The sequence below is a fragment of the Marmota monax genome, unplaced genomic scaffold (genome assembly GCF_021218885.2).
Source record: "Marmota monax isolate L192 unplaced genomic scaffold, Marmota_monax_Labrador192_F-V1.1 WCK01_AAM20220418_F8-fsc00014, whole genome shotgun sequence".
Taxonomy (NCBI): Eukaryota; Metazoa; Chordata; class Mammalia; order Rodentia; family Sciuridae; genus Marmota; species Marmota monax.
The window spans coordinates 32465301-32518179 of NW_026695222.1; the positions used below are offsets into that span (position 1 = coordinate 32465301).

At 40.5% G+C, this 52879-nt stretch overlaps 1 protein-coding gene across 1 annotated transcript; it reads right to left on the bottom strand.

Annotated features, from left to right (window-relative positions):
* Positions 1 to 9038: 9038 nt before the first annotated feature.
* On the bottom strand, positions 9039 to 52675 carry Cse1l (chromosome segregation 1 like). The gene is made up of 25 exons (XM_046433888.2): positions 52523 to 52675; positions 41652 to 41747; positions 37356 to 37498; positions 34745 to 34846; positions 34528 to 34673; positions 34073 to 34163; positions 30617 to 30724; positions 27879 to 27971; positions 25307 to 25474; positions 25063 to 25192; positions 23879 to 23944; positions 23298 to 23500; positions 22650 to 22734; positions 20049 to 20110; positions 18190 to 18326; positions 16614 to 16717; positions 15038 to 15135; positions 13693 to 13843; positions 13357 to 13565; positions 12875 to 12972; positions 12693 to 12778; positions 12219 to 12300; positions 10706 to 10852; positions 9848 to 10079; positions 9039 to 9282 (listed from the first exon to the last, which is right to left on the bottom strand). Exons 1-25 carry the CDS (start codon positions 52656 to 52658, stop codon positions 9193 to 9195), a joined length of 3063 nt encoding a protein of 1020 aa, XP_046289844.2. The 5' UTR covers positions 52659 to 52675; the 3' UTR covers positions 9039 to 9192.
* Between the last annotated feature and the right edge of the window lie 204 nt (positions 52676 to 52879).

The following is a 52879-nucleotide window of genomic DNA, read 5'->3' on the forward strand; positions in this document are numbered from 1 at the left end:
TATAAGGTTATAATGGCGGTTGTCTATGAAGTGACCATCTGACTTAACCAAAAGTGATCTGAAGGCATTTTATGTCTTCAAAATAACTAGACATGGGCTGGGGCTGGGGCTCAGTGGCAGAGTGCTTGCCTAGCAATGTGTGAGGCACTGGGTTCGATTCTCAGCACTGCATATAAATAAATGAATAAAATAAAGGTTTATCAACATCTAAAAAAAATACATTTAAAAAAAAAAAAAAAACTAGACTAGTGGGACAGTGACTCCCATTGAGGCAGGTGCCCCTGTAGGTTCAGAAGCCCTTAGGAGAGCCGGGTGTGGTCTGCAGCAACCGGTGTTCCTCATGTAGCTGGATGCTGAGTGGACAGTGGCACTTGGAAGGTGTCGATCTTGGGGTCTGCGTTTCTGGCCTGTTCCAGGCACTCCACAGAAGCAGCAGTGGCCTGGGCGAACTTGGGTCCACTCAGACCTGTTGACGTGAGCGTTAAGTGCTAAAAGCATCACAGTGAAAACCAGGATAGTTCAAGAAGAGCACATTGGCAAGCTTTCCGCCCCCTCCTCTCTGTACATTAAAACATAACCATCTTTTTTTTTTTAACCTTTAGAAAGTGAACTTGTTTTGAAGTTACTTCAAACAGAAAAGTTGAATTTTACCGAAATTGCATCTGTACTCTCCCTGTCCCCCCAATTCAGATATTCCACCAAGTCAGGAAGTCAGCACCACCACCCCGTCCCGGGACCTCAGTTGTGGGCTTGTCGAGCAACACACGTTGCTTTGACCTTCCGGGCCGTCTGGTTGCTCGGCCGCCTGGCTGTCCTTGGGACTTCTCTGCAGTTGACCCTCAGCCTGCGTCTGGCTGATGATGACCAGGCTCGGCAGTACTTCTGAAGGGAAAGCCACAGAAATGACTCTCTGCCGTGTGTCACACCAGGGTTGAGGCGTAGGTGTCCATCAGCGTTGGTCACCCACTTGTGTCAGGTTGCTCCACTGTGGGTCACGCTTCCCTTGGTAACCTCGGGGTGTTGTGGGAGGCTAGTTCCTGCCGCGCTTCCTCCTTCCTTGCCCTCCACTGGCAACTCCCACTGAGCCCATGCTGCACTCCCGAGGGCTCTTATTTCCCATTGATTCCGAGTATCCGCAGCTGATGCAGTCCTAGGTCACCATGGTAAGAACCCATTACCACCACCTGTGTTGATGCCTTCATCTTTCCCAAAAGAGGCCACCAGATGTCTGTTCAAGGTGTCCTTTTAGCTGTGGGAAAGCATGCATACTTTATCACCTTCACCATGTTTTTTAAGTGTACGGCTTGGTGTATTATTTCCATAACATTCTGCCGTCCGTGCCTCCATGTCGGGGCTGTAAAACTGAGGCTGTCCCCGTTGGCCCGTGACGCCCCATGCCTCCTTCCCCCAGCCCCTGGCAGGCACCTGTGGTCGTGGTCATCTAAGTGTGAGTGGACTCCTGTGGCCTTCTTTGAGACTGGCTTGTGTTACTTTCATTTCGTGGTTTGCGCCGTCCCTGGGCGCCTCCACGCTTGGCTATTTGAAGTAATGCTGCTGGGGACATGGGCTTAGGTACCCCTCTGAGGCCTGGCTCTCAGTTCTTTGGAACATGGACTACAGGGGGCGCCGCCGCACGCTGCGGCAAGGCTGTTCTCTAGGAACCTTTCCCACAGTGCTCTGTGGTGTTGAGGGGGCCCTCCTTGGCGCAGGTGATTCCGCCATAGTTTTGACTGGCCTTCTCTGTGAGCGCGCTGCTTGAAGCCTATTTGTGGATCCTCTCTGGAGAACAGTGTTCAGACCATCTGTCCATTTTTAAATTGGGTTGGTTGTTGAGATCCGGAATTGGCTGGATATTCTAGGAGTCGGTCCTTTATCAGATACACGATTTGTGAATTTTTTCCTCCCATTCCATGAGTTGCCTTTTTACTGTTTACATATATATTTACACACACACATTTTTTTCAGCACTGGGGATGGAACCCAGAGCCTTGTGCCTGCTAGGCAAGCTCTTCAACACTGAGCTGCCTCACCTGGAGCCTGTAGGTGTGTTTTTTTGGTAGTGGGAATTTAAACCAGGGTGCTCTACCACTGAGCCACATCCCTAAGCCCTTTTTATTTTGTAAGTTGCTCAGGGCCTTGCTGAGGCTGACCTCAGAACCATATTCCTCCTACCTCAGCCTCCCGAGCCCTTGGGTGTGTGCCACTGTCCGGTTCGTGTGCCCCTTTGATGGACAAATTTCATGAAGTTGCCTGTGCCTTTAGTATCACATCCAAGAAATGGCTGCCAAATCCAGTGCTGTGAAAGAAGCATTTGCTGTGTTTTCCTCTAAGAGTTTTATAGTTTTAAGCCTTACATTAAGGCTCCTAATCCAACGTGTTTTACCTTCCTGGTGGGCATTTTCTCAGCAACCTCTGTTCTTTCCCTGTTGAATGGTCTTGTGCCTTTGTTAAACACCTATAATCCCTGTTACTTGGGAGGCAAAGGCAGACTATAATCCCCTGTTACTTGGGAGGCAAAGGCAGAAGGATTACAAGTTCTTGGGCAGTGTCTCAAAATAAAAATTTGCTTGTGTAATGTACACACAGGCTGGGTTCAGGCCTCCGCACTGTAAAGGAAAGTCACTTGACCATATTTGTGAGGGACTGTTTATAGGTTCTTTGAGTCTATTCCCTGATCTGTTTTGTCTTTTTAGCAAGATTTGAAATCAGGAAATGTGAGCCCTCCCTCCAGTTTTATATTTTAGGTTGTCTTTTGTTAATCAGGGTGCCTTGACATTTCTATTTGAATTTTTGGATGGGCTTTTCTGTTCCTGCACAGCTGCAATTTGCCACGCTGTGAGTGGACTTACTGAATTTCAACTTGTTAGGATGCCTGGGATTCATCTTGTCCTTTTCCGGTCTAAAAAAATAAATATTAAAAAAAGAGCAACCAGTGCTACTGAGGTGTTAGAGGGCCTGGGCCCAGCGGTCTGTGTGGGTGTCACACGCATTTGTGTTCACCTGTGGCGCTGAGGATCAAACCCAGGGCCTCACACGTGCAAGGTGGGTGCTCCACTACTGAGCTACAGCCCCAGCCCAGCCCAGCCCAGCCCCGTCCTCTTCTCCTGCCCTTCTGTTCCTGGAATATTCTTATGCCAAGCTCAGACATTCACTGGGTGCTTTATCTTAAACCCCCACAAAGGCATGTGAGCTATAGCACTTGGAAAGAAACCTGAGGCTGTGGATGTGGTGCTGGAGCTCACCTGTTCCATACAGTTAGAAGCCTAATGATTAATGAAGCAGCACAATTTTTTTCTTGGGAGTTCTTTGCTACTGTGTATTTGTACTGTTTGTTTTAATGCATGTATACAAAATATACAAATATAGAATGTATGTGTGAAACTATTCTAATTCATCATCGTTTAATTGGCATCCCACTGTTAGAAATGTGTACTTTATTATGTGCTTATTAACCCCATTTCAAATTTTTAAAGTCCTTTGTATATTCTTTCATAAACACTTAAAACCACGCTGGGGCTGGGTGGTAGATTGCCTGTCCAGCATTTGTGAGACCGTGGGTCCAGTCCCAGGCACTGCAGACCAAACCAGAACCAAAAAACCCCACAAACTGCTTCGACCATGCGCCCAGGAAGACTGCAACGGCAGCAGCGGGGCAGTCTGTGCAGCCACAGCAATTGTTTAAATGGAAGGCAGCACCTGCGCGGCCATAGGGCGTCAGCCCCAGTGCGTGGGTCCCTGTTCCTTAGGCAGGGCTAGCAGCCTACCCACCCCCACCCTAGGTCATCACTGTGTTCTGACGGATTGGTAGGCAGGGCGCCCTAAGGACTCTGCTTCTTTCTGGCTGCTAAGGGACCCAGGTTGGCTTGAGATGCTCTGGTTTGCAAATCCCTTGGGCCTTTGTTTCTGTGCAGATATTCCCTTGGGGTCTGGCTCCCTGGTGTCCACACCTTATCCTGTGTGGGGGCTTGCCCAGCAGATCCTGTTGGCAATATGAGGGCCAGTTTGAAATGCATGCCCCCAAATTCTCTGGGTTCTAATAAGTTGTTTCCCTGGTTCCTTGAATTTATGGACAACAAAGGCTGCAGCAGATGACAGACAAGAACACAGGCAGTCCTCAGACCTTTGCCAGCCTGGCTGGACAGGGAGTACAGGTGAGTAGCAATGCAGTTTTGTCTCCAGGACTGACCCCTCAGGCAAAACTGAAACTGCTAACTTCACCTTTAAAATATGAGCCCCTTCCGTTTTGTGACCACAAATTCTACTTTCAAAATTCTGGCCACTTTATCTTTCAAAAGTGAACTCGTTTTGTTATGTCATAATTTGCCCACATTGAGCGTGCACTTTGTCAGCTGGAAGGCAGCTCAAAAGATCTCTGGGTCATGTTCCCATTGGCTTCGATTTCTTAGCCAATCCCAGAGCTTTTGGCGCAGCAGGTCTGGAGAGGGACAGGAACGTGCGTTTAGCCCCGAGTTCCCACTACTATTCTAGTATGACCAGTGCTCCTTTGGGTGGCACCTGCCCTGTAAATCCTCTTGCTCTGGCAAAATGGAGGGTGACCTGGGCATCTGGATTCCAGAAGCACTACACCTGATTCTGAACACAGGTACTTGGGCTTCCCTCAACATCATTAGGGGAGGGCTGGGGTGGGGGGGCACCCCAACTCACAGCAGGAGGGCAAGATGCCTGGGGGTTGGGGGCTCTGCCTGGCCTCCCTACAACACTTCTGCTTCATCTCCGGCCTGCCACATCCCTCCCCCTGCCCTGCTGGACCCACCTGGAGAGACTTTGGATATTTTCTCAGCTGCTATTTGCTGCAGAAACCCAGGTACATCACTCCCCCTCCAGACCCAAAAAGAGTGGCTCTGTCTGCATGATAAACCCCCTCCCATTTTGTCTGTCTCCTTTACCATCATGTCTGAGATGCTCCCCTCCTTCCATGGAAAGTGCCTTTACGTTGCCCATTTAGACTTCAGACACTCAAGTCTTTCCCTCTTAGAAAGCACAAGAGGTAAATGGCTTCATACAAAAAACAGCTCCCAAGCTGGGTGCACTCCTGTGATCCCAGTGACATCTTGGAGACTGCGGATATACCTCAGTGGTAAAGTGCCCTTGGATTCAGTCCCCAGCACCAAACAATAATCCCAAACGGTGAACGGTGGTGGCACCCTGGGTGGGGGTGTCCATTAGCCTATGGCCAGTGTTGCTCAAGCCACAAGTTATTTTCAAAGGGTTCATGAAGAACAAGTCTTGCCTTAGAGTCACATACCTGAGCCACTGTATTTGTATAAAGAAACAAGCAAGGATTTGGGTTTCAGAACAAATATTCAACTTTTTGGACTGCTGCTGGGGATGTGGGCGGGGCTCCCAGTCAACAGGGCAGCTGATAGTACACTAAGGAGCATCCAGGGTTCTTACATGCCCTCATCAAGGGATTGTCCCCGACTTCTGCCAAACCAATGGCGGCTAAGGTGGGTTTTAATCCCAGCTCACTCTGGGGAGACCAGGCAAGTTCTTGTACCTCAGGACTAAGGTTGACCTATGAAGACTGTCAAACCAAAACACACCTTAAAACCAAACAACAGCCAGGCATGGTGGTGTGTGCCAACCCAGTGGCTAGGGAGGCTGAAGCCAGAGGATCACAAGTTTAAAGTCAACCTCAGCAATTAAGGGACACCCTTTCTCTCAAACATTTAAAAAGGGCTGGGGCGTGGGCGTGCCTCCATGGTAGGTGATAGAGCACTGGGTTCCATTCTCAGCACTGTATACAAACAGTCCACTGACAACTTCGGGGGCTGGGGTGGAGGGGCTCAGTGGTTAATCACCCCTGGGTTCAATTCAGGGACGAAAAAAAAAAGTAAAACCAAAGGATAAGGGTTGGGGGACACATGGGGTTCCAGCTTTAGGCTGAGCACAGACATGAACAGCCAGGGGCATGGGAAAGGCGGCCATCAGCAAACAACAAAGTGGAGGGTGTATCCTGTTGACCCCCCAGGAAGCCAGGGCCCAGGAATTGGCTGTCACAGGTCAGTGGGGCTTGGCACCCATCTGCCCACAGAGCACGGGCAGCAGCCCCAAGTGCCACACACTCAGATCTGAGAGGACGCTGGTGCTTTCCAGGAAGACTACAAACAATCTGAAGGTGACAAGGTGAAATGGAGATGGCCTCTGAGCACTGGACGCAGGCACATGAGGGGAGGCCTATGGTCCACGTGGCCTGTCACGCTCTCTTGATGGTGCAGGGAGGAAGATGTGACCTTGGCACACACACAGTGCCATCACACCAACTCAGGCACTGTGCTTGCTCTCAGCTTTTCAAAGGGAAGTGCAGGCAAAGCACAGGAAATAGCTCTAACAGAGTGAAATGCCACTGATGTCAACATGGGAAAGTGAAGGCAGGACGTACAAACTGGAAAGGTGGCCAGGGCTGAGGATGTGGCCTTAGGAAGCAGCCTTGGCTCAGCTCCAAGGCTCTTTACTGGTCTGGTGCATGCCACAGGTTTAAATGCCAGGGTGGTTAACCCCGTGGTAAAGAAATGCTATTTTCACTCCTCAAAATGGCAGCAAAAGAAAGGCCCACGTGAATAGGGGTGCGCTGTGCAGTCCCCCATGATGCACATGGTGCTGGCCCAACAGCTGGCAGGGGGTGGGACACAGACACGGAGCAAACAGGATGCTCACCTCCAAAGCTGGTCCTCAAGTACCCCTCCAAAGTGCCCAATGAGGGCTGTTGCTGTAGACGGATCAAACGACAGAGCACACCCAGTGATGGCTGTATCTACCAATGAACATTAAATGTTTAAGAAAGTTAACAACTGTTTAGGGGAAAAAACAAAAAGAATCAGGGTTTCAAACAGGAATTTGAATGATCTTTAATTTTTAAATATTTTTCTGTATCATCCAAATTTTCAAAGACAAATACATTTAAAATAAGTTTTGTCTAGAAGGAAAAAAAAAGTTTGTAAAAAGATGATCAGATAGCAGAGAGAACCAGTGGACCCAACAGCAGCTTGAAAATTGACAGTGGCCCCCTTCAGTGTACAAAGGCCCTGTGTGGGGTTCGTCCAGGCCCAGATGTGTTCCGCAGTTTCTCACCTGCCAGGGCTGTGGCATCATCAGCAGGATGAGGCGGTGTCAGCGCTGCTCAGGAGAAAACCCCCTCCCAGCCTGGTCCCGGCCTCAGCCCCAGCTTTTATGTCCGTCCAGTGCTTATCCTGAGAAGGTTAAATTTCTTTTTTTTTTCCCCTCCTGTTAATGGTACCAGGGTTTGATTAATGGTACCAGGGTTTGAACTCAGGGGCACTTAACCATTGAGCCACTGCCCAGGCCTTTTTATATTTAAAGACAGTCTCGCTAAGATGCTGGGGCTGGCTTTGAATTCACGAGCCTCCTGCCTCAGTTTACCAAGCCACTGGGATTACAGGTGTGTGCCACCGAGCCAGGCAACCACTCTAAAGGTGGACAGTATCCGCTCACCTTTCAGAAGAGGGTCCAGTCATCTGCTCCAGGTCACAGTAACAGACCTGCTGTTGGAGCCTCATGGCTAGAGCTTGAGCATCACCACTGAACTAGAATCACTGCGTAAAATGCCCCTCCAACACCGCAGTCTGCCGTGTGTCAACATGACCTTTAAAAGCCAACTGGGAAAGCTGCCTCAGATGATGGGATGAGAAGCCTCAACAGAAAGCATTTTAAACCGTGTACTCAATCTTTCAACCCGAGGAAGGAAAATGCGGAGAAACTGATCCATCCCGAGTTCAGATGCTGAGCCCGCGCCCTCCATAACAGTCCCCACTGCGCACTTTAACTGTCCCACAGCATCAGCAAGAGCCAGGCCGAGAAAATCGGAGCAAACGAGCTATCACCGTCGATTTTCTTTTCCAGCTTTTTAAAGGCTTTCTTTAAAAATTCTTTGTATTTAAAAAATAGACTCCAATAACACCTCAATATCCTTCCAATGAGCACATAAGCCCAAACAGGACTATATCCACTGCTGTGTGAAAACCATCAGAACGATCTGATGGTGGAAATACACTTTGATTACTAGAAATTTCTACAGCAGCACTACAAAAACAATACATAAAAACATTCAAGCCAGGTGCATGAGATTGAAAAGAAAAAAGGAATCAATACCTTCTCTGATAAATCCACTACAATGAATGGAGAAGTGACCAATCCAGCCCAAGTAAACTGCCTCACCAAATTTAGATATTCTGACTCTCCACTCCCTAAAAACAGACACTACAGAACTCTGCAGGCCAGGCCACCAGAGAGCCAGTGCAGCCTGGCTGCCCTAGACCTCAGATTCCATGAAGCGGAAGTCAAGACACCTTTGACCTTCAGAAGGAAGGGGACTGGAAAAGATCTCACCATCCCACTGTCTCAGGCACCCTCCGGTGCCCACCTGTGGAGCCAGCAGAGGACGTCCCCCATAGCAGGAAGTGCCTGTCCCAAACTCATGCTGTTGCCCTGGGTTCAGTCCTAAATTTACATGCCTCCGTTCCCTCTGTGTGTGTTTGTGTGTATACAGACATTAAAAAAAGGAAAAAAAAGATTAATTGGGATTGAACTGGTTTAGAAATCAGGATTTTATGGAGTCTAGAGGGGAGGGGGGAGAATCTGAAGAAGTTCTTCATTATAAAAGTATCAGACAGCACCAAGAACCTACCCTTGTGATGTTCTTAGATGCACGTCTTAGGGTTTACTTTATTGCTGATTACAGACTTGTAACTATTAAATGTGTGCTGCCTGGCAAGTTACACAAGTGATTCTTACATTTCCAATAAAAGCTTAAAGAAAAACAGACAAAAAATTACAAAGGGTGAGAGAAACACGAATGGCAACAGCTTCAAAATAAAGGATTTAGTAACAGAAGAAGCCTCCACAGGTGGTGTCTGCAAAAACTTAAAATTATCCAACTCATGCAGACGTTCAAATCAATGTCAGACGCTGAACTATTAATACTTATCCCTTGAAGCTGAAAACTAGAAAAGCCACCCACTTATATTTAGGATCACACAAACCACCTAATTTGCTCAAGGTTCAGCTTAAAGCAACATTTAATATCCTTTACAAGATGGAATCTATGACACATTCAAAAGGAAAACTTGCATTTTTGTTTAAATGCAACCGTGCTCAGAAGTCTGTGATTTCCTAAGAAACCGTGCTGGGTTTAGCCAGTTAGGAAAACGCAGCTCACATCAGTGTCACACTGGCTGCCTGGAGGTAGCCTTGGAGGTACTGGAGCGCTTCCGCATTGAGGCTGGTGCTCACCATGGATGGAACCTGCAAGAGAGGGAAACCACATGCTGGAAAAGTCCTTATTGGTTCATGAGGCACAATGAAGTACTCAGGGTGAAATGACATGATGTCTAATACTTGCTCTAAAATTCTCTACAAAGAAAAAAAAAAAAATGAGAGGAGAAGGCCAAGTCCTGGTGACCATCACAGCCGAGTCTGTGACAGGTTATTGAGCTGTTTCTGTGTCTGAAGACCTCCCTAACAAAACAAAATCAGGTCACACATAGTACAGCTACACAGCTGCATGAGATTTACACCACGATCCACCATTTAATGTAAAAATACAAGTGCCAGGATTATTTTATACTGAGAAACACATTTCCATTCAAGGATTTTTCTCCTTTTATTTTCACTCCTAAAACCTTCATTTAGAATATACTTGCTGTATATAATACGGAAAAAGGACTCATCATTTAAATTAAAAAATATACTTCAGATCTAAACTCGGTGGGCTGCAGTATGATCACCTGCCCAGTGGAAACACACACCCAACCACTCTACTATCCTCTCGCTTCCACCAGCCAAAGCTCTGTGACACAGAGACACCTACCCTTCCCGGACAGGCGGTAGACAGCTTGTGAAGTGACTGTGCCAGGTGAATTTTGGGGTTGTTCACCATCTGACCTACAGGGTCATGCTCTTTTTTCCCAGCAAATGCCAACTGTGAGAAGGCAGTCTGGTAACCTGGGGTGTCTTCGATGTCAATGAAATGCTCCTCATCTGGAATGGTGTCATCCTCGGGTAACTCAAAAAGGCCAATCAGAGACTGTAATAAAGGAGTCCTAGTGTGGAAGAAAACGAGACAAAAGCTCGAGAAAACACTTCAAAGACTTAAAAGCAACAACTCCTCCAAGAAATAAAACTAGACTCCCCAGTCTGAGGAGCAGGAAGGGAATTTTGGAAGTAAGATGGCCACAGTGCTAACTCCTATCCAGAAACCTTCAACTCCTTTGGCAAGAGCACCTCAATTTATTTTTAAGAAACAATTCAATGTTAAACCAAACCAAGGAGCTTGAATGAATGATAGGAGGTTAGTTAGAAAAGCGAGCACTCAGCTGCCAGATCACTCTGGGGAAGAGCTGCCTGCGTAGATCCAAAAGGAAGAAGCAGAGGTGAGAGGTCAAGAAGAGGAAAGCCACCGAGACACCTGTGCTGACAGGCAGGCGCCTCTCCTGCCCCCAAAGTTCCTATTTCTAAATTCAAAAGCCGGCTTGGCGGGGCTTTCTTGGTTAAGGCTGTCACAAAACAGTCTTGGAAATCATCTAGAACAGCCCTTGAAGAAGGCCCGTGAACCACCACCATAAAACATAATAACCATAAAACAGGACCCTTCTAGGCTCAGAGGGATGCACAACCCATGGCTTAGACCTGACAGTACCAGGGGAGAAGCTCGGCATGGAGCACTTACCACAGCTTGGTATATTCGGTATCCATCATTGGGGGACATTCTGTTAGTAATTTGGTTATGCCAACAGCACAGATCTTTTTCTCTACATTTCCAGATACTTTCTGAATTTCAGGAATTATGATTTTTTCCAAAACCATTCCAAACATTCTGTTAACCAATAGCAAAATAAACACTCAATGTTAATAATATTACCACTATAAATAGGGTTGAATATTTTTATTTGTACTCAGTGACTCTTTATGAAGTGAGTAAACTGCTAAATAAAAAGACTCCTACTATTGGTTAGCTGAACTAAAAACCTCCCTATCAACCTCTACCCTATGGTCAACTGCCACCATCTTTTGTGAATAAACCTCACCCACATGATTATGAAGGAGAAGCTTTGCAGCTTTGTTTGGTTCTGGTCTTTTATGCTTTTAAACTACAGCATCAGAGCCTGGCACAGTGGTGCAAGCCTACAATCCCAGTGGCTTGGGCGGCTGAGGCAGGAGGTTCAGGAGGTTCACAAGTTCAAAGCCAGCCTCAGCAACGTAGCAAGATATCAAATTAAAAAAAAAAAAAAAGAAGAAGAAGGAAAAAAAGGGGGGGTGGGGTGGGGAGGTGGTTCAGTGGTCAAGTGCCTTGGGTTCAATGCCTGGTACCAAAAACAAACACCCACCCAATCAGTCAAGCACAGTGACGCCTGGAATCCCAGTGACTCTGGAGGCTAAGGTAGGAAGACGGCAAGTTCAAGGCCTGCCCAGGCAAGTCAGCTGTGTCTCAAAATAAAGAATTATAAGAGCTGGGGATACCTGGTTTTAAAACATTTCTGGATCATAAACTTCACAAATTTGTTTGCTTATATAACTTTAAGTGTCCATGTTAATGACTTTTTTTTTTTTTTTAAAGAGAATTTTTTAATATTTATTTTTTAGTTTTCAGCGGACACAACATCTTTGTTTGTATGTGGTGCTGAGGATCGAACCCGGGCCGCACGCATGCCAGGCGAGCGCATTACCGCTTGAGCCACATCCCCAGCCCCATTATTTTTTAAAAAATGATTTGGCCAATCATTATATATTATTGAAAAGACACTGGAAGTAATTGTTTTCAACAATTCTAAATGATGCAAAATCTTTCACACTTATGCTTTAATAAATTCTATGAGGGGCTGGGGCTCAGCGGTACACCATTAGCCTAGCCCATGAGAGGCCCTGGGTTCAATCCTCAGCACCACATATAAATAAATAAAATTAAGGTATTGTGTCCAACTACAACTAAAAAAATAAGATAAAGATAACAGTACTTTGTGTTATCTGACATAGCAGAGAGAATGCCAGAGGTTAGGGAACTTTTTGAGAATTAGGAAAATGATCACAGGGTTCTTTCTTTACAATTCCACACCTAAGAATATTTTAGAAACAACAAAGATACTAACTACCCCCCAAACCAAGAACCGTGAAATCACCCCTTAAATAGATACTGGTCAAACCATACTCTTTTAAAAACAAAATTTAATAAAAACCCAACTTACTTTGGTTGTATACCATCAAATATTTCTTGTAATGCTAGCGCCCCATATTTTATGCAATACAAATTAATAAAAACTAAGAAACCTGTTAAGAGAAAATGCAGAATGTCAGGAGAAGGACTCACCACCCATGCAAAATCATTAAACCAGCAACTACCCTTGGCATTGCATTTATCTTCTGAGGCAATTTAACCTAGAGATTTCTGTCTTTATGTTATAAACCTTTATGTGCAATCTCTGATTTGTATTTCTTTACACTATTTCTACTGGAAAAGGGTTTTAATACCTAAACTTAATATAAAGCAAACTATGGAGCATAATAACCCGTTTGAAACTACAGTTAGCAAAACACATTTTCAAGGTATTTTCTATGCAAAGTTTACAAAGGATAAAAAGTACATTATCTAATCACAAAGTTTAAGGGTTTTAGGCTAATTTCCATCTGCTGCTGTAAATCACCCAAAATAATTTACTTACTCTTGATAAACTTTGTTGTTTTGGAATTCTGAAGTCTTTGGAACAGTAGAAGGAAAATTTGTTTCCAGTACTGGTCAACGGATTCACTAAAGAATTGAATAAACAACAATGAAAATCCAGCATTTTTCTGAGCACCTAACAAAAACCTGATTAAATGCACAAGGTCATGTAGTCATACTCACGGAGGCATGTGTTCTATTATACTATTTAGAAGATAGAAACCTTGGTGGTCATTTGCTTTTGATGCAATCAACTTCTGGAAGACACCCAGTAACCCGGGCTACAACAGATCAAATGATAAACAATTTAAGAGGTAAAGATTAATTATTCCCAAACAGGCGATACATACTTTGAAAAGGGTTCACGCTGAATATTCTACTTTTCCTTTTCTCTTTAGTTCTTACTTCTGAAGGGTAGGGGGGAAATCCCACTGTAAAAAGCCCCTAAGTTAAGTTCTTGAAATTAACCTTTCTGCGTTTTTTCTCCCGCCATGAATACACGTAAGTAATAACTCAAGGATTAAACCATACATTAACATTTCCTACTTATTACTTTTCATTTTATAACATTTAATTATTTTAAACAAAGAAAAACTAAAATCCTACCATTCCTAGTTTCTTCAAGCTACCTTAGAAAATTGGAATTCTAAACACGCCCCACTCACAATCCTGTCAGCTGCGGCGCTGGCTATGGTGTTGGAGCCACGCTCTAGGAACGCCTGGAGCAGCCGCACCAGGGCAGGGATGTTCCCTGTTCTTTCCCAAAGCACTGGCTGTAGTAGGTGAGGAAATAAGGCCATGTAGGAAGACGGGATGTCATTTTTGTGCGTTTCCAGAAGCAAAGACATCACTTGAAAGACGTACGGAATAAACTCTGTCAAACAAAGTAGAAGCAGCCATTGGCCCCAGAGGCAGTGGCTCCAGGGCGCAGGCGCACCTCGCAGAGCCGCAAAGTGCCACCATCTGGCTTCCGCCCATCACCAAAAACGCAGGTTCCCTACCTTGTACATCATTTTGTAAAATTTCGGTAAACACCAGAAATAAAGCCTCCTCAAAGTTCACCACTGCAGCAGGGTTGGCTTTGCAGGTTATCCTTATGGCCAAGCAGATGGCCTCGAACATGTAGTGATTGAAGTGAGGCTTGCTCGGGTTCTGAAATCAGAAAAACCCAAGAGAATCCCCCAAACCTAATTATTCCTCTCATAATCCAAGTGACTATAATAAATATCATTAAACATAAAACACACCTAACCTTTCTAAAACATATCTTAAAAAATGAGTATTAAGGGAAAAAAATCCACTAAATTAATACTTATTTGTTTGGATTACTTTCTTTCTTCCTGTTAGCACCGGGGATGGAAGCCAGGACCTCAAGCATGTTAGACAAACATGCTCCCACTAAGCTACACCCCAGCCCTGTCTGGATTTTTTTTTTAATGGTCAAAAGTCCACCGTAAGAGAAGTGATTACAGAAGCCTCAGTCCCTACCTTGGAGACATGTCTTACGCCTGTGTGCTCTTGGAGACAGTGGTGCATGCGGGACCTGAGCAGAGCCGGGACACCAAATCCTGCTCCGCACGGATCTTACAACCAGTGGGTCTCATGCCGTGTCACAGAGGGATGACCCTCCACACCCAACAGTTTTCAGTTTTCTTTTTAAGCAAGGAAATTATTTTCCTCCAATGAAAATTCACCTTGCAAGGAACGCATACCAAGCACATTAAGCCAAACGACGAGAGTGTACTCGGGCAGCGACAGGGAATCTATTCTCTTCTCCCTCCATCCCCAAGTAGATTCTTTACCTAAAACTCAGTTGAAAAATAACTACTCGTTTCTCAAGTCCCTCTCACACTTCATTCGAATTTATCTTGTCATAGCGTAGCTAGAAATTAGCATCTGTAAAAATCGTCCACCTCAAAATTATTTTTTATTTTTAAAATTTAGTATTAATATTTACACATGAATCAAAATATGTAAAATTTTGGCCAAAAGAGTAAACTTCATTTTGGGGACGTAAGAGCAAGGAACAAGAGACACAAGAACTATGGTTTGTCATTTTGTAGATAAATACTCTCTTTTATGCCCATACAAAGCTTATCTTCTCCCATCTAAATTTTAGTTCATTTGTACTTTCTTGATTTTTTACACAAAGGTGTTACAATGAGAACAAAATCTGAGTCTATACTTAAAAGAGGACCTGTTCTATCCTCGGCTTTCAGAAAAGCACATCAGCTGCTGGTCAGTAGAAGGCACAGACCTTCCCCGACACTTCACCTAGGCCTGAGTTCAAGGGCCAACAGTTTGGAGCAAGGGAAAAACCACCTCACTTTCAAAATCAGCCGTTACCTTACTAACAGCTAACAGCTTCTGGGTAAGCTGAGTGATGAGAGTAGGCATATAGGGGATTATGGCTTCTTGCAGGAGGGAGAAACTTCTCATGATAGCTGTAAAATACAAAAAGAGCAAAACAAAGAGTCTAGTTAAACCTTAGGGTAAAACAGTGACTGGAGGGGGAAAGCCCACTAACTCCTCAAATACCCCCCAAAACAGCTCTCTGCATTTAAAAGTAATTTTCCCCTCCTGTTCTTAGGACAGGGGTTGACAACAAAATTTAGCTGGGGAATACTGAGTACTTCCAGAAGGCCCAAAACGTAAAGATTTTTAAAAGTGACAATAAAAAATAACTAGATGACTCAAGAGGCGGACAAAGAGAGGGAAGGAGCAGCCGCCAGGTGTGGGCAGGAACTGCCTCAGGCTTCTCATTTTGCACCACTGGCAGAAATGGCTAGCCCTAGCTTGAAGGACCTTGGCCCGGAGCAGACGGAGAGCAAAAGCGCCTGTTTCCCTCAAAAAGAGATTAGGAATCCAAGAAAAAAAATCTGAAAATACATATAAAACCAGAGTCCATACTACAAAAATGCTGCTCATTAACAGATGCCTAAAACAATTTGGCATGGGAGAGAAGTGTATCTGCAAGCTAACTGTGTGTGACAGTTCTCTTTCCACAAACGTCACTTCCAGAATAAATGTTGATGGCCAGGCACCTAGCATGTGCCAGGTTAAGGGGCAGAGAGTGATCTCTCGCCTCTAAATGCACACAGGCTTGATTCCTCAGGCTGAGCTGAAGACGCACACCTCTGCCTCCCCCCCAAACCTCAGCTTAGACAGCACTTCCCGGAGAAATGAGCTACTGTGTAGCCACCAACTCAGGCAGGATTATAAATAATCTCATCTTCCCACTGCTTGTATGCTTCCCTAACGGGTTAGAGGGGTGCAGGACGGGTGAGCCTGCCTGCCCTGGGCTGGCAGAATCCTGCTTCACCCACACAGCTGTGCGGTAGAGCAGGCGTCACACTGCACATTCCCAGGTCCCCCAGGAACACAGCGACAAAGACCATAGACACTCAAGGTGCTGGAAACCCACAAACACCCCGAGATGCACAAATAGACTCCCCAGGAGTCGTGACCCAAGCAGGAAGGATCAGGGCCAGTTTGTTTGGAAAGCATTTCCTGTGACCCACACACTCTGTTTTTGGGATGCAACAGTGAAGAGAGCGAAGCTTATCCCTGAGCTAGAGCTGGCACCAGGGCGCCCTCCTCAGGGACCCCTGGGAGCCTGTCATGCACACCCGTGCTTCACGGAGCCCTAGCGCAGCATACAGGCAGAGTTGCCACATGATCTGATATTTGCCCTCAGAAACTCAACATAGGAAAGAAAAAACAGTTTGCTATGTTTTCTGTAAGGGATTCAATATTAAGCGTAGGCAAAATGGTTCTGAGAACAGTTATTAATAAAGAAGCCATTATTTTTACTTTAAAGTATTTAAACCTACCTATACCTAGGTAAACAATATTGAGGGTTTGCCCTTGTGCTCTGAGGTCAGACACTTAGTCACATCTGTACACCAGGGAGAAGGCCTACCTTTCATAATATATTCATTTTCTGAAGAGCCAGGAAGTGTGAGAGCTTTGAAAAGGTTTGTTAGCAGAATCTCAACAAACGGTGCGATTTCTGCAGCTGTAAAACTATAGATGAAAAAACAGCTTTCAGTCACTACAAACTCTTGAGCTCATCACAGGAATACCCCTGGCAACTACTAAATCATACTTCTTGGCATAAAACTGAGCCATCTCCCACCACCGACAGTTGGTAGACAGCTTTGGAAGAATTTTTTACACATACTTATGTTAAGCTCCAAATTAGGCACATGTGGGATGAAACACAATTGATCAAACCAAGAAACCAGGTGAACCCAAAACCATCTAAAACTGCAAAGGGCATCGTTGGTTCATTGTTCAATGAACACGAACAGCACTCAAATTTCAGGGATCTGTGTCTGTTTTTCCCTGGGGTGGAGCAGATATTTTTTGCATCAGTTCTGGGCCAGAAGACAGGTGAATGGCTTGACTCTCCCGAAAGGATGTCCTTTCAACCCTTCAAGTGACCAAAGAGCATCTACACCAAGTTCTTGGTGGAACTACAACTGTCTTCCGTCTCCTGCCCAGAGCTCAATCTCAATGAACACACTGTGCAGAATGGCCACAACATGAGCAGCCCACCATTCTTCAGCCTTTTTGGGGGGACTAGGTGGGAAGTACAGGGGGACTGAACCTGGGGCTTTCCACCAATGATATACACCCCCAGGGGCGCCCCCCACCCTTTTTCTTTTGTCGTCGTTATTTTTTTTTTTTTTTAAATCTTTTTAAGATAGCATCTTGCTTCATTACCCAGGCAGGCCTGGAGCTTGTGATCCTCCCGTCTGGGCTCGGTGTGTCGCTGGGATCACAGGCGCTCGTCCACATCCCATCCTTGGATCAGGCCAGAAGAGCGCCTTTCTTGGTCTCCAGACAATCACTTTGACTCAACCGTTTGAGTTTTCAGAACTGAGAGTACCACTACCTCACAGCACTCTTAACTGAAGACCTCCTATTGAAAGGCCTTCTGAGGAATTGTTTTCATCTGAATCGCATAGACACTGAGTATTTTAGGTCCCTGTCTCCCTCTTTCCCTTGGCTGCTAGAAGACTCCAGGTAAAATTGAGAATTTCTTTTACTATATAGGATCTTCAGATACACAGTTCTATTTATTAATCTTACCACCATTATTTTTCTTTATTCTACTTTATTTAACTTTATTGTCAGAATGCATCTATTTTACGCCTATGTTCCTAGAGACTTGGGAGGCTAAGATAGGAGGATCACAAAATTCAAAGGCCAGCCTTAGCAACTAAGTGAAACCCTGTCTCGAAATAAATAAAAAGTTCTAGGAATGTAGCTCAGTGGAAAAGCATTTCCGGTTCCAACCCCCAGCACTTAAATAAACAATAAATAAAGCAAGCAGGTATCTATTTGGTAAGCTGCTTCAAATCCTTTTGGAATAAGACAAAGTACACATTTATTTGTCTAACTACTAATGAAATTTTCACAGCTATCTTCGACCATTACACACCCCTGCCCCAAGCTAAAAATATCTAACCCGCTTGGAATCCAGAACTCACAGAGTGGCGTTGTTAGGTCCACGCATAGTGAACAGCCTTTCGAGGGCATGGGCTGCGTAGGTGTGTACGACAATGCTCTCAGCTTGAAGATGATTGATTAAGAGAGGAACAGAGACTAATAGATGCTCTTTTGGTACCTAAAAAATATCCAAGAGTGCTATCTTTGAGTAAAAGATCATCTGAAGACAAGGATTTACTGATGTTAGAAACAAGTCTTTTCTTCTCCTCTTCTTCTAGCTCTGTTATAATGGGAGGTGACAATTTAGAGAAGTCAGAATTTCTACCTCCACATCAGGACTCCATTGGCCTTCTCACTCTATCTTCCAATTCTTTCTCTGAGCACAAAAGTGTCATCAGAGCAAAATCTTATAGAGAAGTGAACATGCCATAGAAGGGCAAGATCATGGAGAAGCAGACTAAGAGTTCACTAATATTAAGAGTCATATTTATGAATAATTTCAAGATAATTTAATCCTTTTTATTTTGGGGGGGGACTATATATATATTGGCTAATATCCCAAGGATATAAAGGACCACAAAAAAATCAAATTGCATTCAATAGTCTTACTATAGTGAAAATATTGGTAATTATTTTGAAACTACTTACGCATTTTAGGATAAGGCAAATAAGTAATTTAGACATAAATGTAACATTTTTAAAAGTTTTAAAATACCTTACATAATCTTAAATTGAATCAGGAACAATTTTATTTCATTGTCAATGTATTTTCGGGCTCTTCCCCTATGAAAAAGCCTAGAACCAGTGGTAATTCTTTAGTAATGTGCCTAGTACTCAGACATAATGATCTCTAAATAAAACTCCCCCCTTTTAAAAAAAGACAAAATATAAATGAATTAAAAGTACACATTTATTTTTCTGACTACTAATGAAATTTTCACAGATATCTTTGACCATTACACACCCCTGCCCCAAGCTAATTTAGGTCTGGCCAGGAAATGTACAAGAGCCTGGAATATCTTGTTATATACAAAAGAATGGAGGCTACTAAAAGCTCCTGGGTTGAGGACAAGTCACAGAAACCTATGTGAAGAGGCCCAAAGATGGACAACTGCAATACCCTTAAAACCATCACCTGTCATCTTTTGGGGTTGCTAAGGCACCAGCTCATTACTACGAAAACTAATGGGGGAGGGAGGAGGCAGGTAAAAATTTATCCTGTGTTTCCTGTTCGAACTGGTAATTAACATCCACTACAACATAGAGGTGGTGGTTGTACAACATAATGAATATACCACTGAAGTACATAAATGTTAAGATAGTGAATTTCATATTATACAAAGTATACCTTGATTTTTAAAATGAAATTAAAAACTGGTAATGGAAAGTTCTTCACCTGAATCCACCAATCACTCTAAAAGTAAATATAAGTCACTGTATATGTCCTCATGAAATCAAAGGGTACTTACAATACATTCATATTCCTCCCAATTCAAATCTCCAACTCTACCAATACATAAGCATGCAGGGAAACAGAGGAACAAGCTAGAGTACCACTGGGGTGCAATCAGTCATCAGCAGAGTGCAGGAGACTTTCCAGATGAATGACTGACAAGTAACAGGCATACAAGGGGGAGGGGAAAGGATCTCTTTTAAATTAAGAGATTTGAGACATAATCATAAGTAAAGTGGGAACACTGTTTGTATTCCAATTTTTAACGAAGCCATTATAAAAAGGCAAGATGCCAAAGGAAAATTAAGCATCATCTGAAATCCTAAGTTATTAAAGAGTTAAGGTTGGATTGGTTAGGTGTAGATATCAAATATGATGGCACAGATTAGAGAAGCTGGTATTTGTGATAAAACTCCTAAGTGGCGTAACAAATAAAAAGGCACTTACTTGATTCCTAAAAATCATAATGTATTTGATACCATCAGCTTTAAGAACAGGAAATTCATTCACTATTAAAAAAAAATAAGTTAAAGTTACGTAAGTGATAAGGATAGTTACTCTCCAAATGAGTTACAACAATGAGTTTTAAAAAATAACTAAAATGTCAAGTAATTAAAGTATACTTAATTATATCATGACCTACTATGTAGCCACTAATTCAGGCAGGATTATAAAGAATTTTATCTTCCCCTTGCCTTTAAGCTTCTAAACAGATGAACACATATTACTTGTACAATCATTAAAATGAATGGTGGTATAGCTCAGTGGTAGAGTGCTTGTCTAGCACAACTGAGGCACTGAGATCAATTCTCAGCACTGCATATAAATAAATTTTTTTAAAAAAATAAAGGTCCATCAACAACTTAAAAAAAAAAAAAAGTGATTTGGGCCATGTGCAAATACATTCCCAGAATACCAGCTATACTGAATCAAGATCATTCTTTGAGATTTGCTTTAAATTACTCTAGTGGTGGGAAAATAAATCAATGAAAGGGATAAAACACTTCCCAGTTATTAAAGAGGGATGATGATCACACAGAAGCTCATTATAATACCCTGTCTACATCTAGGTAAATGTAAATTTTCCAAAAATTTTTTTTTGAAAAAGGAATTATTTTGCCAGGCACAGTGGTGCATGCCTATAATCCCCTGGGGACGCAGGAGGCTGAATGAAGCAAGAGGATAATAAGTTCGAGACCAGCCCGACAACTTAGTGAGACCCTGTTTCAAAATAAAAAAATAAAAAGGGCTGGAAATATATCTCAGTGTAAATCTCCAGTATTAGGGGAATAAAAAGGAGTGTGGTGCTGGGGTTGTGGCTCAGTGGTAGAGTACTTGCCTAGCTCATGTGAGGCTCTGGGCTTGATCCTCAGAATCACATAAAAATAAATTAATGAAATAAAGGTATTGTGTCCAACTACAACTAAAAAAGTATTTTAAAAGGGGGGATTATCTTAATCTAGAATAATACACACTCATAAAAATAGGAAAACTGTTGTTAATTTATCTGTTTTGGGCCGGGGTTGTGGCTCAATGGTAGAGCGCTTGCCCAGCATGCGTGAGGCACTGGGTCAATCCTGGGAACCACATAAAAACAAACAAATAAAATAAAGGTATTAATAATAATAATATATATTATATAATATATATATATGTTTTTATTTATCAGTTACAAGCACTTTGAAATTGTACTTCAAGTTTTAAGAATTTTTTTTTCTTTTTTTGGTACCAGGGATTGAACTTGGGGGCACTCGATCACTGAGCCACATCCCCAGTCCTATTTTGTATTTTATTTAGAGACAGGGTCTTACGGAGTTGCTTAGAGCCTCGCCGTTGCAGAGACGGGCTTTGAACTCAGGATTCTCCTGCCTCAGCCTCCTGAGCCACTTAGATTACATGTGTGTGCCACCGCGCCTAGAAAGAGTTCATTTTTCAAATGGTAAGGAAAAGGAAACCACAGAATAATTCCTGTTGATACATGATAACAAATTAAGATTCAGTCCACTTAGCCCTATCTTCCTTCCAAATAAACAACATACTCTCTATCAAAAGTTCATTTCAAGGGCTGGGGCTATAGCTCAGTGGTAAAGTGCTTGCCTCGAATGTGTGAGGCAGTAGATTCGATCCTGTGTGAAAAGATACTGTGTGTTCATCTACAACTCATTTAAAAAAAAAAAAAAAAGTTAATTTCAAGGGCCTGAAGTTGTAACTTAGTGGTAGAGTGCTTGCCTTGCACACGTGAGGCACTGGGTTTGATTCTCAGCACCGCATATAAATAAATGAATAAAATAAAGGTCTATCAACAACTAAAAAATAAAAAAATAAAAATAAACAAAGTTCATTTTAAGCCGGGCACATCTAAAATCCTAGCAGGTCAGGAAGCTAAGGCAGGAGGATCTTGAGTTCAAAGCCAGCCTCAGCAACTTAGCAAGGCCCCAAGCAATTCAGCAGTGAGACCCTGTTTCTCTAAAGAAAGGAGAAAAAAGAAAAAAAGGCCCAGGGACATGGCTCAGTTGTTAAGTGACTCTGGTACCAAAAAAGGGGGTGGGGAAGAGAAGAAGAAAACGTATCTGTAGTCCCACCCAAAACAAAAGATTACAAATTTAAGGTCAGCTTGGATAACTTAGAAAGAAATGTAAATTTAAATTTATTTATTTATTTTTTTTAAAAAAGGGCTGGTGATATAGCTCAGAGGTAGAGGTTTCCCTAGTAAGCACTAAGTCCTAGGTTTAATACTGAGTACTACACACATTAAAAAGTATTAAAAAGTCAATTTCAGGGCTGGGGTTGTGGCTCAGTGGTAGAGCACCTGCCTCACATATGTGAAGCCCTGGGTCTGATCTTCAGCACCACATAAAAATAAATTAATAAAGGTATCACGTCCATCTACAACAACAACAACAACAAAAAAAAATCTAAATTTTTTTTTTGAGTATCATGGTAACACAAAGAGTTCTTATTATGTCATAACCTCATAGTATACTGATAAAAATAAAAATTTCAGGTATAGTACAAGTTGTAAGAAAGAAAACATCCCACAAAACTCACCATTAGCTGATTTTAAATCAGGGAGGATATGATTCACAAAGAACTCAGTCAGGTTTACTAGTTCATTAGCTTGAGTAATTCCATGCTGAAAAGGAAATTTGTAACAGGGTAAAATAACACTAAATGCCTGCATATATAACCAAAGCAGATATTTAATCAATATTAGAAAAGCACAATAAAAACGCAGATGAACATTTCAAAATACAGTTTATATATAAAACAAGATTATCTTAACAGACAACAAAGAAACTTGTCTAAACTGAATAGCTAAGTTCAAGTTAATCATGTTTATACAGTGAGTGTCAGTGTATAAACATAATAATAACAAATGTGGCATCTGTAAAGAAACTTAAGTGCTTGGGGCTGAGGTTATGGCTCAAAGGTAGATCGCTTGCCTTGCACATGTGAGGCACTGGGTTCGATCCTCAGCACCACATAAAAATAAATAAATAGAATAAATGTTAAAAAAACAAAGAAACTTAAGTGCTTAATACATCAAGAGAAAGCTATCTTTCTCTGGTATTTTTTATCAGAACCAATAGGTTATCTTGTGAAACAAATTGTATTATGAGAGAGAGATTATTCCTTTTTAAATTCTGTGGTTACTGACCTCTGTTACAGAAAGAAAACTACACTGAAAAGATTTACCTTCTGTGTTTGGGCTTTTGATGCCAAAGATGTCACCAGGTAAATGGCAGCATCTTTGTGCTTCCAATTGACAGATGGATTTTTTGCATATTCCTGGAGCATGGAATTAACATAACCAGAGAAGATTCCTGTCACAGGTCCCTCAAAAAACTTGCATAATCCTCGCACCAGATCACATGCAGCCCTTCGTCTAGTATCAATATCTACAAAGTCAAAAGGAAATATAACAAGTGATCCAGCTTATATAAAAAAGAAATTGCCACCCAATAACTGTCAACAATGCAAATCATAAAAAGAATATTGTCTCCCTCCATAAGAAACACAAAATGAGAATAAAACCAAGGAGTTCATAGAATTATCATAAACATTACCTAGAATATAAAATAGGGCAAATGATTCAATTTGATACTTTTGGGCAGGGCATGTAAGTGCTGTTTTTTAAAGCTGTTCAAGTTAAAGGAGGAATACCGTTGTTAGTACAAATCCTTATCCTAGCTCCTACTCCTCCCCATGGAAAATAGACTTAAAAGTGGTCCTAAAAGATTTATAGTGAAAAAAAAAAAAAAAAAAAAAATACACACCAGAGCCTTCCAAATCTCTTCTTATATACTCTTCAGAATTATCTTCAAATGCTTCTTCATCAGCAGCTACCAAGAAAGTTGAAATTTACAATCATTTCCAGAAGATACAGCGAAGCATACTTTCCTATCTAATGACTTCTTCAAATACTCTTTACATCATCACCTTGAGTAGAAACCATCACAATGAAAAACTAGTATTAGGTAATCTCCACAGCTTTGAGACACTGAGTGTCCCTGGAATTGACTGTCACTAATAACTTTCAAAAGTGGGAGGCTGGGTTGTGGCTCAGTGGTACACGCTTGCCTAGCACGCGTGAGGCACTGGGTTCGATCCTCAGCACCACGTAAAAATAAAGATATTGTGCCCACCCACAACTAAAAACTAAAAAGGAGGAAAAAAAAAAAAGAACTTTCAAAAGTGGGTGTTGGAGATCAATCCAGGAATGCTGACTTTATATTGTTCCAGATAAGGACATTAAAACAAACAAACAAAAACAAAAATAACCATACTCACCATTTTTTGATAAGTCATTTAAACAAGTAGCAGAATAGCAGACAATATCAGAATAAAGATCTGTCCTTTAAATGTAGTTTTAAGAAAACACAGAAGGAAATAAAACCTCACACCTACTGTCTTTAATTTACCATTTTGTTCCAGATTGACAAGCAATCACTTACTGTAATATAAAACCTAATCCCTTCCATCTTCACTACTTTTCTTTACAACTATGAGAAGAGGCATACATACAAATAGAGGCTCTTAGAACTATTTACCTTTAAACACAAACTAAGTGGGTTTTGATCTGTATATAATTAGTTAAATCACATTTCCACTGTTTGAAAAACAGGTATTGCCTTGGTGAAGCACTAAATCAACAAAACCGAATCTTTTCCATAAATTGAGAACCTATATTTCTTCTGTGTAAGATATTCAAAGACTTAATCAATATTTTTATGAAAAAAAAAAAAAAACAAAAACAAAACAAACCTTACAGGTACAGCAAGCCCATTACAGCAAGACTTATGTCACAGATGCCCCATTTTCTGCCTTGGTTTAGAAAATAGGCAATAAATAACCTGCAAGGAGTTTTATTTGACTATATCATCTTGTAATCAATTATATTGAATGTTTCAAAAAAATGAAGCGAAGACTTTTGAAGTTTATGCTAACACACTTTAATTACCTCTAAATTCCATGTTAGGCACAATAACCTTTTCACAGATACTTGTCAGTGTGTTCTGGTCCTCAAACAGATTCTTATAATGAGGTCTTTCACAAACTGAAGCCAGAAATTGAATTGCATTACTCACCAACTGAAACAAAGCAAAAAAATAAGAATATTTTAAAAACAAAACCAAACAGTTCATTTTTGAGGAAGGGTCGGGGGGAAAGGAAATATCTTTCATTTCTCTCCACCACCATCTTACCAAATCATATTTAACCTCTTGACCTGTTGTAACTAGTAAATTCCAGATGGCTGTGACAAAACGAGGCAGGTACCGCTGAAATTCTTCATCATACTTTTGTGCATAGAGAGCAGCATTATCACAGATCTGTGATTTTAAAAGCTCCAATAAGCCTGCTTCCTCTTCATCCTTACATAAAAGAAATAAAACTCAAAACATGTGACTTTAATGGTTTACAAATTGTTTATCCAAGTTTCCATATTCTCTACCATAAATAAGGGGAGTAATTTCTGAGTGAGACTCCTATTTATTTTTATGTGGTGCTGAGGATCGAACCCAGTGTCTCGCACATGCTAGACGAGCACTCTACCATTGAGCCAAACCCCTGCCCTGAATGAGACTTTTAAAATTTAAATTTAAATCAATTATAGTAAACTACATCTATGCCAACAATCTGATGGGTACATTGGCTCACACCTGTAATCCCAGCAACCCGGGAGAGGGTAAGGCAGGAGGATCACAAGTTCGAGCCCTGCCTCAGGAAAACTTGGTAAGACTCTGTCTCAAAATTAAAAAAAAAAAAAAAAAAAAAAGGGCTGGGGATGTGGCTCAAGTGGTAGTGCGCTCGCCTAGCAAGCGTGAGACACCGGATTCGATTCTCAGCACCACATAAAAAAATAAAATAAAGATACTGTGTCAAACTAAAAAATAAATATTAAGGGGCTGGGGATGTGGCTCAAGCGGTAGCGCGCTCGCCTGGCATGCGTGCGGCCCAGGTTCGATCCTCAGCACCACATACAAAGATGTTGTGTCCGCCAAGAACTAAAAAATAAATATTAAAAAATAAATAAAATAAATAAAAACAAAACAAAACAAAAACCCAGGACTGGAGAGGGTAGGGATATATCTCAGTGGGAGAATGTCCCTAAATTCAATTCCTAGTATCAAAAAAAAAAAAAAAAAAAAAAAAAAAAAAAAGCCAAAAAAACAGTGAAATATTTCTTATTAATCACTACAAGTAGCCTCAAAGTTTTCAAATTAAAAAAAAATCCTTTTCTTCTGATTGCAGAATTACAAAATATTTCCATATCACACTGAAAAAAAATGCCTATTATAGAAACCTGAATGATAAAGAGCACATCACACTCTCTGTAATAGTTAAGATACATCCTTGTTGCCTTCTCCCAAAAGGTTTATCATTTCAAATATATTAAGATGTGCATTTGCACATCTTTTGTCCCTACCCACAAAAAAGCTAATGCTACAGGATTCTCACATACAGTGTTTGGTTATAAAATAGAGAACTACCATTAAAAAACAGCCATGCTCATTCAAATACCTTATAGCACTGTTTCTGGCTGCTTTCACACAACTGCAGCATCACAGCAACACAAACCATCTGGCTGCACCAAGCAGAAAATGTTTACTAGCTGGCCAGTTATGGAAAATGTCTTCACCCTAACCTAACTGTGACAGTGATTTGGGCCAGACATCACAGTTTGTTCCTTAAAACCTAAATTTATTGCAGATGCAAGTGTGAAGAAAATCTTTGTTTTTTGAAGGAGTGGAATTTTTTGGTTTTTTTTTCAACAATGTTCTTAGTGGACTAACATAATTATTTTACAGGAGCACATCTTTTTTGTTTCTTTTAACTTACTCAAATGCAGACTTTTTTTTAAATACAGCAATGGTCTGTTTTCCTTTGTGTATCCCACCTTCAAAATCTGAACTACTAATTCTCATTTGTTTTATCTGGTTTGCTATACATTCTAAATATTTTATTTTTTAAAATGGACACAGTATCTTTATTTATTTTATTTATTTTTATGTGGTGCTGAGGATGGAAACCATGCCTCACACGTGGTAGGCAAGTGCTCCACCGCTGAGCCACAATCCAGCCCCTAAAAGTTTGTTTGTTTGCTTTAAAGGTATTAGAGATGAACACAGGGGTGCTCTACCACTGAGCTATATACCAAACCGTTTTCATTTTTTTAGATAAGGTCTCACTAAATTGCCCAGGCTGGCCTCTGACTTGCAATCTTCTTGCCTTCCCCTCCCAAGTAGGTGGAATTACATGCATGCACCACCAGGCCCAGCAGAAGTAGATCTGGAATATATTAATACATGAGCAAATGGGCAGCACAAAATAAGCACTATATGTTGAAAAGTACATACTACAAAACCCAGATCAGAAAACTTTACATATTATGAACGTTTGCAATTTTCCCTGTTGCCCAACCTATGAATGATTTTTTTAAAAAGAGGCTAACATTATAGGTCTAAATTTCTGTAAGAATATTCAAAGACAAGTAACTTATTTCATAGAATATTTGTGACTACTTTAAAGCTTTACTTTCAATAATGTAATAAAATAGCCTTATCTGTACACTGTAACTTAAGCCAGGTCCAAAATATGACTTTTTTTTTTTAAACATATTATACATAACCAAATATGGACTATCAAACAGAAGAAATTACTTGCACTTGTAGAATTCTATCTATTAACATTCTGGAACAAACAGGTTTTCAGAGGGTACCCAAACAACTCTTAATGAAAGAAAAATGCTATTTATGCAACAATTTAAGTACTTACATCAGTTTGTAGAAGCTTATTATCCAGTGTCAACAGGGTATGAAAATGGTTCATCCAAGTTTCCATATTATCTTCAAAAAATTCAGGAAGATCCTAAAAATAATTATATTGACTTGAAACTTTCAATTAAAAAAATAATAAGTATATTATTCAATAAATTTCTCTATCACAACAAACATTTTATGCATGCCTATGGGCTTAAGTCCAAACTGCTGTTGAAAAACGTTATTTATTATGACAAGAATTCTCTGCTCCAGCTAGGTCTGTGGCAGCTGAATAAACCACTCTTTTCCTCTTTTTGTGTATTTTCATCACAAATGGTGATACCCTCTACCCAATCCCAATCTATTTACTTCTTCAAGGTTCAGCCACATTACACAGTGCCTTTCCTTAAATGACAGTTTTTGCTGGGGGCAGTGGTGCATGCCTATAATCCCAGCAGCTCAGGAGGCTTTGGCAGGAGAATTGAAAGCCAGCCTCAGCAAAAGTGAGGCACTAAGCAACTCAGTGAGACCCTGCCTCTAAATAAAATATAAAATGGAATGGTAATGCAGTTCAGTGGTTAAGTACCCCTGAGTTCAATCTCCAGTACAAAAAAAAGCCCAGTGCTTACCAATATGCCCCTTTTCTTTCTGAACTACTGCACTTACTGTAAGATGATGAGCAATTCAGACTCAAACACACTATCTGATATAGTTGCTGATTTCCTGGGGCACAGTACAATACTCCATTCTTAGGAACAACCCCCTAAGAGAGATGACGCCTCCTTTGGGTTCCTTGTGTTTCCCAAGCTTCATTTCTCCTTTTAAGAAACAGAACTCAGGGGCTGGGATTGTGGCTCAGTGGCAGAGCACTTGCCTAGCATGTGTGAGGCACTGGGTTCAATTCTCAGTATCACATGTAAACAAATAAAGATCCAATTCTATTAAAAAAGAAACAGAACTCAAAAGAAGGTATAATATAAAACAGTATTCATTTAAGTAAAAATTTCTCAAACTGCCATGTAGTTAAACACGTACGTGGGGCATATCACTTGGGCTGTTTTCTTCTATTGTACCCAAGAGAATACAATTTTCTTCTGGGTAATGCATTACCACTATGAGTGTAGTCATGATGTGAGGATAAGTTCATTACTGCCTATGAATAATAAAAAGGCCAAATCCTAGCTGTGCATAGTGGCTGAGGCAGGAGAACCTCAAGCCTCAGGCCATCCTAGGCAATTTATCAAGAACCTGGGGATGTAGCTCAGTGGTAAAGCACCTCTTGGCTCAATCACGATAGTCAAAAAAGAAAAAAAAGACGAAATCCTTCTTTTTCTTAATATACAGCACCCTGTGTCAGTTAGCACCCTTAGCTTGGTCCTGGAGCTCTGAATCTTAAAATTAATGAATCTCAAACAGAAAAAAATGATTGGAGGCTACAATCTCAATAACAACACAGTAACCAGGCCTTTTTTTTGAGTTGTATATGGATACAGTACCTTTATCTATTTATATGTATGTGGTGCTGAGGATCGAACTCAGTGCCTCAAACTTGCAAGGCAAGCGCTTCAGCACAGAAAAACTCCAGGCCTTTCTTGCTATTAACAAAAGTTCTTTTCCTCTTTGAAGCCTGGTACTTCAGTCTTCTATCTTCCCCATATCTTCCAATAAAAGCCCTTTTGTACAAGCTAGCCAGGGACCCCTAGCCAAAATATTGTTGCTCTAATGTTAATATCCATGCAAATGAACAAAAGAGGAAACCTTAGTTCTAATTTCTCAGTGCCTTCAATCAAATAGTATACTCTAAAAGGGTGACATGGGATGTGAGGCTCCCTTAACTTACTGGATCCAAAAGAAAGTTATTTTCTCCCACGAAACCTCCATTAGACTGAATCAGGCACAGTGGTGCACACCTGTAATCTCAACTACTAAGGAGGTTGAGGTAGAAGGATCACAATTTCAAGTCCAGCCTGGGCAACTTGGTGAGATCTCTTTCAAAATAAAAAGAGCTCATTAGTTGAGTGCTTGCTTAGCTTGTGAAAGGCATGGATTCAATTCCCAGTATTGAACCAAACAAAACTGGATAAAGTTCATGACGAATAGGAAGAGCATGGCATGGTGGTGCATACTTTTACTTCCTGCTACTTGGGTGGCTGAGGCAGGAAGATTTCTTGAGTCCAGGAGTTTGGGGCCAGCCTGGACAACACAGCAAGACATAATCTCATGAAATAAAGAAAGAAGGCAGGAAGGAAGGAAAAGAGGGAGGGAAGGAAGAAGAAAGGAAAGAAGGAAGGAGAGAGAAAAAGGAGAGCCAGAAAAAGTTTTCCTTCAGAAAAATTAATACTGGCACAGAAGTCTTTATCCACTGGATTATGTTTGACATCAAAAACAGAAAGAACGGGGCTGGGGTTGTGGCTCAGTGGTAGAGCACTTGCCTCGCATGTGTGAGGCACTGAGTTCGATTCTCAGCACTACATACAAACAAACAAATAAATAAAGGTCCATCAATAACTAATAAAACATTTATAAATAAATAAATAAAAATAAAGGTATTGCGTCCAACTACAACTAAAAAATAAATATTAAAAAAGAAAGAGAAAATAAAAAACAAGAAATTAAATGAGGGCTGGGGACATAGCTCAGTTGGTAGAGTGCTTGCCTCACATGCACAAGGCCCTGGGTTCAATCACCAGCATCACAAAACAAAAACAAAAAAAAAAAAAAAAAAAGACAGACAGGAATTAAATGAAAACTTACCTGAAAGTTTAAACTGTAGAACAATTTTGAGATTAGAATCAAGGAAGAAAAAAGAATCCTCAAGGCAGAGGCATCATTTGCATGGGTACTACACAGTTCAATGGTGGCCTTGGAAAGGAATTTAGGAACATGGTTTTAGTCTTAAACCCCACACACTCATCTTACTGAAATACCCTTGCTTTCTGCTGACACTACTCCTATTTCTTCTCTAAAATGTAGCTTTAAATCATAGTTTATGGTTAAGTAACTGAAAAACAAGTATACATTTTTACCTTATCCATAACATCATTCGGAAAAATCTAATGCTAATATTATGAATTATACCAGTCCAATCACCTATGTACATATATATAAATATATTACACAAAATTATTTTTATGCTCATTAAATAATTTCTCTGCCACCTGACATGTTGTTTCTAATTTTGCTCATTATTCTAACTATAATAGGCTTATCTACAAAATTTTGGGGCATACCTCTAACTTCCACAGTGCAAGACTCTAATAAAAGTTAACACCAAGACAGCACTATATAAAAGCACAGGTTTTGAAAGATAGATCTGCATACAACCCAGATTCTATTACTCATAAGGAGTGTTATTTGAAGAAACTAGGTTATTTTACTATGAGCCCTAATATCCTTACCATTACATGTGAATAATGCCTATCTTAGAGTATGAGAATCAAATGAGAAAATATACATAAGAAGTCCTACTCTGTGTACACCTACTATGTAAAAGACACTCAGCAAATATCACTTCCTATATCCTTGAGTTAGGGGATGTAACACTAAGAGTTTCTCAATGAAACTACAGCATATATCATTCTTAATGGCGAAATATTGAAGCCTTCTCTTGAGATCAGGACTAATACAAAGATGCCTTCTATTACCACTTTAATTCAAAAAGCATTGTGCTGAAGGTCATAGACAATGTACTAAAACAAAGTAAAAGAAGTATGCAAGCATTGGAAAAGAAAAAATAAAACCATCATTATTTGCAGATAATGCAAGTGTGTTCACAAGAAAATCCACAAGAATCTTCAGCTAAACAGTTATACCCAATGAGTTAACCTAGAAAGGTAACTAAACATAAAGTCAATATGCAAAACTTAATCAAAAAACCCACATTCTTCTACAAAATGATAAAATTATGTATATACCCTATGTATCACAAGAGTAAAATTTAAAACACCATTTAAACACTATCTGGAAAAAAAAAAAAATAAAATGCTCCAAAATAAATCCAACAAAAGACATACGTATCCTCTACTAAGAAAACTATAACCCAATGTTGAGAAAAATTAAGAACTAAATAAATAGGTGTACCCAGTCATTAAAAATTAAATACTCTACAGATCTAATTTCTTTCCCAAATTGATCTACAGAATTGATAAAATCCCAAGCAAAATTAACCAAAAAAAGGAAGAAAAAATAAATAAATAAAAATAAAACAAACACAACTTTTCTCAACAAAATATCCCACTCTGGAAAAGTAGTACAATTTCTATACCAAATGAACTTGGCACAGAATATTTCACTGTAACATGGTTAAGACTTTTTTTTTTTTGCAGGGGGTGGGGTGTGTGTATGTGTAGGGTACTGGGGATTGAACCCAAGGTTACTTTATTCCTTGGCTACTATGTCCCCAGCTCTTTTTTTTTTTTCTTATTTCAAGACAGAGCTTGCTAAGTGGCTTAGGGCCTCAATAAATTGCAGACTGGCAGTCCTCCTGTCTCAGCCTCCCAAGTTGCAGGGATCACAGACCAGTAAGCCCAGCTGGCTAAGATTTTTGACATCATGAAAAAGAAATAAACATCTTCACCAATCCAATAGGGGGGAATCAATTATCCCACTTTGCTTAATTTTATTATAGTAATTAAAAATGTACTATGAAACCCTGTGTATACTCTACATTACTGAATATTACATAACCTTCTTATATATGTTTTTTTTTTTTTTTCCTTTTTTGCTTTACTGAGGACGGCACCAAGGCTGCTTTACCACTGAGCTACATCACTAGTCCTTTTAAATGCCAGGTGTGGTGGTGCACACCTATAATCCCAGTGGCTCAAAAGGCTGAGATAGGAGGACTGCAAGTTCAAAGCCAGCTTCAGCAAATTAGCAAGGCCCTAAGCAGCTCAGTAAGATCCTGTCTCTAAATAAAATACAAAATAAGACTGGGGGTGTGGTTCAGAGGTTGAGTGCCCCTGAGTCACCCCCCCCAAGAAATCACTAGTCCTTTTAATATTTTGAGATGGGGTCTTGTAAAGTTGCTAAAGCTGGCCTTGAATTTGCTATACTTCTGCCTTAGTCTCCCAAGTCACTGGGATTACAGGGAAGTGCCAAACATCCAGCTAACCTTTCCTTTGAAAATAAGAAATGAACAGCTTTTCTGGAGTTAGCGCAAGACTTGGTATGAGTCAGGCATGGTGGTGCATGCCTGTAATCCCAGTAGTTCAGGAGGCTGAGGCAGAAGGATCAAAATTAAGAGGCCAGCCTCAGTAATTTAGCAAGACCCTAAGCAACTTAGTGAGACCCTGTCTCAAAATAAAAAAAATAGGGCTGGGGCTGCAGCTCAGTGGTAGAGCACACGTGAGACACTGGGTTGAATCCTCAGCGCCACATAAAAATAAACAAATAAAATAAAGACACTTAAAAAATAAAAATCAATAAAGAAATTCAAAAGGCAGGGGGATATAACTTCTGGTAAAACACCTGTGGATTCAGTCCTTGGTACAAATAAACAAACAAAGCTAGGGTTGAGCCAGGTGCAGTGGTGCACACCTGTAACTCCCTGACTTGGAAGTCGACAGCAGGAGACTGCAAGTAAGAGGCCAGCCTGGGAAACCTAGCAAGACCTTGTCTGAAAATAGAAAATATAAAACGCTACGGGATAATTGCTCAGTGGTAGAGCACTCCTGGGTTAAATGACTAGTACCACATAAACATAACAAAATAAAAAAACCCTAACAACTAGGTTTAAGATCAGCCCCTATTAGCTGTGTAAACCCTCTTTCCTGTAAAAAAGGAATTAACATCTTTTTCAAATCTTATACAAAAACCAAGAACATGTTTAGGAAAGTAGCTTATGCACTGAAAAATGAAATAATTAATTTAATACCTATTCAAATCAAAATGTGGATCTCTTTCTTTAGAGATACATAATTACTTGGGTGAAATAATATGATGCCTAGGATCTGCTTTTAAATATTCCTACAAAAGTAGGGGAATAGGTAAAAAACCCAAAATATTGGGTAATTGTTATACTTACATAATGGGAGTTCATTACATCATCTTCTCTACTTCTGAATGGTTTGAAAGTTTTCAAAATAAATGCTGCCTCCATAAGAAAAACCACTCTACTAAATAACCCTTCAAGCATTTCAAAATTTACACAAAAATTTAAGCAATTTTAAAATACTAAGTTATTTAAAAATATCTCTTATTATTCCATACCTTAAAGAGATTAGTCAAAGGCAAGGCAAAGGCATCCAGAACAAGCTTAATTTCAGTCCATAACTCATTTGACTTAAATTCATGACGATATCTAGAAAATTAAGGTAAAGTAGATAAATTTACAAATTTTGTTTACTCACTTTAGGTCTTCAAAGACGGATGTTCATTAAACATTTGAGTAGACAGACATCTATGACTAGATGGTTTCCTGAAATTCAAAGGGAATTCTTGGTTTTCTTTTTAAAGGAATCAAAACTAATTATTTCACAGGCAATAGCCTAATATAAAATAAACATGTTACTTGAGAAGAAACCAACATAATAATGAACCAAAAGATTTATGCTCTTAATTTAGAATGGTATTACTCAAAGGAGTAAGAACAGTCACAAAAATATAACTATATAGCAAATATCATAGAAAAAGCATATAAAGAAAATGAATTTCTACATTAATACCTTTTAAATAATGAATGTGCAGTACGAAGGACTCCATTAATAACATGGAAATCTCCACTCTGAAAGCGATTCACCATTTCTGTCAACAAGTCGGGCCATTTCTGAGGGAAATCTTCTCTGCCAATAATACTAATAGCATCACTCAACTGGGGAAGGAACAGATGAATCAGATGACTGTTGTACCCAGGAGCCTACCTAAAAAGCAGAGATACATTACCTGCTTCTGAATTTGCTCTGGGCTGCTCAGCATCAGGTGCACGATGTTGGCTTTAATGGCTACTCGATCAGCTTCACAAATTTTGTTCAGCTCATCTTCAACCTAAAAGAAAACATCAATGAGTACCATGAAATCCACATTCATATATATAAGTCTGTAGGTAAAAAACAGAATACTTTTAATTTCCCAGTTTTCGGGGGGGGGGGGGGGGAGGTAGGCTGTTTTCCTTAGTTTCCCTCTACATAAATGGGTCACAAATTCCTTTGATAATCTGATGAAAGCATGAACCTTCTCCTCCCTAAAATGTACACTCCTTCCCAAATTTAAATATTTCAAATATAAATAATGAGGTTCTCTGACTGCCTAATGCCAGTTAAGAATTTCAGTTCTGAGAAGGAGGGTAGCTCAGTGGCAGGAATGAAAGAGGCCCTGGATTCAAGCCCCAGCACTACCAAGACAAAAACAATTCAGTTCTATATATAAACAATCAGCAAAACACATGGTTAAGATTCTTTTTTTAATATTTTTTTTAGTTGTAGATGGACACAATACCTTTATTTTATTTGTTTTTATGTGGTGCTGAGGATTGAACCCAGTGCCTCCCATGTACCAGGCAAGCGCTCTACCACTGAGCTACAACCCTAGCCCTGGTTAAAATTCTTTATAGTCATTTTTAAAAGCTTCAAGTAAACTTTCACCTTATTAGTTAAAATGCATCTTAGACTGAATCACACAAAGAGGTTCTAGAATTCTCTAGTTTTATAAACCAAGACAGAGAGACTAACATGCCTAAGAGTAGAGGAATGGACTTTTAAGCAGACGTTTTAAGAGTTACCAAATCATTTCACCTATATGGTAATAGTTGACTGACTATAATTGTTTTGTGAAATCTTCTATAGGATCAAGAAAAAAGATCCTAAATATTTAAGCAAGTTTAAAGCTGACTTTTAGAACTGAGAATTTTTGTCAATTTTAATGGTTTCTCAAATCCAGAATTATTGATGTGGGGACAAGTGCACGGAGTACTGCACACATGGTATACGTTAAGGGAATGGCAAACCACTCCCCAGTGCTAGGCATGTGAGCGACAAACCGCTAACCCCTAACCCCGCAGGCACAGCCCTGGGCCAGAGGCTGCACGTTGTATTCCCTGCACTTGCTCCATGGCCCGCTCTTTGTTGTAGGAACAGTTGGCCAGAAATTCTATTGGTGGCTGCCTGTAACCTGCTTAGCTGCTACCTGAGTATATTTACATGGTAACTGTGCAATAAAATCAGACCTGCTTCCTGCTTGGCCTCCGGAGGTCTTGATAGCGACTCCATAGCCACACTCTCCTCTACCCTGTTCCATGGACCTCCTCGCTGGACGAGAGAGAGCCCATGCACACTGATATCTTGGACCAGATAACTCTTTATTGTGAGGAGCTACCTTGTACACTGCAGGATGAACAGAAGTAGGCTTTGGCCTCTACTCACCACAGGCTAGTACTGGCCCACAACTATGACATCTCCAGATATTGCCAAATGCCTCCTAGTGGGCAAAACTACCCTCATTTGGGAATCATTGTTGTGTGTGAAGGTAGGGAAAATTTATTATTTCCCTATTTCTTTATTCATAATTTCACGTAAACTGTTAAACTTATAGCACAAGAAAGTTTCCCCGTAATAAATTAGAACATATCTCCATATCCTACAAGACATAGGGCAATCAAAATCTTTTACCAAAAATTAAAAATCTAGCCGGGCATGGTGGCGCACGCCTGTAATCCCAGCAGCTCAGGAAGCTGAGACAGGAGGATCAAGAGTTCAAAGCCAGGGGCTGGGGATGTGGCTCAAGCGGTAGCGCACTCGCCTGGCATTCGTGCGGCCCCGGGTTCGATCCTCAGCACCACATACAAACAAATGTTGTGTCCGCCAATAACTAAAAAATAAATATTAAAATTCTCCCTCTATCTCTAAAAATAAATAAATAATAATAAAAAAAAGAGTTCAAAGACAGCTCAGCAATGGCAAGGTGCTTAAAGCAACTCAGTGAGACCCTGTCTGTAAATAAAATACAAAATAGGGCTGGGGATGTGGCTCAGTGGTCGAGTGCCTCCGAATTCAATCCCTGGCACCGCCCCCACCCCCGGCACAAAAAATTAAAAATCTAAATTATTTTGCATTCCATTGGGGGGGGCTTTTTTTTTTTTTTTAAGATGGAGGTCTCACAGTGTTCTTAGGCTGACCCTGTCCTTCTGCCTGTCTCCTAAATAGTTGGTATTACAGGAACATACCACTATACTCAGCTTAAAATTCCAATATGTGATTTTTTTCAGTTTTAATTTTCCCAGTCCACAACATCAGTTACTTCAATTATTCATTTAGACTCTCTTCTCACATATCATCTCTTCAATAGGAAGTGACCTAGAGTTAAATTTCAATCATAAAGGAGATTTAAATCAAGTCATACCCTTCAGCAACCTGTTATGAGTTGAAAGAATCAGTAAAAATTCAAATGAAGTAATTTAAATTTTGGGGAACAGGTCCTATTTAATTTTAATCTGTGTCTCAATCTCTTAAGAGCACTGGTTTTTATAAATCTTAAAAACACACATACACAAAATACGTACAATTCTCCAGTTCCTTTTAATATAGTTTTTGAATGTTACTGAAGCACAAACTTTGATGACATTATCTTGGGACTTCTCCAATAATGTTAAAAGCAACAGTGGATAATTCTGATTTCCTTCTACAGATTCAAGAAATTTCTCAGCTGTAAAAGAATTTTCATGTTAGAAGACTTGTAATAATCAAAATCTTTGCACTTTATATTCGTATGAACTATGTATATCTTTAAGTAAAAGGATCAAAAAATTTAAATATTAGGATATTGTCCCTTAGAACCCACTGAAGGTCTATAGGGCCTCATGTTTCTTATCTACTACAATGTTTATATGGCATTATATAATGCTTCAATTTCCAAATCACTTTATCATCCATTAATTCATCTGATTCTCACACAACTATGAAATGTCCCACTGGGATGATCACTTCTTGTGAAGAAGCTGCTTCTCAAAGAGATTAAATAACTTTAAGGTGAAAGCCATATATTCTGTCTTGTTCTAGAAAGGATTATTATTAGTAATATTAATACTAACATTTCTTTTATAGGACTGGGATGAAAATCAAATGAGTTAATTCATGCTAAAATTTATTTTTAGCCACGTGGTTCTGGTGTGGTGCTTTACCCATATACATTATTTCATTAAGTTATCACTATTACCCAGAAAGGTGGTAGCATCTTCATTTTACTTATTTATTTATTTATTTATTTTTGAAGCAGGGTCTTGCTAAGTGGCTGAAGATGGCCATGGACATTTAATCCTCGGTCCTCAGCCTCCTGAGTCACTGGGATCACAGGCGTACACCACCAATGCCCTGATATCCTCATTTTGCAGTCAAGGCCATTGAAAGTTTGAGCTAAGAAGCTTTCTTCACTGAAAAAGTTTTAGTCTAATCTTAATTCTATCATATCAGCCCTAAACTTAGTCCTGAGTATTAGAAATGAACTTACACCAAGATTTTATCCAGATATTTTCAAACCATTTAACACTCTGGGATAAATTTCCAAGATTTATTTATCTCAGTGAAAGACAGTATTTGTTTTAATTTTTCCTACTGTTTCATAAGGAAATAACCATTCCCAAATTCCAATAATTTTTGAAAATCTCCACCCTTACTCTTTTATTTTCCAGAATTCAATAGCACCACTTAACATCTTCCCTTTTTCTGGATGGAGTCCCAAGAGTTTAACAAATATCCTCAAACCCTTCCCTATTTGTGTATATTATGCCCTTCTTGAAGAATGAGGATTGGCGATTTGAAGATGTTTTCAGGAGGGAATATTACTGTGGTTTTGTATGAGTACAGGTTTTGGTTGTCTGACTACCTTTTTAAGGGTCAGCATTTCATATAGGGCCAACACAGTTTATTTATGATTTGGGTAAAAGCCCAAATCTCTTTACTAATTGCAATCAATACTGTGGAAGCAATCTTCTCACAAGTTTGTCTACTCCTTTCCGTGTCCATTTCCTTCAACTTACAGAATACTGACATGTTTCCCCATATTCAAGAAGCCTCAATAGGTCTTCCAGTTCATCCACGCGACTGTCACATTCAGTTGAAGTACCTATAAACTAGGATCCATACACATTTCCATTTCCAGAACACTCTATAAAGATATTGATTGCCTAGCATATGTAAGGCCCTGGGTTTGATCCTCAGCACCACCAAAATGAAGGGGGGGGGGGATTATTTCTACACTTTGTCCTGGATTCATAAAGCATAGTACCCTAACCTTTCAAAGATATACATACATAACTCTGTGTATGTGTGTGTATACACATGTATACACACATACATTTACATCCATTTATTTTATTTTTATAGTGCCAGGGGTTGAAACCACGGTCTCAAGCATGCTAGGTAAGCACTCTACCAGAACTACATCTCTGGTTGCTAAAAAACAAAAAAAAAAATTTATTCAGCCTTGCATGTGCTAGGCAAGTGCTCTACCACAGAGCTACACCCCCAGTTCCCTAAAAATATTTTTTAGTAAGCAGTGTTGTCAAAGGTTTTCCGAGAAATTCTAAGAAGATTAAAGTCATTAACTTACCTTTATTCAGAAACACATTATTTCTTCTTCCTTTTTTTTTAATGTTTATTTTTTAGTTTTAGGTGGACAAATGAAATAGCTTTATTTTATTTTTATGTGGTGCTGAGGATTGAATCCAGTGCCTCACGCATGCTAGGCAAGCACTCTACCATTAGGCCACAACCCCAGCCAAGGGACACATTACTTCTTTAAGCACTAATAAGAAAATCAATTTGCCTTCTCAGAAATCACCCACATGCCAGAGGTGGTGGTAAGCACCTATAATCCCAGTGGCTGTGGGTAGGAGGGCAGGTGTGGAGGGATGCCTTGTCAGAAGGATCACAAATTCAAAGCCAGCTTCAGCAACTGAGACCCTAAGCAACTCAGTAAGACCCTATCTCTAAATAAAATACAAAAAATAGGGCTGGGGGGATATGGCTCAGTGGTCGAGTGCCCCTGAGTTAAATCCCCAGTACCCCCTCAAAAAAGAGAGACACAAAGTCTTCTTTATGAGCACGACATTAAGAAAGTTCTGGGGCTGGGATTGTGGCTCAGCGGTAGAGCGCTCGCCTAGCACGTGGGAGACCCTGGGTTTGATTCTCAGCACCACATAAAATAAATAAAATAAAGATATTAAAAATGTTTTTTTAAAAAAAAAGTTCTGAATAAGCAAGTTAGAAGTATTTCTGGTTAAAATGTCTTACATCAAGGACCACCAACTGACTGCTCATAAGACCTATCTGTTCTCCAGAAGCAGTGTATTTAGTTTTCACTGTCTCAAATTATTAATTAAAAATAAATAAAAATATGTATGTATACACACACACACACACACACACACATCCAGGGGCACTTTACCCCCGAGTTATATCCATAGTACTCCTTCCTAAGTTTTTTTAAAATAATTTTTTTAGTTATAGGTGGACACAATACCTTTATTTTATTTATTCATATGTGGTGCTGAGGATTGAACCCGGTGCTTCACATGTGCTAGAGGGCACTCTACCTGAGCCACAATCCCAGTCCCTCCTTTTTAAATTTTTGACAGGGTCTAAGTTGCTAGAAGTTGACCCTGAACTTGTTACCTTCCTGCCACAGCCTCCTGAGTCACTGGGAGCACACCACCATTTCTGGCCTGTTTCTGTTTTTTTTTTTTCCCCCTGAAGTTAGTTGCTATCATTTAAATGAGAGCTAGATGGGATGGTGCATGCCTGTAACCCCAGTGAACTGGGAGGCTGAGGCAGGAGGATTTCAAGTTCAAGACCAGCCTCAGCAACTTAGCAGAGCCCTAAGCAACTTAGCAAGACCTTGTCTCAAAATAAAAAGAAAAAAGGGCAGGGGATGTACGTAGCTCACCAATAAAGCACATTTGGGTTCAATCCCCAGTACCCTTTATCAAAATATGAGGACACTTCATATAAATATCCTTATTTTTCAAGCAAAGTTGGAAATGTGATCTTATAAAATTGGCTTGAATCTCCAGATTTAGCTGGTTCCAAATAATATTTGTCCCTTAACCAGGGCATGTACTGATAAGATGTTACCAGTCTCAACTTGGCTGATCTCCCTCATTTATCTTCACACCTGACTCCTATTGAACATCTGTGGTTGAAATTCTAAGCTTATATGGAGTGTGTAATGGAAACTGGTGAAACTCAGGAAGGGAAAAAAAAATCTAGGTCTTAGAAAAGATACTAATTAAGTCAAAATGCACAGGAGGATAAAGAGACAAGATCTGATTATTTGGCTCTATTCACTTAATCACTTTTTAAGCAATTACTCTTATCTATGCCTAAATATTTTACCACCTAAGGTAGGCAGGTTTTAAGCAAGGCTTTTCAGGAAAGCTAAGGGACAAAGCATTCTGAACAAATACTTTTCTAAGCATTCTAAGATAGTACCTTTATCCCAGAAAATGACAAACAAAAGCGATTTTACTCAAAAACAAAGAAATCATGAAAACACCACGAAATAGCAGTTATAAGCAGCCACTCACTACACACTATAAACTAAGCAAAAGCATCCAAGTGCAAAACTTTCATCTTCTGAATTTACAACCAATCAAATAAAGATTACCCTCAACTCCCTTTAAAGAATTAATCAGGGGCTGCGATTGTAGCTCAGTGGTAGAGCATTTACCTAGCCAAGTGTGAGGCACTGGGTTCGATTCTCAGCACAACATACAAAGAAATAAAAAAAAAATAAAGGTCCAACAACTTAAAAAAAAAAAAAAGGAATTACTCAACCAGAAAGCAACATTTATTCTCTTTACCTGGTCGTCTGATGGCAGGATCAGGATCAAGGGTCTTTTTTAAATATTCTGTTAGTGTTTGCAGATTTGCATCACTGAGCTCCATTGCTATAGAATCTTAAAAAAAAAAAAAAAAAATGAAGTATGGGTAATTGGTTACTTAGGGACACAGTGATTTACATATATGAAGCTTTTCATATATGGATTTTCTCTCTGAAAGTCATGCATTTGTTTTCAATAAGGGCTATAAATAAGCCTGACTCAACTAAGACAAAAATTCAGAAGATGGGCTCTTAAAAAAAAAAAAAGTGATAAAATTCTGAGATAAGTGAGAACAAACATTCCAAAACCAATAAGTTTATTTAACACAATTTAAAAAGTCCAGTAAAGGGTGAAAAATTACTCTCAAGCAATGGTTTTAATAAGTCCCACAGCAAGAAATTAACATTTTTCTTTAGTTTGAGACAGTTCTGCTTTGTTACCCAGGCTGGTACTAAACTTCTGAACTCAAGTGATTCTTCTACTTCAGCCTCCCAAATAGCTGGGGCTATAAGCACACCTTCATCCCCAGTTGCAAAATTAAAATTTAAAGCAGAAACCAGGTGCATAGTTGTAAACCCAGCTACTCAGGAAGATGAAGCAGGAGGGTCTCAGGTTCAAGGCCAGCCTTGGCCAACTTAGTGAGACCCTGGGTTCTAAACAAACAAAAAAGGCAGTGAATAAAGATCTGATAAAAAGTTCTGAGATTAAAGAAGGTAGAATACATTCCTTTATGTACAATATGCAATGACAAGTACTGACTACAAACTACATGCCAAAAATTTACATTTAGGGAGATAATTCTAGAGCCCAGAAGATGACGAGTTGTGATCATGATTTTAAAAATTAGAAAAATGTTTTTTTCCTTAAAGTTTAAAACAAAAATCACAAAATATGCTTACGATTGACCAAAATTTTCACAAATAATCTTACTAATTTTAAGCTAAATAAATGGCCTATGTAACTATAAGTGATAAAATAGGATAGAAATACCCACATAAATCAAGAGATTGATCATACAGCATGAAGACTATAATTAATAGTAATACATTGTATACTGGAAAATTACTGAGTAGGTTTCAAGCATTCTTACCACACACCACAGATGGGACTGGGTAAAGGTTTCCCGAGGACACATGAGGTCTTGGGTTTGATTCACAGCACCAGAAAGGGGTGGGGTAGGGTGGGGTAACATCTATTAATTAGCTTGATTGAGGCATTCTATAAATGTATATACATTTCAAAATATTCTGTTACACACCACAATACCTATAATTTTGTCAATTAAAAAGAGAAAAATACACGTAGAAAAGAACCATCCACACAGATTACAAGTGTTATTTGTACCATGCACATTATTACATACTAACCAAAAATCTTGGAAATGTTTGCAACAGAGCTTTGTGCTCTTTGAGTTGTTGGTGAAAATTAAAGTGCAAAACTAGGGACTTTTAGACAAGGCAGTGTTCTAAAATTGGTCTGTAGTACACAACTAAAAAATTTGCTAAACTCATTAAATGGTATACTTAAAAAAGTTTACAGAATGTAAATTATAAATAAATGCAATAAAACTATTTAGAAAACTCAATGTATGTTTAAATCCCATTAGGCAGCTTTCACAGCTACATGTAGCTGGCAAGAGAACTGGGAAAATGTAGCCTTTTCAGGGAAACCAAATACCAAAACAACCTGAGGCTTCCATGATAAAGGAAAAAAAAAAAACATAATTTATGTAAAATGGAAAAAAGTCAAGGGTGCCATCATTCAAATTATGTCATCAGCCAGCTGCAATGGTGCACACCTATAATCCCAGGGGCTCTGGAGGCTGAGACAGGAGGATCTCAAGTTCAAAGCCAGCCTCTGCAAAAGCAAGGCACCAAGCAACTCTTGTCTCTAAATAAAATACAAAATAGGGGTAGGGATGTGGCTCAGTGGCGGAGTGCCCCTGAGTTCAATCCCAGGTACCCCCCCAATTACATATATAAAAAATGTACCAAAACAACAACAACAAAAACAAACCTACACTCTCAAATGTAAACAGTTTGAACACGTATGTGATGGATACAGGAAATTTTTATTCTCTTCATATTTTCTCCTTTAATGTCCTACAATTACCTATATGTATTATATATTTATAGTCACAAAGTTTAAAATTTTTATTTTAGTTTTTAAATGTCTATAACAAAAGTCATTTAAATTCCTACCCTCCATACTAGCTGGGAAGACAAGACAAACTGAAATGCCAAGTACAGGCCTATGATCCCTTTTTGCAATCTTTTTTTTTTAATTATTATTTTTTTTTAGTTGTCAATGGACCTTCATTTTATTTATATGTGGTGCTGAGAACTGAACCCAGTGCCTCACATATGCTAGGCAAGCGCTCTACCACTGCGCCACAACCCCAGACCCCCCTTTTTTGCAATCTTGAAGTGCAAAAAAAAAAAAAAAAAAAAAAAATCAATAAATTGGAAGGTTTTGTTTCTTTTTTACAAGTATTTGGCAACTCATTTGCCAGTATAACCTGGCCTAAACTGCCTGAAACTACACATTTTGTTTATCTCACTTATCATGTAAATTTGTTTTACTAAAGAAATACTAACAACTGGGGCTGGGGATGTGGCTCAAGCGGTAGCGCGCTCGCCTGGCATGCGTGAGGCCCAGGTTCGATCCTCAGCACCACATACAAACAAAGATGTTGTGTCCGCCAAAAACTAAAAAATAAATATTAAAAAATTTCTTTAAAAAAAAAAAAAAAAAGAAATACTAACAAGGGATAGGGGTGTGAGTCAATGGTAGACACCTTCCCTGCCATGTACAAGGCCCTGGGTTCCATCCCCCAGCATTACAATAAAAAATAAAAAAACAACTATTTGTGTCTGATTACAAGGTATTGTCCTAAGCCCCACTAGGGATGTCACACAATCTACACTATGTGCATACAAAAAAATTATTAATTATGGGACATATCTGTCCCCTGAAGTGTCAAATGAATCCCACAGACAGCATCTCAAGTACTAGGAGGTTAAGAAGAAAGTCACTGGAGTGAGGCTATCCAGGATCTAAGTCTTGAGCTGAATCTTGAAGATGTTCAGATTTAGAGAGGCAAAACAGAAAGAGGACCCATCTCACAAAAGAAATAGTGTAAAGGAAGAAACAGGAAGAGAGGAATAGTGGACAAGGAGAATAAGATCAGATCATGGAGGGTTCTCAATACTTGGATGAAGAGTTTCAGGACAGTATACAACAGGAAGCCACTGAAGGTTTTTTTTTTTTTTTAAAGATTTTTTTAGTTGTAGTTGAACACAATACCATTTATTTATTCATTTATTTATTTATTTTAATGTGGTGCTGGTGATTGAACCCAGGGCCTCACACATGCTAGGCAAGCGCTCTACCGCTAAGCCACAACCCCAGTCCCCCACTGAAGTTTTTTTTTTTAAAGAAAGTGTAGCATAGGAACTCTGGGCTGGTAATGGTCTACAGGATGGAGTCAAAGGAAGGGAATAAGAGAATATTATAAAGCAGGGAGGCTTTATAATATGTTTTTCATCATTTACTTCACATAATCACTTTATATAACATAAAATGAAACTCAGGTTTAACTTACTTGCCCCCAAGTCACACAGTTAATAGTCAGACATGGTGGCACACACCTGTAACCCCAGGAGGCTGAGTTGATCACAAATTTGAGGTCAGCCTCAGCAACTTAAGGAAAGCCGGTCTCAAATTAAAAAATAAAAAGAGCTGAGGTTGCAGCTCAGTGGTTAAGGGCACCAGGATTCAATCCATAGTAACAAAACAAAACAAAACAACAACATCCAGATGTAAATCAGTCTGACTCTAAATGTTTTCCCTCTGTCTACTACCCAAGGCTACCTCTTTAAGTGGAAATAATGAGGCGACTGAATGAGGGTGGACGCTCAGAGAAAACAATAGAAAGGCTGATGTGAAAAGAGGGCAGCCAGAGAAGAGGGAAACAAGTAGTGAAAGACGACTGGGATTTTGAACAGTACTGTTTTGAACAGTATGCTTACAAGGTCGGGGACTTCACCTTGAAACAAACAAAAAAGCTAAAAAAAAAAAAAAAATAAGGAAAGGGTCATATGTAATGCAGCGCATGAGCGTGCACAACGCAGGTTGTTCAGCAGCCAGAAACCAAGACCTTCTAAGGACAATTATCTATTGGAAACTATCCGTATTCTCTTTACTTCAGTCCTTTCCCTAATTACAATTTTTTTTTTTAATCACAAGGGAAACCAAGAAGATTGAGTGATTTAAGGCTCCATCAAGCTGAGTACAGTAGTCCACGCCTTTAATCTCAGACATTCAGGCAGCTGAGGCCTCCAGGAGGATCACAAATTTGAGCCCAACCTCAGCAATTCAGCAATGCCCTAAGCAACTTAGTGAGACCCTGTCTCAATTAAAAAAGAGGGGGAGGGGGCACCTAGGGATGTAGCTCAGTGGTTAAGCACCCCTGGGTTCAACCCCTGATATAATCCTCCCACATACACACAAAAGGATTCCACCACCTAGCTGTTCCATCTGCTTGACTCAGAGCAAACCCTCTCAGTGTAAGCATCAAGTCCCAATCAACCACACATACAATTTATTGAGATTACCTTTTCTTGTTTTTTATATCAAAAGTTTGGAAAGTGCTACCTATTATATCCTGCCACCCTCTGGATATTCACAACACAAAGCACTTTAAAGGGGTTGGAGATGTGGCTCAAGCAGTAGCGCGCTCGCCTAGCATGCATAAGGCCCGAGTTCCATCCCCAGCACCACATACAAACAAAGATGTTGTGTCCGCCAAAAACTAAAAAATAAATATTAAAAAAAAAAAAAGCACTTTAAAGGATTCAAGAACTCAGTAAGGTACAATTTACATTATTTAATCCAGTTTCCCCCGTTTCTTGGACATACAATCCCTTTCCTATGGAACACACTTGGGAAAATAATGATTTAGTGAATCCATTTTCCTTTTTTTTTTTTTTTTTTTTTTTTTTACGGCCACAGGGAATGAACCCAGCCAGGGCTTTACACATACTAGGAAGGCACTGTAAAACTGAGCTACGTGACCTTTCTAAATTTTATTTTGAGAGTGTCTCACTACATTGCTGAGTCTGGCCTTAAAGTTTTGATCCTCCTGCCTCAGCCTCTCTAGTAACTGAGATTAGATGAATGTAGTCTCACCACTGCACGGTCCCATTTCTTTCTTTTTTTTTTTTTTTGGCATTGAAATGCTGAATCTGTTATGAAATCATGAAAATTTGCCATTGCCAAGCAAAATCATCTACAACAGTGTGCCTGGGTGCTTTAAAAAAACTTCTGGCCTTTCTTTGCCTTGCCTTACACAAATTTATTCTACCTTTGGGATTCATGCAAGGAAGCATGATAGAAATGGGGGAGAGGGGGTAGGGCACACATGGTGCTGTATGCCTATAATCCCAGTGGCTTGGGAAGCTGATGCAGGAGGATTACAAATTCAAAGCCAGCCTCAGCAACTTAGTGAGGCCCTAAAAAACTTGGCCAGACCCTGTCTCAAAATACAAAATTAAAAAGAGGTCTAGGGATGTAACTCAATGTTTGAGCATACCTGGGTTCAATCCCTAGTACCAAAAAAACCACCACTAACAACAACAAAAAAGGCCTCGGGGTAGGAAGAGCATGTACAGATTAATTAGATCTGAGTTTTTAAATATGGTCCTCAGTAAACCTGATTTCTTTAACTTTCCTAATTATGTTCTTCTAGCACTTGTACATTTCCCAATTAAAATTTCTTAGATAACTCATAATTACTTGTATTAAAAATCCCAACTCCATTCTATGGCAATGTCTATGCAATCTGATGTCAACTTCTTCTTTCACCTTCTTCCTAGTTCGTGCTATGTTCCAATCACAACAGCCTCTCAAATCAGCCCAAACAGTTCTTATCTCTAATAATGCTGTTTCTACTTGACAGTGGGCACCATTTAGCTCACAGCTCACTACCAACTCTTCAAAAAGGCCTTCTCACTTCATTCCCACTTGAAATCATCATTGACTTGTTGTCTCTTGCACACACCAGACTATAAACAAGTGCCATAGGCAGGGCTTGGCATGCTTTTTGTCTCCGTTCACCCATGTCCTTTGCATTGCCTAGTAGGCAGCAGATACTTGGTGAGCCTTTGTCACATGAACTAATGGACGAATCGTCAAGGCACCCAACTAAAACCTGAGTTCCCAATCAAAATGAATTCCAAACTTCTTAAACTGCCTACAAAGTCTCTGACAATCAATTATCAGCAGCCTCAGCATAATATAGAAACTCAGTTACACCTGCCAGATGAACAGGTAACTACCTTATCTTCAGTGATTATTTCTATTCATTCAAAAGTGCTTCCAGAAGTGAATTCTGAGATTTTTCCTTATTACTGTTCACACTCTTTTGTTTCAGGCTCTGCACTCACTAGACCCTCTCAGGGACAGCTCTGCCCCTAAAAAAATACATGGCTCACCGTCCACTTTATTCAGGTCTCTTTTCAAAAGCCATCTCTTTTCTGAGATGCCTCTCAGGACCATCCACCTTAGTCACTCTCCATCTCCTACTCTTATTTCCCAGGTAAATATTTGGGGGGGGGGGGTGTGCCAGGGATTGAACTCAGGGGGCACTCAACCGCTGAGCTACATCTCCAACCCTATTTTGTATTTTTATTTAAAGACAGGGTCTCAAAAAAAAGCACCTTGCTTTGCTGAGGCTGGCTTTGAACTCACAATCCTCCTGCCTCAGCCTCCGGAGCTGCTGGGATTACAGGTGTATGCTACCAAGCCTGGCTTATTTCCCAGGTAAATTTTACTGGATATATTTTGTTTTCTTACATACCATGCTTCTCCCTCCACTAGACTATAACTCCATGACAGTAAGGACTTTTTTTGTGTTTGCTCACTGTTCTCTCTAGGGAGCTTACAACAGTGATGGGCACCTACCACTTATTTGCTGTACTATTTAAAAAATCTAGATACCCTTGACTGACTTTCGCATCAAAGTACCATTAATCTTCATATTTATTCTGGTCAACTGACAAGGGGTAAAAACACTGATTCTAAAACCATCCAACAGAATAACACCTAAAATGACAAATTTTGAGGTATAAAGGTGGGCCTATTTTTAAAAACTGGGGCATGGGCTGGGAAGTAGCTCTTGCCTCACGTGTAGAAGGCCTTGGGTTCTGGGGGGGGGCGGGGGGGGGGTAAGGGGTGGGGGAGATGCAGATGACTAAACAAAAAAACCCCACCTGGGGTATAATATAAATATGAATGCTACAACCACTAAAAGTTAAAGTACTACATAGGTTCTAGAATCATAATGTTAAAGGACTAAATATTTGTCAACAAACCCTTTCTATGTAAACTCCTAAGCAACTTAATGAGACCCTGTCTCAATTAAAAAAGAAGGGGGGGGGGCACCTAGGGATGTAGCTCAGTGGTTAAGCACATAAATTCAAACATAAGTTGAGCATCCCTACCGAAAATTCTGAAATTGTAAAGGCTCTAAAATCTCAAAGTTTCATATCTTGGAGCAGATCGGATTTTGGATTTTTGGACAGGAATGCTCAACTTGGTGAAGCCTATGCAAATATTCCAAAATCCAAAAAAATTCCGAAACTGGAGACATTTCTTGTTCCAAGTATTTCAGATAAGGATGCTAACTCTGAAGTTAGCTTAGTTTTGATTTAAGAAAGTATGACAAATCAAGAGAATTTTAGGAACACTTCAGTTATTCACAATATATCACCAAGACCAAGATTTATTTAAGTTAATCCTATTTACCCACAGGTGAAGGTACTTTGACACTTCAAAATATTAGCAATATATAGTGTTGATATAAAAATACTCATATGGGGAGTGGGGGTGCATGCCTGGAATCCCAGCGGCTTGGGAGGCTGAGGCAGGAGGATCATGAGTTCAAAGCCAGCCTCAGCAAAAGTGAGGTGCGAAGCAACTCAGTGAGACCTTTTCACTAAATAAAATACAAAATAGGGCTGGGGATGTGGCTCAGTGGTTGAGTGACCCTGAGTTCCATCCCCGGTAACAACCCTTCCCCCAAAATAAAACAAAAAACCCCACTCATATTAGAAATGTAAAAATTCACTTCATCAGAACATGATAGTTTACTTTCTCCGTGGATCTTTGGAAATCCCTACCAATTAAAAAATAAAGGGCTGGGGATGTGGCTCAAGCGGTAGCGCGCTCGCCTGGCATGCGTGCGGCCCGGGTTCGATCCTCAGCACCACATACAAAAAAACAAAGATGTTGTGTCTGCTGATAACTAAAAAATAAATAAATAAATATTAAAATTCTCTCCCCCTCTCTCTTTAAAAAAATAAAATTAAAATAAAAAATTAAAAAAAAACAGGTACCATAACAATTTCATTTGATAAATTTATCTAAATCCCAAATTCTTCTTGTTGAATGAATGGTTAGGCCTCTTACTACAGGCCCACAATTATAAAGATTTTGTGAATAAAAGAAAAAGTCTTGGTATCCATCTCACAAAAAAGTTGACCAAGATGTGTGCCCTTCCCTTGAATTATTTCCTTCACAACAGAGAATAATTCCTGAGGCCTTACATCTTGAGAGAATGAAAGAGATCTAACAAATGAAAACTATCTGGTACACATAACACATGAGCGTGTGCATGTGCACGCGCACACACACACACACACACATAACACCTCAACCTATCCCTCTGTTTAAAATCACTGTAATCCGGGGCTAGGGATGTGGCTCAAGTGGTAGCGCGCTCGCCTGGCATGCGTGCGGCCCAGGTTCGATCCTCAGCACCACATACAAACAAAGATGTTGTGCCCGCTGAAAACTAAAAAATAAATATTAAAATTCTCTCTCTTTAAAATAAATAAATAAATAAATCGCTGTAATCCACCATGTGAAAATCACTTCTAAACTTCTTAAACTGCCTACAAAGTCCTATATAATGTGGTTCCTGGATAATTCTCCATTTTTGACACAGCACTATAGCAACCTGAATGTTCCTAAAAAATCCCAATATTCTAAGCCCATTTCCATCCTTGAGCTTTTGCACTTTGTATTCCCTGCCTGGAAAGTTCAGTTCCCTCACCTTTCCCTGAATGATCTCCATTCCAAATGTCACCTCCTCAGAGAGGCCTTCTTTACCTATCACATCATTCTGTCACTTGTCACTATCTGAAATCACCTAATTTATTCCTGTCCCCTCCACATAAAAGCTCCAAGAAATGGGTGTTCATTTTTGTTTTTTCCACTGTATTTGTATTCCCAGAGACTAAGTGGTTGTTTAATAACGTTATAAAATGAGTAAAGAAATGCTCTCCCATTCATCCAATTCAGAATAGGAATTGGTTTCTCTATACGGGACCCCAGCTGATACAAATCACAATAAGCACAAAAGAATTCCCTTGTATTGACGAAAAGAAGGGAAAGATAAAAGGTCATTAGCAGTAAAAGACTTACTCACGAGCCTCAGGAATTATGGGGAGAAAAAACACGTGGGGGGGGGGGCTCACAAAAAAAAAGTCAAAGATGAGAAAAAGAGTAAAGGGTCCCCTTCTGTTCATCCATGGAAGAGTGATGCCTCTGCATCTTCCTTGTGGCAAGCATATGTGGGACTCAGCAGTAAGCATGACGAGACAAGACCACCAAAGAGCTTACATCCTAGCAATTAAGACAAGAAACAAGTAAATAATAACCAAATGTAGATAAAGTAAATGCAATGAAGTAAATAAAACTAGGATAATGTTGATGTATAGTCGAGGAAAAAGATTCTTATGTAAGTGGATCAGGGGAGGCCTAGGGTGAAGGAAACGTAAAGGAAGGGGAGGGAACCTGCCTTGCAAGATCTGATGTTGGCAATTTCCAAGCAATTGAAAGCACATGCAAATCTTCTAAGGTTGGGATGAGGTGGGAATACTTTAGAAAAGTCAGGTCAGTGTAGCTCCAATTGCTAAGGAAAAGAAAAAGAGACGGGGGTAGCGGTGGACCACGGCGAGCTCAGGCAGGACCCGAATAAACCGCGTAAATAACAGCGGTTCCTTCAAAGCCGCTTTCCTAGGTACATGTTATCCACACCACTTTGCAGGTAAGGAAACGGAGGTTCGGGAGATGAAGTGACTAAGTTACACTCCAAGGGAGAGGCTAAGCGTGGAGTGAGCCCGGGCTCCACAAGACGCGGGAATGCCATGTTACTGAGCAGTTATGTGCTGCTCCAAGCGCAAGGACCAGAGTTTAATCCTCACAAACAACTCAGCGAAGGGACATCGCAATGCCCCGTCCACTGCCGGGAAGAACGAAGCACAGTGTGACTAAAGAGTGAGCTCGGGGCCGCTGCAGCGCCCGGAAGGGACGACCAAGCAGCGCCGGAACCCACACTCAACCCGGGCCCGGGCAGGCCTCCCCGCGCATATCGCCCTCATCCTGCGGGCCGGCGCGCCGAGAACCGACGCGCTGGCGCCACCAATCAGGGGCGGCCTTCCCGTGCGGCGAGGCGGCGGGGCGACCAATCAGCGCGGCGCCAGAGGGGAAGGGGCGGGCACTCCGGCGGCCCACGTTAGGCCGCGCCTCAGCCGCCCTTGCCCCTCTCAGGCCCCGCGCCCGCCTGACCTGGCTGGAGACTAGAAGCCTCGGGATGCTACGAAGCCTGTCTAGGCAGGCGCAGCCCTGGCCTGAGTGAGCGGCCCGAGGCACAGGCCTCCATTCCGCTCTCGCCCCAAGGCATGGACCCCAGTTCCCGGGGCTCAGGAAGTGCCGGGAGCGCCTCATCCTTCCCTCAGCGGGCTCCCAGAGCCACCCTGCTATGCCATGCTGGTCTCGCGCCTCACCTCGTCGGGATACGGTGACACAGGAGGGAATCCCAGCCGCGGACTGTAGCCGGCAATACCCACTCCCGCCGCTGCTCCGCCTCACATTCAAACCCTGGCAAAATGGCGCGGCGGCGAAGCGGTACCCAAAGCGCATGCGCGAGCGGCGCCCAGACCGGGGGCGAGGCCAAGAGTGCGCCGGCCCCTCCCGTGCGCCAAAGGCCAATCGCTAGGTGGCTCTGTTTTTTGCGCTGACGTCACAGGTGACGTTGCCCTTTGGCCGTGACCGCTCTAAGGGACTTCCCAGTCTCTGTTTTATGAAACGAACGCAGATTCAGATTCAGCGAGTGGTTGCTGGACTGTGTGACCTACTTTGAT

Bases quoted from the DNA above. Each gene is read 5' to 3' on its own strand.
- Cse1l (XM_046433888.2), bottom strand. From the start codon at position 52,658: ATGCGCTTTGGGTACCGCTTCGCCGCCGCGCCATTTTGCCAGGGTTTG. The intron at 22,735-23,297 runs GTAAATCTTTTC...TTTCCTTTTCAG, and splicing joins CAAAAGCCCAAACACAGAAG to CATGGAATTACTCAAGCTAA. The intron at 16,718-18,189 runs GTGAGTTCTGGA...TTTCATCTATAG, and splicing joins GGACCTAACAACGCCACTCT to TTTTACAGCTGCAGAAATCG.